The sequence below is a fragment of the Musa acuminata genome, chromosome BXJ1-6 (assembly GCF_036884655.1).
Source record: "Musa acuminata AAA Group cultivar baxijiao chromosome BXJ1-6, Cavendish_Baxijiao_AAA, whole genome shotgun sequence".
Lineage (NCBI taxonomy): Eukaryota > Viridiplantae > Streptophyta > Magnoliopsida > Zingiberales > Musaceae > Musa > Musa acuminata.
In genome coordinates, this window is record NC_088332.1 from 18,286,890 (window position 1) to 18,350,000 (window position 63,111).

Here is a 63,111-nt window from a genome sequence, read left to right on the forward strand (position 1 = left end):
CGTTCAATGACCTATAATTGACCCAAGCGATGGCACCTCTAGACTGGGCGGTAGTATCGCCCAAACACAATCTCCTAGACTATGTCAACCGGTGGTACCGCCCAGACACAGTTTCTCAAACTATGTCAGGCAGTGGTACCACTAGTTTAGGTAGTGGTATCGCCTAGTATTAGTGCTACAGGCAGTAGTACCGCCAAGACCCAAGAAACCCAAGATGAGATATTTTTTAGCTTTATTTTTGAAATTATTTGAGGTCTATAAATACCCCACCCTTTCTTGCTTAGTAAAACACAAAATTAAGTAGAAAAGGAGGAAATAATACTTGAGAAAAAATTAAAAACTTTTTTAGGATTTAGAATCTCTTTCACCTAGAGTTAGAAGTTTTCTAAGGAACGAGTGAGGTATAAAAGATAGGTGTAAAAGGTTCTCTCCTAGGCCTATGAAAAGGAGAAAGAGTTATAAGGGTAGTTGATCTTCACCCATTAAAAGAAGATCGGTAGTGGAAGCTAGTGGCCTCGAGTGAAGAAGAATCGAGAGTAGATATAGGTTACAACAACTAAACCACTATAAATCTGGTTTATATTTAATTTATGTTTTTCATTCATATTGTAAACTGATTTACTTATTTATTATACTTACGAACGCTTTTAAGTTAAATTCTTTTCCGATATCAATTTCCATCGAATGAAAATTTTCATCATGATTGTCAAAAATACTAATTTACCCCTCCCCCCCCTCTTAGTGCATGATTGCCATTTAGGAGGTTCTTCTAGCTATGAATTTTCTTGCTAAGTATATTGACATGGATTGGACCCATTCATGCACATTTTCTTTGATCTTCTCTTGTCTAACCAATGGTGTATGTTCTAATAGTTTCAAAGCTAAGGTATTAGGTAAGAAGACCCCCCCGATGGATGACTGAATGCAGATCACTCCTTTCAACTTTGCTAATAAAAAATCCTACACCAATGTCCTCAAGGCACTTAACATTTTTTATTTATGCTTTAACCTCCAAAAATCCAAACTATACTTCTCAAAGCATTCCACCCCTTCCATCAAGCATTCTATGAGGTACCCTTCTTTAGGGCATCTCTCTTCATTTTTTTTAACCAAAAAAATGAGACCGATTAAACAATTCTCAACTCTATTTCTGCTCATCTATTGTTCAACTGTAATATATCAGATTCAATTCTAAATCATATGTTGGGAAGAAACCTGTTAACGCGGAATAATTCTTTCCCTCTTTGTGTATCAAAATAGGTTCCTCATCAAAATACCAACTTGATATTCAAATGCTAATATCAATCAGCACAGCATAAACAATAGAGCAATAAATCAATCACACAGTGAGACCAAATCTTTTTAACGTGGAAAACCCAATGTGGGAAAAACCACGGGACCGTAGTCCACCTCAAACTTCCACTATCAATAATGATGATAACAGGTTTACAGTAGGTCTTCTCTAGAATAACTAGAGGATCAGAATAACATCAAGAACATAGATCTTGGCTCAAGAATACCATATCTTCATCACATAGGTGGATCTCCTCCAAAGAGAATTCTAGGTCTCATAGAGTGGATATCGCAGGAAAGTACCTTAGAGAGGGTAAACTGCAGATCAACACCGTTAGGATTGTAGAGTTTGCTGCAAGGATTCTCCACATAAAATTTGGGCCGAAACTGACAACGTTTGGCCACCGATCGTCAAGCAGAAAAACTCAGAAACCTTACTTTCTCTCTCTATTTCTCTCTCCTCTTTTCTCTCTGCACGCCGTCGCTGTTCACTGTGCACGTACACTGCACGCTGCACGCTGCACGCTGCTCTGCGTTTTTTCTTTTCCCTGCATACCCTAATTTGCCTTACTTCACCTTAATTAGTGATTTGGGCTCAATATGCCCAATTTGTCCAAGCCCACATATGGGCTGGACCCAACAATTCTCCCCCTCCAGCTCATATGGTGGGCTGTACCAAGCCCGCTCTTCGCCTACATGCTTCAAGCTTCTCCTTAGGCAAAGACTTTGTCAACATATCTGAACCATTCTCATTGGTATGCACTTTTTCCAATTGTAATTCTTTCATCTCAAGCACATCACGAATCCAGTGATATCTCACATCAATATGCTTGGATCTAGAATGGTATGTTGAATTCTTGGAGAGGTGAATGGCGCTCTGACTGTCACAGTAAACAGTATATACTTCCTGTTTCAAGCCCAATTCCTGTAGAAACTTTTTCATCCATAAAGTTTCCTTACAGGCTTCAGTAACTGCTATGTATTCTGCTTCTGTGGTTGATAGAGCAACACACTTCTGTAACTTAGACTGCCAAGAGACTGCTCCTCCTGCAAATGTCATCAAGAATCCCGAAGTGGACTTCCTGGAATCAGTATCACCTGCCATGTCTGCATCTGTGTACCCTTCTAACACAGGTTCATCACTGCCAAAACATAAACACAACATGGAAGTACCTTTTAGATATCTTAATATCCATTTCACTGCTGCCCAATGTTCCTTTCCAGGATTAGAGAGAAATCGGCTAACAACTCCAACTGCATGAGCTATATCTGGCCTAGTACAAACCATAGCATACATCAAACTGCCTACTGCAGATGAGTAAGGCACTCTGGATATTTCTTCTTTTTCTTTCTCACTTGTAGGACATTGTTTCGAACTCAGCTTGAAATGACCTGCAAGTGGGGAACAAACTGCTTTGGCTTTACTCATGTTGAATCTTTCAAGAACCTTTTCAATGTAAGTCTCCTAAGATAGCCAAATCTTCCTTTTCTTCCTATCACGAAGAATCTTCATGCCAAGTATTTGTCTCACCGATCCTAAGTCTTTCATGGCAAAAGACTTACTTAGCTCTCTTTTAAGCTTTTCAATTTTTCCAACATCATGGCCAACAATCAACATATCATCAACATATAGCAGTAAAATAATAAAATCGTCATCTGAAAATTTCTTCATAAACACACAATGATCAGATGTGGTTCTATCATACCCTTGGCTCATCATAAAGGAATCAAACTTCTTGTACCATTGTCTAGGTGCCTGTTTGAGTCCATATAAGCTTTTCCTAAGCTTACATACCAGATTTTCTTTTCCCTTGACTTTGAAACCTTCTGGTTGCTCCATGTAAATTTCTTCTTCTAAGTCACCATGAAGAAATGCTGTTTTTACATCAAGTTGCTCAACTTCTAAATTCAAGCGGGCAGCCAAACCAAAAACAACTCGGATAAAGGACATTTTCACAACCGGAGAAAATATTTCTTCAAAGTCAATACCTTTCTTCTGACTGAATCCTTTCACAACTAGTCGTGCCTTGTATCTTTGTTGTGAGCTATTGTTTTCAGTCTTCAATTTATAAACCCACTTATTCTTGAGAGCTTTCTTCTCTTTCGGCAGCTTTACCAAGTCATAGGTGTGGTTCTCAAGTAAGGATCTCATCTCTTCTTGCATGGCTTTAACCCACTCACTCTTATTCTCATGTAGAATAGCTTCTTGGTAAGTTTCTGGCTCTCCCCCGTCAGTAAGCATAACATACTCATGTGGAGGATATCTGGTAGAGGGTTGTCGCTCTCTAGTGGATCTTCTCAATGGAATCTCAACTGGTGGTGGAGGTGCCTGTTCAGTTGGTTCAGCATCATCAACTGTAGGTGTATCATCACTAGTATTCTCACCACAATCTTCTTGTTCATCTCCCCCATGATCATCATGAACTACAGGTGAAGGAACTGGACCCAAACTCCAAGGAATATAAACAGAGGTTTCTGGCTTCTCAACATTATCACCATCATCAAACAATTGGTCTTCAAGAAACACAACATCTCTGCTTCTAATAATCTTCTTGTTCACTGGATCCCATAATCTGTACCCAAACTCTTCATGACCATATCCCAAGAAGATACATGCTTTTGCCTTATTATCAAGCTTGGACCTCTCATCTTTGGGAATATGAACAAATGCTTTACACCCAAAGACTCTCAAATGATTATAAGATATATATTTTCCTCTCCATACTCTCTCTGGAACATCACCTTGCAGAGGAACTGATGGAGAAAGATTTATCAGGTCAACTGTAGTTCTCATAGCCTCCCCCCAAAATGACTTTGGTAACTTGGCGTGGGAAAGCATACACCTAATCCTTTCTTCAATAGTTCTGTTCATCCTTTCTGCCACACCGTTCTGCTGAGGAGTTTTAGGAACTGTTTTCTCAAGCCTGATACCATGGAACCTGCAATAATTCTCAAAAGGACCCCTGTACTCGCCACCATTATCTGATCGAACACACTTTAGCTTTCTGCCAGTTTCTCTTTCAACATTGACATGAAACTCCTTGAAAGCATCGAGTACCTGGTCTTTAGATTTCAAAGCAAAAGCCCACACTTTTCTAGAATGGTCATCAATAAAAGTAACAAAATAAAGAGCACCTCCAAGAGTTCTAGTTTGCATAGTACAAACATCAGTATCAACTAAATCAATAACATCAGATCTTCTAGATGATGGATATGTCTGAAATGCAACTCTATGTGTTTTTCCAACTAAGCAATGATCACAAGATTTAAGAGATGTACCTTGCAACTCTGGTAAGAACTGCTTTCTAGCAAGAGTTTGAAGTCCCTTCTCGCTGATATGTCCAAGCCTCTTATGCCAAAGATCTATACTTTCACCTTTTCGAATTGCATTAATCTCTCCTTTGTGTAGCTTAGCTTCCATGACATAAAAAGAGTTAATCTTCTTTCCTTTTGCCACAATTAGAGAACCTTTAGTGAGTTTCCATTTACTTTCACCAAAATAATGTGCAAAGCCCTCATCATCAAGTCTACCTGTAGATATCAAGTTAAGACGAATATCTGGAACATGCCTTACATCTTTGAGTATCAATTTGCTCCCAATACTGGTCTCCAAGCAAATATCTCCAATACCCACAATCTTAGATGTACCATTGTTTCCCATTCTAACATTACCAAAATCACCAGCAGTGTAAGATCTAAAGAAATCACCATGAGAAGTAACATGAAATGAAGCACCAGAGTCAATTACCCAATTACTGTCCTGAGCTACAAGGCTAACACAACCTTCATCACAGACAATAGTGATATTACCTTCAGCAGCAACTGTATTGGTCTCTTTTTCATTTTTCTTCATTTCATTTTGTTCTCGCTTCCAAAACCTACACTCTTTCTTCATGTGACCTAGTCTGTTACAGTGAAAACATTTGATATCTCTTCTAGACTTGGATCTTCCTCTATAACCATATGGATTTCTGCTATGACTTCTTCCACGTCTTTCTTGTTTTTCAGTAACAAATGCACCAGAAGAAGATTCACCCTGTTCTTTCCTTCTTGCATCTTCATTTAGCAAACTGTCTTTAACCATATCTATGGTTAGAGTCCCCTCTGGCGTGGAGTTACAAATAGTCACCACATACGTTTCCCAACTTTCTGGTAAAGAGCTGAGAAGTAATAATCCCTGCATCTCATCATCTATATTCATTTTCATAGCAACCAACTTGTTTGCAAGACTCTGAAATAGGCTTATGTCCTCAATAATGTTACCACCATCTTTATACTTCAAATTTACAAGCCTTCTGAGGAGAGAAATTCTATTTCCCACTGTCTTTTTCGCAAAAAGATTTTCTAACCTTTGCCAAACAACATCAGCTCTGGTTTCATCTGAAATATGCTCATGCAAGTTTATATCCATCCATCTTCTAATATAGGCAATAGCTTTTCTATGTTGAACTTCCCATTCTTCATCGTCCATAATAGAAGGTTTATCTTTAACCTTGATAGGCTTATACAAATCTTTGCAATAGAGCAAATCTTCCATTAGACGCCTCCAAGTGGAATAATTTGATGAGTTCAATTTAATCATACCATCTGACTGCTCCATTTCAATCACACAAGAAAACTAGCACCAAACAACCTGATGCTCTGATACCACTTGTTGGGAAGAAACCTGTTAATGCGGAATAATTCTTTCCCTCTTTGTGTATCAAAATAGGTTCCTCATCAAAATACCAACTTGGTATTCAAATGCTAATATCAATCAGCACAGCATAAACAATAGAGCAATAAATCAATCACACAGTGAGACCAAATCTTTTTAACGTGGAAAACCCAATGTGGGAAAAACCACGGGACCGTAGTCCACCTCAAACTTCCACTATCAATAATGATGATAACAGGTTTACAGTAGGTCTTCTCTAGAATAACTAGAGGATCAGAATAACATCAAGAACATAGATCTTGGCTCAAGAATACCATATCTTCATCACATAGGTGGATCTCCTCCAAAGAGAATTCTAAGTCTCACAGAGTGGATATCGCAGGAAAGTACCTTAGAGAGGGTAAACTGCAGATCAACACCGTTAGGATTGTAGAGTTTGCTGCAAGGATTCTCCACATAAAATTTGGGCCGAAACTGACAACGTTTGGCCACCGATCGTCAAGCAGAAAAACTCATAAACCTTACTTTCTCTCTCTATTTCTCTCTGCACGCCGTCGCTGTTCACTGTGCACGTACACTGCACGCTGCACGCTGCACGCTGCTCTGCGTTTTTTCTTTTCCCTGCATAACCTAATTTGCCTTACTTCACCTTAATTAGTGATTTGGGCTCAATAGGCCCAATTTGTCCAATCCCACATATGGGCCGGACCCAACATGCATTTAGCATGAAACTTATTTGGAACTCCCACCCTTCTTCCTACCGTATAAAACTTCAGTTGGTACATCATTTTCAAACCCAAAGTTTATGATGATTGAGGTCTTTCTAATCACAAAATTATCAAGCTATCAATTTGTGTTAGAAGGATTCTACCACTTTTAACAATTCTGATTCTCTATGGGTATGTGTCATTAAGGCTAAATATGGTGATCTTCACCCTTGGAACCTCCATTCTGCCAAAAAAAAGCTTCTCTTGGTTCCATAGAAATATCAATCTCTTAGCTAGTGACATCAGAGGAGATTTAGGAAACTGATTGGAAATTGGTCAAGTACTAACATCTATAGTGATCCTTGAATTGACAATCTTCCTATAAATTTCTGACCTGCTTTTGTTAATGTAGAGAAAATGTGCAATTTTAGCCTGGTTTCAGATCTTCTGTCCTTTAACTGTTGGGATGTAGTCAAATTACAGCTACTCTTTCATAACTCATTGAAAGGATCCAAAAATTTTATATTCCTAGAGAGCCCGATGATGATATCTAGATATTGCAGCCCAATCGATTGGGTACTTTGACTGCTATTGATGCCTCGCCTCTCAATATCTTCAAACTAAATCTAAAGATAATGAGTCTTGGCACGGTTGGAAGGCGAAATTTCATCTTCTCATCTCCCCAAAAATCTAGTTATTCCTTTGAAAGTTGTCTTGAAATGGACGTTATGGTCATGAAGATTCCTCTAGATATATATTCCTTGAATGTCCTGCTACCCTCTCTTTTTGGAACCTATTGCAAGCTAAAACTGGTCTTAGCTTAATGTTTTTTTTTTGACTCCTGGGTAGAGGCTTTGGGAGGAGGAAAATTTTGATAGTTCTTCTTCCAAACTGATTCTAAGTCTTATTGTTAATGCCTTTTGGTGTTTATGGCTTAATAGGAATGAGATCAGATTCCACAGTCGCCGTGTCAGTCCATCTATTTTAGTCGAGAGGGCTCTTGCTTCTAATCCATGTCCATGTCCTAAGGGCATTAGTAATTTCAATTCTCTGGATCCAAACTTAGGAAGTGGTGCTTTTGACTATATTATGCAACGTGACGACTCGTTCTCTTCTCCTGAACTAATTGCAGGTATTGGGTTTTGCTTACTCTCACCTCCCAAATCCATCATTATCATGGTTAGCTTCCCATGCAAAGCGTACAATCCATTGATGGCTGAAGCGCTCGCAATATTGAAAGAGCTCCAACATGCTCAAGAATTACAAATTATCGACCTAAAAGAGATCCAATCTGATTCTCAATCAGAGAAACCCCTTGGTGTATTAGAGAGCCATAATTGCCAATATTAAGTTGAGGATGAACATTTTAACATTCTTTGATCTCAAGTATATACCTTAGATCATTCATTATATTGCAAAGTAAATCAATTAACCCTTTTTTTTTTTGTAGAACCGTTGGGTTCTCACATTTTTGTAAGCTGGACGATCTAGGCATACCGCCAACCCTTTTTTTCTACCTTTTTTCTGATTCAATGAAAGTTGCCTTTCTTTAATGAAGAACTCTTTTCTCCAGTACCCAGACTGAACCCCAGCTTGTCCTCCTCATCCTATCCTGAAGAGACGACACAAAGAAGGATGTCACATGAGTTGAGAAGCAACAAGTGTAACAGCATAATGCCTTCATGAGATCAGAGTAACCACGGAGATCAAACAATCCTAAAAGAAGAGTGTACCAGGCAACAAGAACACATCCCAGGTCAATGTCAAAACCAAGGACAACAGCATAATGCCTTCATCAGAAATCTGCTTTCTGTTCCACAGAAGAAAAATAATTCAAATAATCACTTGAAGAGATTGAACCTTCTCGAGAAAGAAAGAAATAAGGTAACAACAGATTATGAGTGTATCAGTAGTCAGAATCACAGTGATGGGTAGAATAACTACGCATACAGACATCACAGAAACCCACATGATGCTAGGGCCAAGCACTGATTTTGGAGGTCATCATCGAGAACTCTTCAAGAAGCAAGGACTTGGAACTGATTCAGGATTCAAGAACCTTTCGGGAAGTGCAAAGAAAAGCAAAACGAGTGGCAATTTACCTTCCCTCTGAGATCAGGCCCCTGCCCAGTCTCCTCTGTGGTTTTGGGTCTCAAGCAGCAGACAAAGGCGATTCCCCGTTAGCTCCTCCCCCGTGGGTGGGAAGAAGTCGAGGTAGCCTCCTTATAGGTTTTGACAGTTGAGTCCGGTAGGTATTAGTTAGCCCAACTTGACCCCACCTAATTATTAAACCAACTAGACTAACATTTAATTAAGGAGACTTAGGTGCAAGCAGTTCACAGCACTCAGAACTTGTAGAAAGTGTGATCCTATTGTAAGTGAAAAAGAAGAGGCATTCGACAAACACCTTCCGGTAAAAGAGACAAGAACTGGAGTAGCAAAGCTCCATGTAAACAAGCGATAGGACCACAGAATCCAGCAGAAAATCACAAAAAATGTTCTTCCAGGCTTCACAATCCACTATTCACGTCCTCGTATTAACATACAAAAGAATCAACGTACGTCTGCATGCCCTAGCGAGCTTCCGTGATGGCGTTCAGCTTCGGGTAGAGGATGTCATAGTGATCGGCTTCTGCAGCGCCACCGGGCCTATACAACAAGGTTATGAAGGGCAGTCGGCGGCTGGACGAGCTTGACGTTGCAACACGCCGGGCTGCATGCAGAGTATATCGGACCTCGTCCAGCGAGATGGAGTCAGGAGGGAACGTCTTTCTGCTCCATCTTGGTATTTTCCATTGGGTTGTAGGGCTGAAGTCACGGTGGAACGGAGACTGCCGCCCTAATTGATCCAGTCTCGTGTCAAGGAACTCAACACGCACCGCCACACCCAGTGCATCCGATAGAGCAGCGAGCTGCCTATGGTAGGGGATGTTTTCTCCATCGCCAAGAATGCTGTGAACCTGCAAAAGTACGTGAATCTTCAGCGCCTGCACGCATGATGGCCAATTAAAGCGTCCTACCTCGTCGTAGTCTGTGTCTGGATCAAACAGGATTTCAGCAGCTTGCCTGGCTATTTCATTTGAAGCAGCATAGCCTAAGAGTGAAATGACTGACCGAGCAAACACATTAGAGAACACTGAACGAAGAGAAGACACAAGAAATTTAATGGTGAGCAAAGCGTCCCACTTGAAGCTGAATCCCACTGTCTCAGGCTCCTCGACAGAAACTCCTTGTGACTGAGCTCGCAAAGCAACAGAATACTTCAATCGCTATGTAGAAGAGTTCTTGAAGAGACGATAGTTCAAGCAATCACCTTCGTGGTCTCGATTCTTCTCTGATGTGCTCGTACAGCAGCTGGAGGAACATCTGAAGGCAATTTCACATATAAGGACCAAAGGAGAACTTATACGCAAGCAGATAGAGTTGGAAAGCATTCTTACCTCTCTCAGCTCTTCAAAGTTGGCACAGATATTGCCGCGGATGTCATTTGTCCACTGACATAGTGTAAGACTTTGTCCGATACGATCGACCTCGGTGTTGTCTCGTGTGACCCAAATGTGCTCCTAACTCCGGCAGAAACAGAAACACCATATAAGAAGATGCAGAACCACTAAGTTGCATCAACTTCTCAAGATGTTGTGATGGGTTACCACATAGGCAAATAGAAAGCTTCGGTATAACGAAGCACCATCGTTTCGTATCCGCCGAAAGAAAGCATACAGTCGATGAAGCAGCTGAAAGTCGGAAAACATGCTCATCCTAACTTTCCCATCTTATATGCGACGGTAAAGTCGACGAGAAGAAAGAGGAAGAGATGGTGATGAGCAACAGAAGATGAAACCTGGATCTTTTCTCGCAGGACTTTTTCACTTCTGCGGTATTCTGCTACCATTGAGCGAAAAGTTTCCTGCAGTACAATTAGAGAATCAACAGAGTGCTTAAGGTATATGGCCTTGTTGTGGTATATTTTTATGATGAAGTGTGATGTATATTTCAAAGTTCGTAATTGTTAGTTGTCGAGTGGGATTATTCTCTTAGTTTTGTTTTCTTTTAGTCTCTCCTCCTCACATATGAATATCTTCTAATATTTTCCTCCAATTCATGTGTCATTCATTCAATTGTCTCCGTCAATCTTTCACTACCAATAGGAGATAATTCTCTTTTTTAATCTTCTCTCACATATGGATATCTTCTAAGAATAATCTCTCTTTCATTCATTACAACCGTAACACAAATACACTTGTCAGAATTTAACCAAGTAACTGAAAGAACAGAAACATGATGCATGCATGTTCAAGAACTAGTTGAAGAGAGCTGCTTACCTTTTCTCCGAACGCCAGCTTCTCCTCATTCTTCTCCTCAACCTCCGCCTTCAAGAAGTATAAGAAAAGAAGAGCTCAGATGTTTCATTGCATTTGAGCAAGAACCACTGGATGGTTTTAAAGAAAGACAAAGGTCATGTGCAAGAAAGAACTCAGAAAGAGAACTATATATACAAGCCACAGGCAGAAAACATAAGCCATGTCGATGTAATCAAGTAACGAGTCTCATGAGATGGAGTGGAAGAGTTGAGATCAAACCAACATAAAGAACAGTGTGCAGGCAAGAAAGTTGAAAACACATTATGAATGCAAATCACAATAAGCCTATCATTTAAGAACTACTTGAAGAACCCAAAGGATGTCAAGAATCGAAGAGAGGATGCTGCTCCTAACCTTTTGTTCGATCTTCAGATCTTCCTCATCGGTCTCCTCCACCTTGGCCTTCAAGAAAGTTAACAAAAGAAAAGGTATTGTAGCATTTAAGGCTCAAAATATTCGTGCATTCAGGCCATTCAATATGAGTAAACACCACAAACGAATTTGAGAACCACCTCATCATTTCATAGAAGAGCAGAGTCAATGTGCAAGAAAGAAATCAAACAAGTTAGAGAAGAAATTACACACCAATCTCAGATTGGAAATTGTGATTCCAAGTTTACTGGAGGAAGAACTCAAAGAAAGGCAATAACAAGTGTTGTGAGTTCAAGGGACACAACTCATGAGATGATCCAAACACAAAGAACAGTGGCTAGAAAACAAGAGAGCTTCCACGAGATCCATGCAATGAAGAGCCAAGAATCACAGCATAATCAGTTGAGGGGAGTGAGATTACCTTCCCTTTGCGATCAGGCCCTTTATCATCACCTCCGGGCGAATTCCCCTCCGGTACCAGGCCTCCGAAGCAACTGCAAGCTCGACTCCACATCTCTCCTCTTTCGCCTCGCTAGTCTGTGTGCGGAAGAAGAAGATGATTTGGCCCCGTTTATAAGGCCATGCAAATATGGTCAGACAAACCCAAGTTATTTCGACACCCGAGTCCGGTCTAACATAACTCAGCCGATTCAACCCAATCATAAAGACCTGAATGCAATAGTTGATTGCCACACGAGTAACCTCACGAACGCATGCATCGTTGCATTGAGACGCACCTGATTCAGGTGATGCATCAAATTTATGTATGATGGACATTTAGCTAATGTAGTAAAAGTCCACAATTCTTAAAATCTTACCCTCATCATAGTATTTCTTCTAAAAAGGGTTGCAGTAATACTTGATTCACCTTGGACTTTTTTTTTTTTTTTTAGTGTAGAGGAGAGGAGAAAGGTAGTAAACAATTGTTGTCCTCTTTTCCTATATTTGGCATGGACAATGACAACCATGGATTAGTTTGGAGATCAATGCGCAGTTTCTTAGAACTTGCACGACAAACTATTTGTCCATTTGCATGGTTTTTGTTGGTTCCCTTTACCCTTTTTATAACTTTATATTTTTAGATCCAATTCGTTTCAAGGACCAATAACTTTCACCGTGTTTGTTCTTTCAATTGCTTGGTTAAATTCTTGAGTATGTACGTGTTCCGGTTGCAACGCGAGAGAGAAATATTATGAACTTTGAAGTATACATCACACTTCATCTTAGTTATTTAGACATGTGCATAGGAAGAAGATGAATTGGTCCTATTCTATAAGTCTATGCAAAGATGTTAGATGAATCAAAAGTTATATCGACAATTGAGTTAGGTCTAATTCAGTTAGGTCTAATTCGTGTTAGCTAGTTTAGCCGGCAACAACTTTGACGGTTTACCATAAGGTTCTGGGTTCAAATCCCACTTTTGTTATTTATCTTTTGCAAAAAATAAAATAAAATCACAACACGAATATCCTCATGTTCTTAAGACACCTAATTTAATTCAGATATTGTAGCACATCTTTATAATTAGCTAAATTTTATGTTAGTATTAAAATCAAGTATCGGAGATCAAAAACGAAAGGTGCACACCTTTAGATACGATTAAGGTCCATTTTAGCTTCTATGATTTTAGTCATGGATTACTTAAGTACTTATGGTTTACTTATATCTAAAATAACTTAAATATTTTTAAAAACGTAACATATAAGCCCCTTCTATCAAGTCTAAGTTAACCAATGTTAAAGTCTACTTAGATGACTCATAATAAACTATTAATACAATAACACGTATAATTTAAGTAAAAAAAATGATACATTTTAGCTTTTGTGGTTTTGGTCATAAACCACTTAAGCTCTTCTGATTTTGTTTGTATTTAAAATAACCCTTATATTTTTAAAAACATAACATATAAACCCCCCTCCTCGTTAAGTTTGAGCTGACAAACGTTAGAGTCTACCTACGTTGCATACTAACTCACAATAAACCATTAATATAATAACACATATGATTTAAATTAAAAACATTGAGACCACCATCAATAGCGAGAGAAGGCATCATCGTGGAAGCGACCACCAACAGCAACATTGAGCCACTATTGTATAGTAGGACGTCGTACTCACGTAACCTCTCTCGCACTAATAACAAGCTCAAGAGCTTCCGGTCCTACCTTAGGTAGATGTGCATTAACACACTAGGTATACAATGGTCTCCTGTAAACACAGATCCTAAATAATCCCGGTCATACGTTACTCGAGAGGGACATCGTGATAACCGGACATACTGGTGTGCTGTATACCCGTCCATATGATGGATGCAACTAGTCTCATAGCTGCTCGTGTAGGGACACTAGGGATATAGTACAGGTGCTCATTGGAGAATGAGTTCACTGATTGATCCGCTTACGGAATGCTGGATGGTTGATGATGTCATATTGTCAGACAGCGATTCCGTAGTCCTAGTGGTGTATCTGGTCCTTAGACTTTAGACACCAAGGATGTCCTGTATGAGTGCTCCACTCTTTGATACTAGACTTATAGGTTTGGTTGTCCTAGATCTAGTACAACTGGTCATTGGGAGTGGTAGTCGACCTTACGAGGGCTATTGAGTGTCGATAGAGGATCATCCACTCTCGGCGTCATGAGAGGAATATCTCATGTGTTCTTGCTCTGACAAAATCCCTAGTTAGGGTCATTCGGGTTGAGAGAGAAAGAGTTCTCCGGGAGAATCCGATTAGAGCGAGACTCGAGTAGAAACCGTATGTGTCTGACAGCACCTTGCTCTTTATACGGTCTCTGGGATATTAGATGGATGAGGGACTTAGGTATACGATAACTAAGGACAGACAGGTCCAATGGATTGGATTCTCCTGTATCGTTTGGGGACTACGGCGTAGTAGCCTAGTACATCCGTAGTCGATGAATCGAGTGAATTATTACAAAGATAATAATTCACTAAGTTAGAAGGAGTTCCGACAAGTATGACTCACGGCCAGCTCGATATTGGGCCTAGAGGGTCACACACATATGGCAGGCATTGCGATGAGTAGAGGTTCGGATATGAGATATCCTACGAAGCCCTTATCTTATTGGATATCCAATAACCCCCTGAATTATTAGATCCTATGAACGAGATCCAATAAGAGCCCATGAGAGATTATTGGATAGAGATCCACTAATCTAAAAGGCTTGGGTTATTGGATACAGATCCAATACCCACTAGGGGAGGATCCATTAGGGTTTGACATGAGACCTCTATAAATAGGAGGGATTAAGAGCCTCATAGGCTAGAACCTTTGCTTGCCTCTCCTATTCTCCTCCCCCTCTCCACCTCAAAGCAGGTCTAGAGTTTTGAGGAGCGTCGTCGCAACCCTACTGTGTGGATCACCGCTAGAGAGGAGGATGCTTGACCTCCTTCACCCTCTCCTAAAGATCTGCAAGGAAACAGGGATATACGATCTCCCTAGGTAACACAATCTACTCGATACGAAGTTTTAAGTTTCGGGATTTTGCGCACCAATCTCGCACGACGACGAACATCTCTTTGGGAATCAAGGATTTTATTTTATTGTTCTTCTACTGCTCATGTGATGTCGCCCCTAAGATTTTCCAACAATGGTATCAGAAACAGGTTGTTCATGCGATAGATTGATTTTGAACTACGTGTACTGTGTTTTGGAGAAGCTTTTGACGTCAAAATCGTTGACTCAAAAGCGAAAAAGGGCAGCAACTATTGCAGCCCTCGATGCCGTCGCAGATGGCAGCACTGCCATCTGCGTGCAGGAAACCCCCTGCGGCGGCGCCCGCAAGTAAGTGTCATCCTTATTTGTCCCAAGCTATCCTTCATAGAAGAGTTTGTCCCAAGCTATCCTTGATTCATCAGGGACATAAGTGTCATCCTTCAAACTTTTAGAGTATTTTTTTGCACCATAAGAAGATCCATGGAGTGGAGGAAATTATGTCATTGTCTTCAGTAAGAACATGGACATCAGCACCATATCGTTCGTAGAAGAATTTGTCCCAGGTCTGAGATCTTCTTCTCGAACTTGTCACCGTCACACCCTCATTTGAAACAAGAGAATCTTGAAAGAGAATAAAGTGCTATCTATTGTTCTTTGAGAGAAGAGCCAGAGTTGGTAGTAATGAATGTATATTAATGGTCGGTGGAAAAACGTTGGCATGAACATTTCATGTCTGTATATCGAATCTAATAGTAGGACATAAATTTTGTTGTGCTATATTATCTTCTAAGTAGATTTATAGCCTTCAGGAAATCGGTCTTTACGCTGCAGGAACCTGGAAGAACTGAAGCAGAGTTTGGTCGAGTTGGCACTTCATATATATATATATATATATGTGTGTGTTGGGTCCAGTCCATATGTGGGCTTGGACAATTTGGGCCATAAGCCCAAATCAACTAATTGGAGATTAGAGAGAACGAAATTAGGGTGAGATTAGAGTAAGAGCGTGCAGTGGCGACGTGCAGAGAAAAGAGGAGAGAGAAATAGAGAGAGAAAGTAAGGTTTCTAAGTTTTTCTGCTTGACGATCGGTGGTCAAACGTTGTCAGTTTCGGCCCAAATTTTATGTGGAGAATCCTTGTAGCAAACTCTACAATCCTAACGGTGTTGATCTGCAGTTTACCCTCTCTAAGATACTTTCTTGCGATATCCACTCTGTGAGACCTAGAATTCTCTTTTGAGGAGATCCATCCTATGTGATGAAGATATGCTATCCTTGAGCCAAGATCTATGATCTTGATGTTATTCTGATCCTCTAGTTATTCTAGAGAAGATCTACTGTAAACCTGTTATCATTATTATTGATAGTGGAAGTTTGAGGTGGACTACGGTCCCATGGTTTTTCCCACATTGGGTTTTCCACGTTAAAAGATTTGGTCTCATTGTGTGATTGATTTATTGCTCTATTGTTTATGCTATGCTGATTGATATTAGCATTTTGATATCAATTGGTATTTTGATGAGGAACCTATTTTGATACACAAAGAGGGAAAAGAATTATTCCGCATTAACAGGTTTCTTCCCAACAAGTGGTATCACAGCAGTAGGTTGTTTGGTGCTAGTTTTTCTTGTGTGATTGAAATGGAGTCTGATGGTATGATTAAATTGAACTCATCAAATTATTCAACTTGGAGGCGTCTGATGGAAGATTTGCTCTATTGCAAAGATTTGTATAAGCCTATCAAGGTTAAAGATAAACCTTCTACTATGGACGATGAAGAATGGGAAGTTCAACATAGAAAAGTTATTGCCTATATTAGAAGATGGATGGATATAAACTTGCATGAGCATATTTCAGATGAAACCAGAGCTGATGTTGTTTGGCAAAGGTTAGAAAATCTCTTTGCGAAAAAGACAATAGGAAATAGAATTTCTCTCCTCAGAAGGCTTGTAAATTTGAAGTATAAAGATGGTGGTAACATTGTTGAGCACATAAGCCTATTTCAGAGTCTTGCAAACAAGTTGGTTGCTATGAAAATGAATATAGATGATGAGATGCAGGGATTATTACTTCTCAGCTCTTTACCAGAAAGTTGGGAAACGTATGTGGTGACTATTTGTAACTCCACGCCAGAGGGGACTCTAACCATAGATATGGTTAAAGACAGTTTGCTAAATGAAGATGCAAGAAGGAAAGAACAGGGTGAATTTTCTTCTGGTGCATTTGTTACTGAAAAACAAGAGAGACGTGGAAGAAGTCATAGCAGAAATCCACATGGTTATAGAGGAAGATCCAAGTCTAGAAGAGATATCAAATGTTTTCACTATAATAGGCCAGGTCACATGAAGAAAGAGTGTAGGTTTTGGAAGCGAGAACAGAATGAAATGAAGAAAAATGAGAAAGAGATCAATACAGTTGCTGCTGAAGGTAATATCACTATTGTCTGTGATGAAGGTTGTGTTAGCCTTGTAGCTCAGGACAGTAATTGGGTAATTGACTCTGGTGCTTCATTTCATGTTACTTCTCATGGAGATTTCTTTAGATCTTACACTGCCGGTGATTTTGGTAATGTCAGAATGGGAAACAATGGTACATCTAAGATTGTGGGTATTGGAGATATTTGCTTGGAGACCAGTAGTGGGAGCAAATTAATACTCAAAGATGTAAGGCATGTTCCAGATATTCGTCTTAACTTGATATCTACAGGTAGACTTGATGATGAGGGCTTTGCACATTATTTTGGTGAAAGTAAATGGAAACTCACTAAAGGTTCTCTAATTGTGGCAAAAGGAAAGAAGATTAACTCTTTTTATATCATGGAAGCTAAGCTACACAAAGGAGAGATTAATGCAATTCGAAAAGGTGAAAGTATAGATCTTTGGCATAAGAGGCTTGGACATATCAACGAGAAGGGACTTCAAACTCTTGCTAGAAAGCAGTTCTTACCAGAGTTGCAAGGTACATCTCTTAAATCTTGTGATCATTGCTTAGCTGGAAAAACACATAGAGTTGCATTTCAGACATATCCATCATCTAGAAGATCTGATGTTATTGATTTAGTTCATACTGATGTTTGTACTATGCAAACTAGAACTCTTGGAGGTGCTCTTTATTTTGTTACTTTTATTGATGACTATTCTAGAAAAGTTTGGGCTTTTGCTTTGAAATCTAAAGACCAGGTACTTGATGTTTTCAAGGAGTTTCATGTCAATGTTGAAAGGGAAACTGGCAGAAAGCTAAAGTGTGTTCGATCAGATAATGATGGCGAGTACAAGGGTCCTTTTGAGAATTATTGCAGGTTCCATGGTATCAGGCTTGAGAAAACAGTTCCTAAAACTCCTCAGCAGAACGGTGTGGTAAAAGGATGAACAGAACCATTGAAGAAAGGATTAGGTGTATGCTTTCCCACGCCAAGTTACCAAAGTCATTTTGGGGGGAGGCTATGAGAACTACAGTTGACCTGATAAATCTTTCTCCATCAGTTCCTCTGCAAGGTGATGTTCCAGAGAGAGTATGGAGAGGAAAAGATATATCTTATAATCATTTGAGAGTCTTTGGGTGTAAAGCATTTGTGCATATTCCCAAAGATGAGAGGTCCAAGCTTGATAATAAGGCAAAAGCATGTATCTTCTTGGGATATGGTCATGAAGAGTTTGGGTACAGATTATGGGATCCAGTGAACAAGAAGATTATTAGAAGTAGAGATGTTGTGTTTCTTGAAGACCAATTGTTTGATGATGGTGATAATGTTGAGAAGCCAGAAACCTCTGTTTATATTCCTTGGAGTTTGGGTCCAGTTCCTTCACCTGTAGTTCATGATGATCATGGGGGAGATGAACAAGAAGATTGTGGTGAGAATACTAGTGATGATACACCTATAGTTGATGATGCTGACCCAACTGAACAGACACCTCCACCACCAGTTGAGATTCCATTAAGAAGATCCACTAGAGATCGACAATCCTCTACCAGATATCCTCCACATGAGTATGTTTTGCTTACTGACGGGGGAGAGCCAGAAACTTACCAAGAAGCTATTCTACATGAGAATAAGAATGAGTGGGTTAATGCCATGCAAGAAGAGATGAGATCCTTGCTTGAGAACCACACCTATGACTTGGTAAAGCTGCCGAAAGGGAAGAAAGCTCTCAAGAATAAGTGGGTTTATAAATTGAAGACCGAAAACAATAGCTCACAACAAAGATACAAGGCACGACTAGTTGTGAAAGGATTCAGTCAGAAGAAAGGTATTGACTTTGAAGAAATATTTTCTACGGTTGTGAAAATATCCTCTATCCGAGTTGTTCTTGGTTTGGCTGCCCGCTTGAATTTAGAAGTTGAGCAACTTGATGTAAAAACAACATTTCTTCATGGTGACTTAGAAGAAGAAATTTACATGGAGCAACCAGAAGGTTTTAAAGTCAAGGGAAAAGAAAATCTGGTATGTAAGTTTAGGAAAAGCTTATATGGACTCAAACAGGCACCTAGACAGTGGTACAAGAAGTTTGATTCCTTTATGATGAGCCAAGGGTATGATAGAACCACATCTGATCATTGTGTGTTTATGAAGAAATTTTCAGATAATGATTTTATTATTTTACTGCTATATGTTGATGATATGTTGATTGTTGGTCATGATGTTGAAAAAATTGAAAAGCTTAAAAGAGAGCTAAGTAAGTCTTTTGCCATGAAAGACTTGGGATCGGTGAGACAAATACTTGGCATGAAGATTCTTCGTGATAGGAAGAAAAGGAAGATTTGGCTATCTCAGGAGACTTACATTGAAAAAGTTCTTGAAAGATTCAATATGAGTAAAGCCAAAGCAGTTTGTTCTCCACTTGCAGGTCATTTCAAGCTTAGTTCGAAACAATGTCCTACAAGTGAGAAAGAAAAAGAAGAAATATCCAGAGTGCCTTACTCATCTGCAGTAGGCAGTTTGATGTATGCTATGGTTTGTACTAGGCCAGATATAGCTCATGCAGTTGGAGTTATTAGCCGATTTCTCTCAAATCCTGGAAAGGAACATTGGGTAGCAGTGAAATGGATATTAAGATATCTAAGAGGTATTTCCAGGTTGTGTTTATGTTTTGGTGATGATGAACCTGTGTTAGAAGGGTACACAGATGCAGACATGGCAGGTGATACTGATTCCAGGAAGTTCACTTTGGGATTCTTGATGACATTTGTAGGAGGAGCAGTCTCTTGGCAGTCTAAGTTACAGAAGTGTGTTGCTCTATCAACCACAGAAGCAGAATACATAGTAGTTACTGAAGCCTGCAAGGAAGCTTTATGGATGAAAAAGTTTCTACAGGAATTGGGCTTGAAATAGGAAGGATATACTGTTTACTGTGACAGTCAGAGCGCTATTCACCTCTCCAAGAATTCAACATACCATTCTAGATCCAAGCATATTGATGTGAGATATCACTGGATGCCTAAAGAGAAGTTTGAAGCATGTAGGCGAAGAGCGGGCTTGGTACAGCCCATCATATGAGCTGGAGGGGGAGAATTGTTGGGTCCAATCCATATGTGGGCTTGGACAATTTGGGCCATAAGCCCAAATCAACTAATTAGAGATTAGAGAGAACGAAATTAGGGTGAGATTAGAGTAAGAGCGTGTAGCGTGCGGCGACGTGCAGAGAAAAGAGGAGAGAGAAATAGAGAGAGAAAGTAAGGTTTCTGAGTTTTTCTGTTTGACGATCGGTGGCCAAACGTTGTCAGTTTCGGCCCAAATTTTATGTGGAGAATCCTTGCATATTGATGTGAGATATCACTGGATGCCTAAAGAGAAGCTTGAAGCATGTAGGCGAAGAGCGGGCTTGGTATAGCCCATCATATGAGCTGGAGGGGGAGAATTGTTGGGTCCAGTCCATATGTGGGTTTGGACAATTTGGGCCATAAGCCCAAATCAACTAATTAGAGATTAGAGAGAACGAAATTAGGGTGAGATTAGAGTAAGAGCGTGCAGCGTGCGGCGACGTGAAAAGAGGAGAGAGAAATAGAGAGAGAAAGTAAGGTTTCTGAGTTTTTCTGCTTGACGATCGGTGGCCAAACGTTGTCAGTTTCGGCCCAAATTTTATGTGGAGAATCCTTGCAGCAAATTCTACAATCCTAACGGTGTTGATCTGCAGTTTACCCTCTCTAAGGTACTTTCCTGCGATATCCACTCTGTGAGACCTAGAATTCTCTTTTGAGGAGATCCATCCTATGTTATGAAGATAGAGATCCATCCTATGTTATGAAGATATGCTATCCTTGAGCCAAGATCTATAATCTTGATGTTATTCTGATCCTCTAGTTATTCTAGAGAAGACCTACTGTAAACCTGTTATCATTATTATTGATAGTGGAAGCTGTTATCATTATTATTGATAGTGGAAGTTTGAGGTGGACTACGGTCCCGTGGTTTTTCCCACATTGGGTTTTCCACGTTAAAAGATTTGGTCTCATTGTGTGATTGATTTATTACTCTATTATTTATGCTGGTATTTTGATGAGGAACCTATTTTGATACACAAAGAGGGAAAAGAATTATTCCGCATTAACATGTTTCTTCCCAACAATATGTGTGTGTTTCTTTATCTCTTCTCATATCTCTTCTCATAGCGTTCCGTTACCCGGAACAGCGTTTCCCTCGCCGCAACCAGACCTAACCCATCCTCGATCTTTGTCGCTTGTGTTCTGTCACGTCTGTTCGAACAAGGGAGGAGGAGGAGAGGCGGCAGTTCCCGACGCGAACGGTAAGCTCTCTCACTCCCCCCCTTTATTGCTTTTATCCGCTTCTGCTCGTTTCTATAGTTCTTGTCCACTGTCTTCCTCTGTTGTGTCTTAGGGTTCTTGAGTCGTTGTTGGGTCGCGGATGATTTCTTACAGCCCATAGTGTCGAGTGTTTCTTAATTCTTAGGTTTCTGCAGAATATTGAGTAGTATATATGTGACACATTATTTCCTGCAAACCTTAGTGTCTCCGTTTCTGAGTTAGGGTTTTTCGAGAATATTGGGTGCGTGACGGATGATTTCTTGCAACCCTCGGTTCACGTTTTGGGCTGCTCGGCTTTACTTGGGTTGTTCGCTTTAACGAATTGTGCTTCTTGAATCGGCTATGGAGATTTAGTCAGGTCGTTTGGATAAATAAGCTTTCGCAAAGCACTCAGAATTTCGTTTTCTACATCATACCAGACTTATTAGGATGTGAGAATGCTAAGCTTCCTCCAAAAAGCTACTTTTGTTGTATGCATATGAAAGGTGGACATACCACCTGCTTTAAGCATCCGTCAGAGCTTTACATCTAACTAGTATTATAATTTGTTCCCAAGTAGAGGGTTTTTTGGCATGGATTTTGGACATATAGTACCTTTTTGTAACAAAAGAAGTGGTTCTATTAATTCATTGGCAACTGTGACTTGCTGGATGGTTGGGAAGTTTACTTGCTAGTGGAGGTGGAAGCACTCGTTTTAATTCATAGTGCCTTTATTTGTGCCATTGAAGGTCTATTAGGAGCAACATTGATGATCATAAGTCATATGGGAGGCCCAAATCAGGCAGTTTCAGGAAACGATCTCGAGACCAGTTTGATAATGCGAGAAGGAAGAGGCATAATTCTAGCCTTGGTCGTGGTTCTACGACAACTAAACCTATTGATACTATTTATCGCATACTTAGTCTTGTGAAAAAGATTGGTAGTGTTCTTGGGAAAGGAGGTGAAATAATTAACGCGCTCAGAGGTGTGACCCATGCAAAGATAAGGGTTGCAGATGCTGTTCCCGGGGCAGAGGAGAGAGTAGTTATGATCTTTTGTTACCTATGGCAATCTGAAAGAAATGATTCTGATCAGGACCCCTATGATACTGATGGAATTGAGTTAGAGGATATGCGTGCCCGTTGTCCTGCACAAGATGCTTTACTGAAGATCCACTATTGGATAACTGCAGATGAGAATCTACGAGGTGGTGTGATACAAAAAAATACTGAACCTGATGATGTTGTTACTGCTCGAATTTGGTTCGCCAAGAATCAAGTTGGGTGTCTTCTTGGCAAGGGTGGCACAATTATTCAGTAACTTCGAGGTGATACTGGTGCAAATATTCGCATATTGCCTTCGGATCGCTTTCCACCTTGTGCCAGGAACAGTGATGAACTAGTACAGGTAATAATACCATTTCATGGGCAATTTATAATTTGTGTTTTTGAAGTTTGCTATGGTAATTGCAATCCATGTGAAGAATCTCTGCTCTTTTAAAATTAAAGCTTGTTTGAACATGCTATGGTCCTTCTAATCGATTGAAGACGAAGTCTGCCACCATCTCGAGCATTCCATCCATATTAGTCTGACTTGGAGTAAGAGTTTTTTTTTTTCCCCCTTTTCCGTCCACGATAAAGAATGAGAGTATATGCTTGCTTATATATAGCTGTTATTGTAGACAATAGTATGTTTAGAGGCTTGAAGGTGATCATTCTTTTCTCAATGAATTGATAATATTGTTGTTCCCAGTTGTTTTAATGGATGCATGCTGAATTCCATTCGTTGGAACAAAGGGTCTCTTTAGCCATCCATTCGTTTTGAACAGTTGCTCTATGCGCAGTTCTCTGAAGGACCTGCCAGCATCGGAAATCAAAGCCTCCCCAAACCAACTCGAAGAATCAAAAGAACAAGCAGCAAGTTGAAGCTGGAGAGGATGATTTCACCCTGATGCGTTTTCCTAGTCGTTCGAAGCAAGTCCAGCAAAATTCAGAAAAAGGTTCGACATCTGCCTGCATCTCATGTGACTCTCACTAGCTTTGAATAACCAAGTACACACATACACACACAAAAGAAGGTAAAAGCAAATTCTTTTGCTGCAATGGTGATTCCCTTTTGATCCCTTTGGGTCACTCATCACACCAAGATTTGTTGCATTTGATGCTCTTGCTGGCGCAACACAAATTGTGATATAACAACGTAGTTCAGTTTGCTTCACTGCTTTTACAGGTGATGATGAGCCCGCCATACCCCCCCCGGGTGTCACGTGCCAAACCTCTTTGGTCATATTATGCCATCGAGTCAAAGGGTCATTGGAGCCATGCCGGAGTTTAGCTTGTAATTGTTGAATCAGGTCACCACTGCTGACCCACTTACTTTCAGAGGATATGATGATAACCTTCGCTTTAAGAGTTTTGTTCGTGTCATCCCACTTTCCTCACCACAAAGCAGCAGTTCGTCATCGTGCTCGCTGCAACGCACATTACCACCACCCCACCCTCATAAATGAACACCAGCAGTCTCCCCCTTGCATTCCTCCGAGTGATTGGCCTGCAAGCTCCCAGCGAACCAGTTTCTCATCTCTCTTGACATGGCCAAACCTCCCAAGACTAGGCTGTGATGTTTGTCTTCCATGTCTCCGCCTTCCTCGTCCTCCTCCACCTCGTCACCTTCCTCCTTACCAAGCTGTTCACCTTCCTCCTTGAAAGAGTTGCCGCTTCAACAGAACAAAGGTACTCAACTACGTTGATCCTCTCTTTCTTACTGTCTCTTTACTAACCTTCTATTGCAGGAATTCGCAGCTCATCAGCGAAGATGAGATCAAGCCCATAACAACGTACGAGTGCTACTCTGATGTCGAAGAGTTAGCTGCCAGCATCTTTGGCAGGGAAGACGGCCTACTGTTTTTCTACAACGAAAGCATCACTGCTGATACCCCACTTCTCGAAGAAGCAAAAGACTTGGATGAGCGACACGCCTTCAAAGTCGACGAAAGCTTTGTCGCAGAATCCCCTCTGGAAGAGCATGAAGGTCTCGGGCTCGAGCATGGCGATGTTGTGGCGATCGTCGACCTAAAACCATCGAATCATCCACCTTCAATCATATCTAATGGGCCTCTAAAAGGTCCCTTTAGATGCCGCTACTTGTTGGAAGCATAAAGCCTTCTGTTGATATTGCTTATGCTGTTGATTACAGATGAAGATACGGGTGGGGATGCGCTCCACAGCAATGGAGATGAGAAGCAGCAGGAGTTGTCAAAGATGGAGAAACTCTTCATCGTCGACCGAACCCATTCTGTCGACAGCAAAAGGTTGCAGCTGGAGGAGGACACGTTCGGTGGTTCTCTCACAGGTGCATCGACATCCAAGAGCTCTATGGAGTGGAGAAGCTCCACGATCTTCAGGGACTCGGAGACAGAATGCCCCTTGTCCTCCTCATCACGCAGGAGTTCTTCCAACTGGGAAACGTACACCTTGTTCCGCAAGTACGAGGAGGAGATGATCTTCTTCGATAGAATCAGCGCACAAAAGCTGACGGAAACAGGTCACTCGTCATGCATTTCTCACATCCTCTCTCAACAAATTTGGTTCACGGATTGACAAGATCACGTATATCGTAATTTTCAGAATTGTTTAGATCGATGAAGTTCCAACCAAGATCAACCTCGCAAAGGATAGCTCACATATTTACAACACACAAGAACAGGGGAAGCAGGGATCCGTATCAAGAACTGGAGGGTGCTTATGTGTCTCAGATTTGCCTCGCATGGGAAGCTCTTAACTGGAATTACACCAACTTTTGGCAAAAGATTGCCAAGGGATCAGACAGCGAAAGCTCTTCTTGCACCGCATGGATAGCTCAGCAATTCCAACAGTTCCAGGTCCTCTTGCAGCGATTCATAGAAAATGAGCCTTATGAGCGTGGTCGGAGGCCCCAAGTCTTCGCGTGGAAGCGGATTTCTTCTCCAAAGTTGCTCCTAGTTCCTTAGTTCCGAGGTTGCTACACACCTGTCTCCTTTGCCTCATTGCCCACCTTTTAGACTTTCCCAAGTGCTAACCTCTCTCTCTCTCTCTCTCTCTCTCTCTCTCTCTCTCTGCATCACTGACCTCAAAGGATACAGAAGCAGCTGAAGGTAAAGAAGAAATGATCTCATCCACCGAGTTCTTGGCGATTCTCGAAGATGCGATTCGAACCTTCATGAACTTCCTCAAGGCAGACACGGCGAATCCTTGCCAAATGCTCAAAGCTTTCTTCAAGACAAAGCCCAGTTCGGTGGATCCAAATCTTCTTCGTCTTCTCAAAAGAACTAATAAGAAAGTGGGTCATTCATGCACTGCCTCTTCTACTTCTGCTCTTCTTTTTCCTTGTATACTCATACGGACACGATATCTTCATTTCAGAACAAGACGAGGCTTAAGGATCTCTCGAAGCGAAGAAGGTGTCTGACGAAGAAGAAGCGAAAAGGAGAAGAGGATATGGAGATATTGATGGGTCTAATAGACATGAAGATCGTGTCCAGAGTCCTAAGGATGCCTGAGATCAGCCAAGAGCAGCTGCGGTGGTGCGAGGAGAAGATGAGCAAAGTGAAAGTATGGGACGGCAAAATCCAAAGAGATTCGTCCCCACTTTTCTTCTTCCCTGTTCGCTGACTCCAACGTCGCCAGCGTCGTGTAATCTGCTTTGCTTTAGGTTGCCTGATGACTAGATAAAGCGCCTGGGAGAACATGCATCCCACCCTGCCCTTGTCACTGCAAAGACAGAGACAGGTGCCCACAGTTGGACATGGGTGCATGCATGTTGGTGTGACTTGGAGATCGAGGTTTTGGGATGCAATGTTGGGTAGAAAAAGGAGAAAAGTGTATAGGACTCCTGTGAACTTTGAGTGACAAAACAAAAGTGATATATATATTATATATGTATATATATATATACATAGAGCAGAGAGAGAGAGCGAAGCGCACCTTTAGCTTTTTGCTTTACGTGGCTACGTTTCTCGGTGGATAGGGCTCCCACAATAGAAGAAGCTGGCAGGCAGCAAACAAACACCAATAACAACAGTTCTTTCTTTCATGCCAAGTCTATTTTACGGTGTCACCTTTGTTTTCGTCAAACCAGGATTATGGCACTAATTATACTTTTAAGATATCCATGAGGGCATCGTGTTCGGCTTGACTAAGTTTACGTGGTCTTTGTGAGAGGATAATAGTTCGGCATAAATGTGTAGCGATATGTATTTAATACTAAGCACATAAGAAATTTTAGATCATAGGGACGTTGATTGATCTGACCAATGGGGCCAACATTAGTGGACGGTCTTGATGTAAAGCTGGACCTCCCCCCAGCCCCCAAAGTGGAGGCTGAATTGGAGCCACTGATTTTGGTGGGGCCTATCTCAGCGGACACCATGCAAAGCGGAGTATTTAAGGTTGGAGAGGGTCTACTGCCAGCCGAGAGGCCCGACGGGACGGCACGTCACGCGTCACTTCCTCCGCTTTCGCCTGTCTCGTGCGAGCGTCTTCTCGGTAAAGATTCGATCTAGGGTTGGAATGCACAAATCATTCAAGAGGAGTTGCGGTGTCGAGTCGACCGCAGCAGCACCGGCGTGGGCGGTGATTCGTCGGGAGGTGACTCGTGGAGTTGTCGCCCGGCTCCGAGGGGTTGGCCTCACGCCTTCAACAACCTGCTTTGCTCGGATCGGTGGCTGCTTCTTCCAGGTAGGTCGGAAAATTATGCGTCTCTTCTTGGATTTCAGCCGGGAATTTGTTATTTGATTCTGCGGAATGGGTAATCGACTGTTCTTATGATGATATACCATTTGCTTCCCAAGTCTCGGTTAATTCATGCTTCATGCCCGTCGGTGTGTTGTTCTTATGAATGCATAGCAAATCAAAGACTTTGTTGCGGATCCACCCGTTGATGGTGTTAGATTAACTTATTCATCTCAGATTTTGTGAGGAATAAGCAGAGACTTCACGGTACTCGCTCGATTAGTCTCCTTGTTCTTTGTTTCCGAGGCGAATTGGGTGGGCGAAGGCTCGGGTTGGACATGTTTGGGAGCCGCCCCCGGATCCAGTTATCCGACAACGTTTCTTGTCGGGTGTCACGATCAAAGCCCCAATTGATCTTTCGTTTCTTATTCTTTCTTGATCTTTCGTTTCTTGTGAGGAAAATGACATCTCCTCTCTAAGAGCTTCTTTTTGATCCGATGATTCTGTCTTTGATTCCAGTCTGATATATCAGAAGATATATTCACGGATTTTATATGCTATTACTATTATCATCCCGTTCACTTTCCTAAATATTTGTTCTTGCTTGTAGACTAGGGATTTTAGCAGTATTCTATTAGCATTGTTACTGTCTGTGGGAAAGAGATGCTCTGTTCCTCTCAATGTTCATTCTCAACCTTGACATTGAACTTTCCCTTTTGATCATTTGCAGGCGGCAGGGCGAAGGGGTTTCTGCTGGTGTATATCACTGGCTAGCACTTGGCGTACACATTAACAGCTCTTTGTGGTGAGAAAAATACTTTCTTTGGCCCTGGCATTAGGTCTTAATTCTTGGTTCACTTGCAACAGTATTAGATCCAAAAATAAACAAGTAATCTCAAATCAATTTAAACAAAGTCATGCATGAATCCTAACAAAATAGATCAAACATATAAAATTATCATGCGGATAACATGTTTATTATCACATTGTAATAGATCGAATACCTGATGTTGCACTTGTGCAACAATGGGCGGAGAGGTTTTTCTCTTTGGCATAAGTCCTTTATTCTCTCAACAACAACGGATAACTCATATCGTACTCCCAATAGCAAACAAAATGATATACTACCCCATCAAGGTGGTGATAAATTTTTCCTAATAACAACTAGTAACGAATGGAGAAATCGTCTAACCATCTTGTTTGATAGTCTGGTAATCTTCTAATGAAATCACCCTACTAATATGGCTTATATGAAACAATGTCCAATCATTTGTAATTTCATTCAATCATTTGTAATTTCATTCATCCATACATACATTCAAAGAGACATGTAGACATGTCAAAGATATCATGATAGATTATACTTTGTATGTGGCATGAGAGACCCAGTACAATGGTGATTCCAAACAGTTATGGGCTGTGTCGCATGAGACTGCATTGAGCATTGTTAAGAGTGATTTGAAAATATGAAAATCTTCAAATATGATTTACTTTTTCTTGTGTTTATTGAATTTTATGTTATAATTCAAAATAATTAAATTAACAGTAAAAACTAATTTAATTTGATACAAAATTTAAAAAAATTAAATTAATATTAACAACTCTACATAATTCTTCTTTTAAATTAAAAATCCAACATTAATCAATATCAAAATTTTATGAAATATTAAACAACTAGAAATCAATCAAATATTTTAAAATTTAGACTAAAAGAAAAAGGTGGAGAACATACATTTTAAAGCTAAGGTTAAGACCAAGAATCCTCCCTCGTGGTCAAATCCCTGTCAGCCAAGTTTAAGATGAGAAAGGGAGTCCACTCTCGGGATTGTAAAGGGGATGTGGATTTATAATAAGGTAGGGCCGTATAATTCCATTTTAAGTTTTTTTATTTTTAATATAAAGTAATTAGGTTATTTTTATCAGAATGTTCAAAAGTAGGAAATATTTTAATTGTTAAAGCATATTCCTTATGAGGGCATATAAGATTAGGAAGAAAAAATAATAATAAAATGGGAAATTAGTTATGACATATTTATTGGGGAAGCAAAAAAGGTTAAGATGATTGATTATATGGTGCATGTGGAAACACATTTACATTTGTATGTCCATTTGGAGAAAGAGATTTGAGTGAATGTATTATGAAATACTTTGAATATTTGGTAAACAAACTATATTTCAAATGAGCATTAACGTAAGTGTTGTTTGGTAAAATTATATTTTAAAAATTTATTGAATATTATGTAATAAATTCACCCTTCTAATATTTTTAATATCTATTCAAAAGTGAATATATATTTTTTATTCAAATTAATAGGTAAATAGATAAAATAAATAAATGAACATATGTAATCTTACAAAAAATTTAGAAAAAAAATTTGTATGGTGTAACAGACTTGTGAGATAAGGAGTTGACAATGGCAAAAATCAAGAGAGAGAGAGAGAAAATGAGGGTTGGAGTTTCTATTATATAATGACAATCTTGTGATTTTAGAGAATATCATAGGATTCTTTGAAAATTTTCATTAGCATTCTGAAATGCTAATGCTACCCTAAGATAGTAGAAATGCCTCATAATACCATTATGCTGATAAAGACCTTAATAGATTAGCATAAGGTCATGGGCTAGAATCCCTCATTCACCACTTACACTTTGCAAAAAAAAAAATAATATATATATATATATATATATATATATATATATATATATATATATATATTAAGCACCTTAGCTTCAATGAAATTTCTGGATTTTGGTGCGTTCTTGAGTGATTTTTCTGGATTTTTTTTATGTTTTTAATTCAAATGTCATTATATAATAGATTGTCATCTCTAAAATCACAAGATTGTCATTATATAATAGAAACTCCAACCCTCATTTTCTCTCTCTCTCTCTTGATTTTTGCCATTGTCAACTCCTTATCTCACAAGTCTGTTACACCATACTAGAATACCGCAGAAGTGAAAAAGTCCTGCGAGAAAAGATCCAGGTTTCATCTTCTGTTGCTCATCACCATCTCTTCCTCTTTCTTCTCGTCGACTTTACCGTCGCATATAAGATGGGAAAGTTAGGATGAGCATGTTTTCCGACTTTCAGCTGCTTCATCGACTGTATGCTTTCTTTCGGCGGATACGAAACGATGGTGCTTCGTTATACCGAAGCTTTCTATTTGCCTATGTGGTAACCCATCACAACATCTTGAGAAGTTGATGCAACTTAGTGGTTCTGCATCTTCTTATATGGTGTTTCTGTTTCTGCCGGAGTTAGGAGCACATTTGGGTCACACGAGACAACACCGAGGTCGATCGTATCGGACAAAGTCTTACACTATGTCAGTGGACAAATGACATCCGCGGCAATATCTGTGCCAACTTTGAAGAGCTGAGAGAGGTAAGAATGCTTTCCAACTCTATCTGCTTGCGTATAAGTTCTCCTTTGGTCCTTATAAGTGAAATTGCCTTCAGATGTTCCTCCAGCTGCTGTACGAGCACATCAGAGAAGAATCGAGACCACGAAGGTGATTGCTTGAACTATAGTCTCTTCAAGAACTCTTCTACATAGCGATTGAAGCATTCTGTTGCTTTGCGAGCTCAGTCACAAGGAGTTTCTGTCGAGGAGCCTGAGACAGTGGGATTCAGCTTCAAGTGGGACGCTTTGCTCACCATTAAATTTCTTGTGTCTTCTCTTCGTTCAGTGTTCTCTAATGTGTTTGCTCGGTCAGTCATTTCACTCTTAGGCTATGCTGCTTCAAATGAAATAGCCAGGCAAGCTGCTCAAATCCTGTTTAATCCAGACACAGACTACGACGAGGTAGGACGATTTAATTGGCCATCATGCGTGCATGCGCTGAAGATTCACGTACTTTTGCAGGTTCACAGCATTCTTGGCGATGGAGAAAACATCCCCTACCATAGGCAGCTCGTATGATGATAAAAAATAATTATAAATAAATTTTTAATCAAAACAAAAACTCATATGATGATAATAATCATGATAAAATATATATTTTTATGTGAAAATAAACATAATTTTATAATTTAATATATATGAATAATTATTTAATTATCCAATAATAATAATTAGAATTTAAATACCACAAGAAATAAAAAATTTCACAATATGTCATATGAGAAACTATAAGAAAAATTCATAACTTATATTTTTTAATTCTGTAAAGGACATAAATAGGCTAATTAATTCTATTTAATTAGGTAATTCAAAAATTGAGCTATAACGATTTGGTAGCCAACCGCTCAAATTGAACCCAACAACCACCCCAATCAATTTGTAATTAAGATCCAATTGACCTAAGACAATAATTAGATCAAAATTAAAATTAGAATAGAGTGGTCAAATTTCATCATGTCAAAATTAGATTTGATTGATAAAAAATAAAAGCTAACCATATCTAAATCTGATAGAAAAAAATTTATTGAGGTTAGAATTATTAGGATCTTATTGGCACTAAGAGGGGGTCGGGGGTGAATTATGTAAAAATATTTTTAATCGATTTTAAAATTTTATCGATAATCAACATGTTTTAGAAACTCGATTGATTAAATTAAAGTCGCAAGTAAAGATAATAAAATTAAGTCACAAGTAGAGGAAAAGTAAAGAGAAGCAAATCAATTTATAGTGATTCGGTCTTCTTGACCTATGTTCACTCCTAATTCCTCTTCCATCGAGACCACCAGTTTTCACTATCGATATTCTTTCTAACGAACGAATATCAACTATCCTTATTATAACTTTTTTCTATTTCAAACTTAGAAGATAACCTTTAAACTCTCTTTCTACAAAAGATCTTTAACCTCTTACAATTTAGAATTTCAACTTAACTCAAAGAAGAAAAGACTCGAACTATACTCAAGATGAGAGCTTAAAATATTTTAGTAACTCAGTAATATATCCTTCATCAACCAAGCTTAAGTTTAATATTTATAGGCCCTAAAAAGCATCAAGAATGAAGCAAAAATATTAAATCCCTAAAAATTTTGAGATACAAGCAATACTACCACTAACACTAGGCAGCACTACTGTCGTAACTTTTGATGTCACAAATCTAGACTTTTATAGTACTAACATCATAAAATTTAAATTTTGAATGGTACTATCACTGCCCTTAGCATAGCTATTACTGCCATAGGCAGTACCATCGCTGAAAAGGCTAACAAAGCACAAACTATACTTATTGACTAACTTAAGCGGTACTACCACTTGAGTCTAGCGATACCACCACCCAAGCCTGGTTTAGGCTACTAGTTTGACCTTTTAACGAGTCCAATTAATCCAACTTCATGCCCAATGGTTTTCTTGATATGTGAGCTTTATTTCGATCTAATATGGTTTTCTTGATTCTGTAATCAAAGTTTTTTTTTTTATGTCACTTATCTCAAAAGCATATTAGTCTCATAAACTCATCAATTGATTTCATCATTAAAATTCGAGATTCAACAAAAATTAAAACTAAAAATAGGTTATAATCATAATTTAATTAAGGATAAAGTTTAATCAAAATTAATTTTGACCAAAGTCAAAATCCCTATCACCTAAATACCCCTTCTCTCAATTTCCTCTCATTGCAACTTTTCCATTGCATGTGACCAATGCAATCTCATGGTCAATAATCCTTGACCGACACCCCTCTGTCGCGAATGACTTGCCACCGGTCTGGCAGCCATCTTCATGGCACAGCCTTGTCGGGCGCCAAGTTCCATAGCGACAATGCCCAATAGCCCGTCAAGCCCTCTTGTCACTATGATATAGCCAATTGTAATGTGAGCACCTGGGCGGTGCTGCTAATGCCATATTTTGAACCTTGGGACCCTTTTGTTGTGATGCTTGGAGGCATTGCCATCCGAAAAATCCAAACATAACCATGCCAACTAGACTCCTACAGCCGCCTAATAACACCATTGTCCAACCGATCATGTGCCGGACCACCCCATGATCCTTGGCATTGCTAGTCGAGGCCAATGCCCATGAGCACAATAATTGATGTTGTCACTCAACATGCTTGCTCCGAACTCCATTGCTGCGGATGCGGCATCGCCCACAACCCTAAGTTGACATGATTGCATCATGCCTCTTGCACAATCACTGTCGAAGCCCCCTACCATCGCTATTTGGGGCAACTGTGACACATTATAGGGTCAATGAAGGCCACCGCCATCTATAGCATTGTTATCTACCACCAGTTAGGATACGAATGTCACTAAGAGGAGGAATGAATTAGTGATATCGTAAAACTTACAACGATTTTGAAAAAATTACATTCTATAAAACCCATAATAAAAATATATTTAAACTTTAAATAATCATAAGAGTGCAAGCAAAAGTAGTAGATAGTTAAACAAGAAAGCAATTAAGGTAAACATCAAAAGAAAAAAGCATACTGGATTTATAGTGGTTCATTCGTCGTGACCTACGTCCACTCCCGATTCCTCCTCCATCGAAATCACCAGCTTCTACTATCATCTTCTTTCAATGGGCAAAGACCAACTATCCTCTTACAACTCTTTCTTTTTTTCACAGAGTTAGGAGACAATATTTACAAGTCTTAGGAGACAATATTTACAAGTCTTACACCTCTCTTAGAATGATCACAAAACTTAAGGAAGATGAGGATAGCAGTTTTTAAAGATTTTTATAACTTAGAATCTCAAGACTTTTGTTCTCAATTTCGTACTTTGTAAGCAGGAAAGATTGGGGTATTTATAGGCCTTAAATGGCTTCAAAAATAAAGTCAAAAAGTATCTCATCCCGGGTTTCTAGGGTACTGGCGATATCATCGCCATTACTGGGCAATACCACCATTTGTCAGACTAACAACTGACGATACCACACTGACTATACCACCGCTTGTCAATTTGACACTAGGCGGTACCATCGTCCAGTCTAACACTGACACCGCCCAATCTGGTGGTACCATCGCTTGACAAAATCTGGAAGACTGTGTCTAGGTGATACCACTACCAGTCTAGGCGGTACCACCACCTAGACAACTTGGGAGGTTGAGCCTCAAGTGCCACCGCTTGGGCTAGCTAGAGATCACTGAATGAGCTAAACAACATGCCCAATTGAGCCCTAATTTGGGCCCAATTGACCCCTAATTGAGTTAGTAGGGTTACACCCAAACCTAACTCAAATTAAGACGTAACTACGACGATTAAGACTAAAACAATTATAAAATAAGAAGCTAAGTTGTTTGACATATCATTTGTTTATCCAAACTCCTAACAAACTTCCAACAAACTTCTAGCGCATTATCCAAACCTTTGGCGTATCACCTGATCCATCATCAAGTTGATTCCCGCAACTTCTAATCTTAGCGCAACATCTTATTCTTCCGGCTCAATACCCATTTTTTAACTCCGGCCTAACGTTTGATTCTTTTTGTTTCCATCATTTTGCCTTTTTTGATCGAAGTTAGTCCTACATTACTTTTCTCAAACAACATATTAGATCGTAAACTCATCAATTGATTTCATCATCAAAATTCAGGATTCAACACCATCAACTCGTAATTCACCAATGTCAAGTCGTGATTCCTACTAAGGTTGGTGAACCCTATGCGTAAGACATTCATGGAGCTTCCTCAACATGGCCCCCTTTGCACTCCTATGATGCCACTAATTGTAGTGGTCCTTCTTATTGCGATGCTTGTGTGGCAACCACCCTCAATAGGGGCTGTTGCACCATATGGGTAATAGCATCCTACTACAGCAGTGCTATCACAGGTAGTAGCGCCACCACCTAACGAAGTAGCTACTCAACGCAAGGCTAGTGACCAGAGTATGCCGCCACCATCAATTACATCACTATTGACAACAAATTGTCGACGATAGATTATCGATCAAAATTGGATAGCGTCTTTCTAATGCCCAAACATAGTAACTCTGCCTCTAATTCTATATATGAGAGCGAGGAAACCTCTGGCACCTACAAGCATGCAAACAATATAGAGGGGGAGACAAGCACAAATGCATATAGTGCCCTAAACGCATAGAGGCAATATAATATGATCATATGATGCAAGCATCATAGGATCAGAAATAATAATATCTAAAACAAATCTAAATAGATCTAAATTTTTTAATAATCTATGATAACTTAAATTTCAATATGACATGACTCTGATACTAATGACAAGAAATAAAATTATTATACAAAAATTTTATACTATGATTGAAACGTATATCATAGATCAAAGACATAAAGGTGTATATCTTTTGATATGATAATCAACAAAATATGTATATCGCTACGAAGCACCTCTATCGGTGCACATCTATATAGGAATCTAGACTCATCTTCTCCTTTCTTTTTGTTTTCAAGACCACGATAATTAATATAACCCTAAAATAATATAACCCTAAAAGATTTTGTCTATATATAAGCGAGGGCAAACGATTTAGGAAGGATAATTAGAAGTCTCTCCTATCAGGATCATATCTTAATTTTGCTAGTTATAGGTGCCCAGCAAGCCAATCACGTGAGTGATGGCACGTGCGACTTGATAAAGAATCTTTTTGCTTATTATATTTTGGCATATATCACTTTATAACTATTGCATATATGCATATATATATATTGTGATGTCCTTGGATTTGTGCAATAGGAATCAGATCGTGATGAGATCACGAAAATGAGATCGATTCACCTTTAAACACATATCCTAAATAATCCCGGTCATAGGTTACTCGAGAGGGACATCGTGATAACCGGACATACTAGTGTGCTGTATACCCGTCCATATGATGGATGCAGCTGGTCTCATAGCTGCTCGTGTAGGGACACTAGGGATACAGTACAGGTGCTCATTGGAGAATGAGTTCACTAATTGATCCGCTTACGGAATGCTAGATGGTTGATGATGCCTTATTGTCATACAGCGATTTCGTAGTCCTAGTGGTATATTTGGTCCTTGGACTTGAGACACCAAGGATGTCCTGTATGAGTGCTCCACTCTTTGATACCAGACTTATAGGTTTGGCTATCCCAGATCTAGTACAGCTGGTCATTGGGAGTGGTAGTCGACCTTATGAGGGCTATTGAGTGTCAATAGAGGATCATTCACTATCGGCGTCATGAGAGGAATATCCCATGTGTTCTTGCTCAGACAAATCCCTGACCAAGGTCATTCGGGTTGAGAGAGAAAGAGTTCTCTAAGAGAATCCGATTAGAGCGAGACTCGAGTAGAAACCATATGGGTCTGATAGCACCATGCTCGATATACGGTCTTTGGGATATTAGACGGATGAGAGACTATAGGTACACGGTAACTGAGGACAGACATGTCCAATGGATTCGATTCCCCTTGTATCGTATGGGGACTACGGCATAGTGGCCTAGTACGTCCGTAGTCGATAAGACGAGTGAATTATTACAGAGATAATAATTCACTGAGTTAGAAGGAGTTCTGATAGGTTTGACTCACGGCCAGCTCGATATTGGGCCTAGAGGGTCACACATATATGGTAGGCATTGCGATGAGTAGAGGTTCGGATATGAGATATTCGACGGAGCCCCCTTGCCTTATTGGATATCAAATAAGCCCCCTTTTTTTTCTTTTTTTTTTTTCCTATACCGAGCATGGACGATCATAACAATAGATTAATGTGCCGATCAATTAGATGTTTCTTAGGGCTTGCACGATAAACTATTTTTCCATTTGTATGATTGTTGTTTGTTCAATCTATGAAAAAATGTCTCCCCATAATCTTGTACCTTTTTTTTTATAACTTTATATTTTTAGATCCAATTCGTTTCAAAGAGAACAAATTTGATTATCCTTTTACATTCCATACTTCAAACTTGTAGTTTGGCAAAAGAAAAAACCTTCCCTTCCAAATTAATACAAATTGTTCATTAAATATATACGATGATTTATTTTATTATATGACCATCACAATTACTTGAAATGAAAGGATTTTTGAACAAAACACAACCATTATCAAAAAATGGATTTGCTATAGATCTCACATATATATAATTAAATTGTGTGAATATATTATACAATCTTTCATAAATTGTTAAAAACCATTGATTTATTTCTTCACATTCTATTATAAATTAAAAATGAAAATCTTGACAAGGAATTTCAATAAATTTTCACGAATTATTCCACCCAAGAACATGTGCACTCTATGATGAAATAACAAAAGAAATATTTATTTACATAAAAATAGTCATTGGTCTTCCTTTTTCCTGGTTGGAAATTTTGTTAACTATTGTTTTCCCAACAAAATTTTATCTTCTATTGTTAGGTTTGTAAGAGAAACAAAAATATAAATCTCATTTCATTTTCTAAGAAAGCTGCCTTCTTGTTTTCTCCAAACTCTTCTTTTCACTATTTCTTTGTTTAATTTTTCTAAAGAAAAGTTGAGGGAAGATCCATCTAAGTTCCTTTTCCCAAGAAATTATTAGTGGCAAAACCATCACCACCATCAACTGTATTACTTTTACACAAATAATTTAGTGGCCATCATCACTACAATAATTTTGTATATGCAATTTCATCATATCTTTTAAATGGTAATCAGTAGAACTCGACAAGGTTCCTCTGGAGATAACAATTGGATAAGGTCACCTTCAGTACCATGTTTGTTTGCAATTAGCTCAAACATGCTAAGTCAACTTCTCCAGATGATTAATGAGCAAAATTATATATATATAATTACAAAAATGCTTTGCTACCTTATGCATGATTTAGAACATTAAATTGTGCACAAAAGATGATGTTTTCTGCAAAAGGTTTCACTCATGAAGTTGGGATGCACAAAACAAAGTATATGTAACAGATGTGGAAGATGAACAAAGGCAGGAATCACAGCCAACAGGCAAATTTTCTATAGAGCTTGCCATGGTTGTTGGAAGAGTTGCCCAAATGTTCTGCCCATTATCCACTCTAAATCAGATGATGACAAGGGTATCTGGTTCGCGAGGAGAGAGACAGCTTCCCTCGCCTCTTTATAGCCACACTCCTTAACAACAAAGGGAAAGTCACTGCAACACAAAACACACCGACATAAGGTGCCACCTTTTTTTTCATTTAATTTTTAATTACATATGATTTAAGCTTCAAACTTCAATTCATGATGTGGCTGTATTAAGTTACATATGCTGTCATTTAAAAGTAAAAAGTGAAACATATTGCTACAATTAAATAGAAATTGGTAATTAAAAGAAGCTTGTAGAATTATTAAGTTTCTAATCTATAACAACTGGCAAAAGTAATGACACTAAAAAACAGAAAAGAAGTATTTAGAAAGCATGAAATGAAATATTCCCTGGAATTAAGAACCTCCAGCTGTAGAAATAATTATCAACTCCAAGAAAGAGGAAACAAAAATACAGCCATAATCTGTTAAATATTACCTTCCCCACATGACTCGGTTAGCTCCATAGTCGGAGACAACTTGGGAAAGAAGGTCTCTTGTATCCTCATATGGATACTGTTTTCTTGACAATCGGAAAAGGGCACTGAATTTCACATAAACCTGCTCATCCCAATTATGTTTTACAATAAGCATAAATGGAAGAACCGAGAATAATAAGAGTGCCTAGACAGCAAAGATATAGAAGAAAGAATGACAGTGGCTTCAAGCATCAGTTCTTTTGGTTCAGAGCATGAATAAACATTATTGGAGAGACTACTTTTCTTTAAGTGGATCTAATATCATGTGAAGTTTGAACATAACATGGGATGCTAATCAAACAATCCGAGAGATGAGGATCTCCCAGTCAAGGTCTGTCCTATAATAATCTAAAGGAAAATGTTAGAAGTTTAGATATGGCTCTTTGCCATGAATACGAAGCGCCTACAATGTGGCAAGGCCATCATCCCCTTATGGAGTCTTTTTTTTCTCAATAATATCCTGTAATTTTGAACTTAACTACGTTCAAAATTTCCTTATTTGAGGGTTTCTGAAACCATGAATCAGACAAGCAATATACTCAAGAATTTTAAAAGTTAAACCTAGCATGAAAATTTTGCTTATTCAATATGAAAGCAATTTTTGGCCCTTGAAAGACCTGGAGTCCCATCCCACTTCTCAGCCTTCTATATAATTTGATCATCCCTAGCATGTAAAGCACATGCTTGAGACTAGTATTTTAACAAATGGATAGCCTGAAGATGGGCTAGACTAACACTATTAATGTAAATATATAATAAACTAGAAAGGGATAGTTAGGTCTTCTAATACAATGTGCGCAGAGATCAGTATTCTTATCGAACATATATTACAAATTAAAAATGTGTCTTGAGCATGCCAGCAGCTTTGACAAGATATATTGAAAATTGAAATCATAAGAATTGTGACTGCATGCCCAGCTGCAACAAGTAGAGGACATATGATATACCACATTATGTAATTTGTGCAGAAATGACGGAACACTACCTGCGGAAACCTAGCCAGTTTTAGCAATGATGAGAAGGTATTGTGTTCCTCATCAGTCCTGGAAATGAACAAACTGTCAGAATAGCTCAAGTGGCACATAGTACTTACTATAGAACACATCTGGCAATGAGCTCACATTGGTGGTTTGCAGAAACCCATGTGGTCAAGTAGTACAATGGTTGAAGGATAGTTTTCACAGAGCTCCTCTATTTCTGATATGTGTAGACTAAGACCCTGTGGCGAAACTCTTGATAAATTAGCCATCAATTTATTGTGATGGCTTGATAGATTTTGACTAATGATCAGTTCAGCAATATATTACTTAAAAAATAAAGCTAATCTATTCTAAGAATCAAATGTTCTGTTGCATCAAAAAATGTGACTTCGTCAAGCTAGACTTGATAGGCCAAGGCAGCGATCGTACTTCACCAAGCACAAAACTTATCAAGGTATCAGCTTTTGGACACCAGGGCTTTTCATGGTACAAGGATTTAGAGAGGACACCCAAAGGTAATTCTAATTTAACTGAGAGCAAGCTTAGAAGCACCTAGTAGTGTGATAATACTACTATCACAGATGGCAAACTTTAGGAAAACAAATCTTTAGTATAAGATTTAGAGGAAAGGAATTCATGTTTATCAAAGACATCTATTAAAGTAAGACATTAAACAATATTGTTCCACCTTCATACACATAATTCCCACTGGTACTCCAAGTTCTCCAGCTCTATAGAACATTGCTTTTCCAATTTCATTTGTCATCTGCTTAGATGTGGAGAATTAGCATGTGTACACAAAGATGGAAGAAATAATCGATCTACAAAATGCTTAACTAATACTGCATAAGATAAAATTTTCAGAAGATACAATCAGAAGTTTTTAGTCAATCTAGAAAACTGAAAGGAAAGAAGGGTACCTTTTGACCAGAAGGCCAAAGATACGGATTGAATCGAACAGCTCGATATCTATCCTTGAAAATTCAAGAGCTAAAGTGTCAGATTCATCCATCGATGTTAGTGCTTGCAAATATAATAATGAAAATTGCACTTAACAAACCTTTAAAACTAGATCTTCGAGCTGCCTAATACCAGTTCCATCTTCTGCAGGATTTGCTAAACAACAACCAATGAATTTAGATGGATGCCTCTTCAAAACACTATCATATGGAAATGCAAAATCATTATCTTCCTTTTCCCAATTAAAAAAACCTGTTCTCAGGTCAAGTGTATACAAATACATTTTATGAAATGAATGTAGAAGGAATAAAAAGTTATCTGGTTGCACTGTATATGAAAATGATAAATTAACCTAGTTACTAAAGAGTGATCAAACATGTGATTTATAGGCTGCACAATAAGGGCACCATCCACTCCTGCTTCTGACATCAACTGAAAGGGATGGAACAAAAGAATAAATCAGTAATCCTTATATGATACAAGCGTAACTATATATGAGGGTAACCGATCGACATATAATTTATTGAACAAAGCCAGCTCTGAGTCCAACTTCATAATTTTCTTCAAAAAAATACTTACTCTTCTTCCTTCAATCCGTTTTACTCATATTAATAGCAGAAATTTAATTAAATGATTTTGTCCCACATTATGAGATCCAATCTTCCTCTTAAATAATTCACAAAGTTCCGAAGAGTTTCTACATAACAGAGAGGTAGAACAAGTATCATAAGTTACATACCTATAACAGAATAATACAGAATATTCTAGAAGACCTGCTAACAGCATAAAGTGCTGGGTCCTAGACAAGTCAGTGTAACCTGTATTAATTGATGCAAGGTCTTTATTGGACCTAGAGCCAGTGAGAACTGGAACAAAAAATAAAAATGAAAGCATTATAGCACTACAAGCATGAAAGGAATGCAAAGTAGAATATAGAGAGGAAAATGATGGACAAAAAGAAGCTCTGCAGTGAATCAAAACTTCATGTCCAAAATGTTCAAGGTATCAATTGAAGTCATTGTTTTTTCTAGGTTTCCTCTATACAACTACGGTTTGAGTGCAGTTCCCGTATCTCTAATGTATTTTTCATTTTGTTATGCTTTGAAAATTCACATCCAAGCTTCCTCTAAGCAGAGATCAAGAAAAGATAGTTTGAGATATTCTCTGCTTCTGAACATCTTTGCACTTGGTGTAGCCTATCTTTTCTGTTTGCTGGTCTATCTAGTGCAAGTGGAACAGTGGACTACCTGAGAAAGTCTCCGAAAGCGTCAATGACATTCTGTTTGGTGGAAAAAGCCTCCAAGTGGACTGGAGTTTGAAAGCTAAAGCATGATATTGAGTCCTTTTCTACTAGCTTAAGCTTGTGGCAATGACAATTACCCAAGTCATTATCTTATTAAAAAGAGGTTCTTCCAAATCATGAATTTATTATAAGAAACATATGCAACCTTCCTTTGATCTTTCAACAAGCAACTAAAGAAGGTGTTTCTAACTTCACATTGGATCAAACATGTCACATCCTGCAATTTTTTTATTTTTATACACATTCAGAAGTCGGTATTTCAAATATCTTACTCAAGATAAGCAACTTGTCACAAATGGGAGAGAACTACCTAGTGATACAGAAACATCTCTTCTACTCAAGTCTAAGATTGATCACTGTTAGGAGACTGCTCTAATATAGATCAACCAAATCCAGTCATTCTGCACATAATAGGTCATAACTGGATAAGTTAGCCACCTGATGATGCACTCTCCAACAGCGCATGGAGGGGTTGAGGAGGGCTTCTAGTAAGGATAGAAATTTTAATTTCATTTTTGTTTTTTATCTTTAGTTAAAATACTTAAGCCATTCCTTATTTAGTTGTTCATGGTAGGAAATATTAATTAGTGGTTGAAATGAAATTCATAATAAGCTTAAGAAATTTGGGAACTAAATAAAACACTTATATTAGGAAGCTACAGTTAAGAAAAATGTGACTGTAGGATGAGGTAAACAGCAAAATTCCTCCGGGAAATTTCTGGCATGCGTTAATTTTATTCTACCACAACACCCAACTAAACACTTAACAGTAGCTCCCAATCACTCCACGAACAGAACTTGCATGGCCTACTGACAACAATTTCGAACGATAAGATCGAAACAAGTCCGAAGGAAAGAGCTTTTACTGATTGCGACCTTCCCAAATCACTGGAAACGTTATACAAAACGATGACTTGGAAAAATCTGCGTACCTTGAGCAGGAAATTGGCGTATCCAGGGATTGACGGCTCCTGCCCTGGAAAATAAGGGTAACTTCCTACAGCCTAAACACAGATACATTTGAAGCGGCTTATCAGCGTCGAAAGATCCAATCGCTCTACAACGCAATACCACTTAAGACACGTTGGGTATTACCTCTTGGGGAGAAGCCCATACATGGAGATGGGAGTCCAGTATCTTTGGAGGAGAAGGAGAAGATGAGGCGGATTGGGAGGAGAATTCTCCCAATCCTCCCGCTTCGGAAGCCATTCTGATGCTGGGTAGGAGCTTTCTGGGGTTGGAGAAGAGAAATTTGTGAGGGGGGAATCCAGAGAAGGGTGAAGCGGAAGCCGATGCCATGTTTGGGCTTTGTAAGGTTTGCTACTGTGGATGGGTGTCTCATCACACCTCTTTTGTCCCTGAGGCTATACTAACCGTCCATTTGGTGGACTCTCACCCTTGATTCCTTGATTTTATTTGTAATTTGATGTATGATGAGAAGGTAAATTATATATATATATATATATATATATATATATATATATATATATATATATATATATATTGTATTTTAGTGGGAAAAAAATCCTAAAAAGGGTTTTTTTATTTGGAGGAAAATGCTCTCAGACTTTTACTTAAATGATTTGATTACATATGTTATTAAAAAATCTCTAATTTTACTAATTAATTATCATAATTTTTTTATGAAAAATAAATATAATCATCTGAAAATTTTTGAGTTGGTTTAGTATAATTTAAACAATTTATACTTAAAATTGAAGTATATTACACTCAATCATAAAACTTATTCAAAATTTTTTTAATTTTAATAAGTAATTATCATAAAATTTTTAAAAATATATGAATTATCTTAAAATCATGTCTTAGTAATTATATGAAAGTTTTGATTGATTTAGTGAAAGTTAATTAAGTTATCTTTGAAATTTAATTATGTTACACTCGATCATAAAATCTATTGAAAAAGTTTTTTATTTTGATGATTAATTATCATAAATCTTATAAAATAGAAAAATAATATTAATCATGGTCAAGTAGTTTTGTTGAAGTTTGAGTTGGATAAGTATAAATTACTGCATTTGGAGACATATTTATATTTTTAATATGTAATTGAAGAAAAAATTTTGAGTGAATGAATGCTTTAAATGCTTAATAAATAATAGATAAAAATTATATTTTAGATGTGCATTCACCTAAGTAATGTTTAATAAAATTATATTTCAAAATTCTATTGAACATTATATGACAAATGTACCTTTCTATTTTTTTAATATTTATTCAAAAGTGAGTACACATTTTTATTTAAATTAATCATAAATAAAAAAATAGATCTCAAATGTATTACCAAATATATTTTTAATAAAATTTGATAAGGTTACATCTGATCATACTATCGATTCAAAAAATCTTAAATTTTAATGATTAATTATCGTATAACAACAACAAAAAATGTAAATCTCAACAATTTGAGATTTAAATATCATAAATTTTTTTTTAAAAAAAAAAATATTAATCATGTAAAAGTCATGTTCTAATTATTCTGTACAAGTTTAGATTTCCTTAGTAAAAGTTTATCTTATTATACTTGAAATTGAATAAAATTACACTCAATCATGAAGCATATCTAAAAAGTTATCAATTTTAAATAGATTTGGTTCATGAGCTTTTATCATTTATAAAAATAAAGCACCCCAAAGAAAAATAAATAGGGGGCCACTATATTATAAAAATCCATAGTGAACGCTTTTTCCAATAAAATATTTATATTTAATTGATCATGATAGAAGCTATTAGGTGTTTTGTGGAGCACAACGATATATATATATATATATATATATATATATATATATATATATATATATATATATATATATATATATATATATATATATATATATATATATATATATATAATTTAAAGGTGATCATAATAGAAGCTATTAGGTGTTTTTGTGGAGCACAACGTTGCACTCTCCGGAGTCTCTTTTGTTAGATTTAAGTACGTTGGACATCCAAATCGTCACGAAGCAAAGAAGCAGCAACAGAAGCTAAAATCTTCGCTCAAACATCCACAGGATATTATGGCTTTGATAGAACCTACTAATTAGCAGCGGATCTTTGTGCTAACCACAGGAAAGTCTTGCGGCGTCTTCCACGCGTACTTGAACTTAACGGGAGTCCCCTCGGACAACGGGCGCCCCTCGGCGACGACGCACAGCTTAGCGTCCACCGGCTTAATGGCGCGAGGGGAGACGGCTACGACGCTTCTGAGGCCGTAGCACAGTATCATCACGTTCGACTGCGGACAGTCGCAGGTGTTGCTCACCGTAACTTCGTACTCCGCTTGCCCTTCCACGGTCACTCCCGTCTTGCTCTGTTCAACGTTTATGTCCGATGTGCTGCACGGTTGTCCCCGGCCTGCGTTGACAGCGTTGCTATGGAGAGGTTAGACCGACCCACTAGATACTTTGGAGGAGGAAGAAGCAAAGGGAAACAGAGGTCACCTCCGTGAATGCTGCAGAGAAGGAGGAGAAGAAGGGCAAAGAGAAGCTTTAGAGAACTCGCCGTGTTTGCCTCCTCCTATTGCTGTTGCAGGCTGCAAGTCAAGTCTTATTTATAGGGGAAGAAATAGGATTGAGTAGACTTTATGGAAACTCGATCAACAGAATTAAAGGAAACAATGACAGAAATTATTCTTTTGATGCTTTCTTCTTCAAATGGATGAATGTGGGAAGGGAATGGTTCGGGCTATCATTCACCAATCTTTGTGCAGAACATGGTTTTTGGGAAAACCATAGTCTCAGGACACTTTTTACTTTTAAGGAATATAATTGATAATTACCTTTGTAAAAATGCCATTACATTGATTGTTTGACGTAATTCTTTATACGACATCGTTATATTACCTTTGCCCAAAAAAAAAACCCCATCTAATGCTCCAAAATAAGACAAACATTGCACAACAAATGGCTAAATTATTCTTTTCCAGGCAAACCAATCATAATGGGCGTAATTTGCCTTGAGGTGCCAATCATCATGTGCATGTTTGAAAATTCCTTTTTTGTTGATATATATATGCTAGATTTGGCAAGCCAAATCTTACCATGTAGCAAAGTCAACTTTTGATCAAGATTGGGGAATCTATATAACAACTAAAGTCATTTGGCAAATATTAAAGTTTAGTGGCCCCAATCAAAGATTGCATCAAATTTCAAGATAAATGGAATTTGGTGTTGCTATATATCGCAAACCCAACTTAAATAGCAGATTCATCCAGATACAAGCTAATTTGACAGGATACAGAAAGTAATCAGCACCCAGATATCATTTCTTTTCTTAATCCAGTAAATCGAATCCGGAATCACCAGTTCAGATCCCCTGTTATTGTTTCCAAAAACACATTCTTCCAATCATCCAAACGAGATAAATGGGCAAAGGTTTTCTATGATAAAAGCCACCTCAAGCACACGTGATAAGCATACTTAAAATTGTGGAAAGAATAAGGTGATCTATATAATCCCCTTCGGTTAAACAATATGGTATTTATAACCAATTAATTGCCATGCCCATTTACAGATCACACCAAAGCATACAACATGATACAGTATCCCAGCCACAGCATCTTTTTTGCTGCTAGGAGCAAAGTACATGCAGATTGGAGGATCAATCCTAAAGATCCCCAAGTACACATCAACAAAAATCCTTTAGATAAAAAGAATAAGATTATCTTAGTATTTTCCTGAAGTTAAACAATATGGTATTGCTAACCAATTAATTATAATGCCCATTTACAAATCACCAAAGCATACGATATGATATAGTATCCACAGCCACGGTATCTTTTTTAGCTGCTAGAAGCAAAGTACATGCAGATTGGAGGGTCAATCCTAAAGATCGACAGGATTGCAGATGGAACAGTCCAGATCCCATCACCACAAATCAAGCCTGATGCCACTGCTCCAGCATAGTCCTCCAGCTCCTTCCGGTTCAACCTCTCCCATACAAACAAAATCACGGTCCCAACGAACATATCAATTGCAAAATATGCTCCTATGTAGAAGGGTATTGCCATTGCCATCGGTATCGGTATAAACTGGGAAACATTCTTCGGAGTTACATCCCTCAAAAGATTAATTATAAGCGCAGCTACAAAGAACACGGAACAGAGCTCCAGACAGTGCTTTGGCAGTGCCGAGAAGCCCTCGATACCCAGAATGGCCATTTCTCGGTAGATGACTGCATATGGAGCCTTGTACACACCATCGGGTGACCCAATATCGAAAGCAGTCCAATAGAGCCAGAAAGTAAGTGGAGCTATGATACAACCTAGTGCTGTCCCGATCAACTGGGATACAAACATGGATCTAGGAGAGGATAGGGTAAGGTAACCTGTCTTAAAATCCTGCATTAGATCGGCAGCAGTGGACACAATGGACATCATAACGCCACATGCAGCCAGCCCAGCTATGACACCACCCTTGCTTCCAACTAATGAGGCAAAAATGAAAAGTCCAATCTTCCCATAGGTTGAGGCAAGGCTCCAATCAGTGAGGCCAGTGCCATAGGAATTACAGAAGGCCAGTGCAGGGGCAAAAATGTAGCAAGCAAGGACTAGGTACCATTTCATTTGTGGAAAGATGTATGGAATTGTTGCAGTGGATATAGCAGCAAGACCAATGTAACCAGAAGCTGCAAACCAGGATGGTATGCTGTCCTTGATGAATGTTTCATTCTGCAGCTTTTCCTCCAACAGCTTGGAGCTCTCGTCATCTGCACAAACAGAAGTTAATTAGCCAGGAAATTCAGATGAACTACTCTGACACATTATAAATATGGCAGAGATAAGGATGTTAATAATATTAAAAGGAGACACAAGGGTCAAAACATAATATTTAATGAAGGTCAACAACTCCTAAGATGAAATAGTAATGAGCAGAAGCTACAGGGTCATTGCTGGATTCTGCTGAAAAAGATTAGTTTAGAGTACCTAATAGGTTCAGAGATAAAAAAAGAGAAATGGCAGTGAATGTGGTTCTTATAGAGAATCAATTAGTAACAGTTTGTGCGAAGACATGTTTATGGAAATTTGTTCTATACTGTTCCAATGTGAATCATTTTGAACAGTGATTTTCTAAATAACACTTATGGAAAGTCAAGTTGTCAAACCTGATAACATGTTAGGTGTATATTATTAAAAACCAGTCATATTCATCAGTTTATCTCTTCATTCCTACAGGCAACAAGTCTGATATGGAAGGACTTTGTCAATTCCTAATTTCATTTAGGCATGTCCATCCAAACAGTTGGCGGCCAGAAGTCCAACCAACAAGCATCTAGAATAAGCCAACCAGCAAGAGGACTTAATAAGATAGTATTGGCATCTATAGGGGAGATTTGATCCATTTATTCTGTTATGGAAAAAGGATAACAAGGAGAGGGCAAGAAGAGGGACGGAAGTAGGGGTGGGGGAAGAAGAGAGATTGCACAAGCTGCAGAACAATAATCTGAACGAAGGATTCAAATCAATCCAAACAATATGGAAACAAAATGAAAAGCTCAATACTGACACAGTATCATTCATTCTTTAATTTTTCAATGGTACCGGATGATACAAGTCGGTATTGCACCTGGCAGTCTGTTAGGCCACCAAAACCAATATCAGACTGGTATATAAATTCTTAAGTTAAACAAAGTGATTCTTTCAGCTCCATCTGTTTGACCATTGTTTATGGAGAGGGAAAATGAATATTGTATCTACAGTATATTAATGAAATAAGTTACCTTGGTGAGGAGTTACAAGGGGAAGGCTTGTCTGCTTTGAGCGTGCATTCAAAATTTCCTTGGCAGTTATGACGACAATTTTAATTAAGTTGTAGAGACCATCTCCAAGGATAAGAGAGATGGCAATGAAAACCTGAACACAGATATATTTAGTAATTATAAATTTGAGTACGTAACTGCTTATGTAATAAGCTAAACAAAAACAAGAAATTCAAAAGTACCTAAGTTTTTGCTAAAACTAACAATCCCATTGATATAGAATAATTGTCAGAGCAGATGCAACAAACAAATCATAACAAGGCAGAAGTACAAGGTTAGAACAACCAAGGGGTACTGGTTTAGGTTCTTAGTGATAATTGAGGTAAGATGGGAATTTCTCATACATGTTTCAAAAGGTAGCTCATATATATTTATCGCTTCAAAACTTGAAATGAGCCCTATGTCTCTCAGAAACTCAAAATTCATTGAGTTGAACTAGCTGTTAGAAATATTATGAGCTGACCATAAATGAAGGTCAATGAGCTGTATCAAGTAAGCCATACTAGGACATGAGTCCCACATGAATTCCCCAAGGGTAAGATCACCCCTTAACTACCTGCCATGTAGCCAGACAACCTCACACTTTTCTCTTTCTCAAATCAACTGGCCTGTTCTACCCCTCTTCTCTCTACTCTCTACTCTCTCCTCTCTCCTCTCTCCAATCAATCAACTGAACCAACCTAACCCTCTGTCCTCTCTCCCTACCAGTCCCAACCTGACCTGACTCATATGGTAAAATCCTATTAAAATTCTACTCTCGTTCCCAAATAAGCCTACCCAATCTCTAAATCCTCTTAATAGCTTCCTACCACCCTAATTTGGTGAACTCCAGCTCCTCTCCTCCCTCATCAGTCACATCCTTATCCTCACCATCTCCACCTCCTTTCCTTCCTATTTGTCCCTCTTAATCAATCCTCTCTCAGTACTGAGGGCACTCTGTAACTGCCACTTGTGCTCTTAGCAAGGTACTGGATGATCCCTCATCATCACAAAGTTTGGTGCTACTTGCTCCCAAGAGTGGTACACACCATTGAGAGTACTGCTCAATTTGGTAAATAAGATTGCTTCCTTCTAGCCTCTGGTGATTTGTTTGTGTCAAAAAATGAAAAGTTTCAGTTGACTGCCTACAGATTATGTGAGACATGTATGAAGGGTAACAGGTTAACGAGTTCACAAATAGAGAGATCCAAAGATAGTGTGATTTCAGTTAAATATGTGACTGGATCGGATCACTCAATAAAAAGGAAGGACCTTAAATGGTCATTAATATACCCTGTAACTTTTTAAATTGGTATATTGGTGGTTTGGACGTAAATGAAAATTCAAAATACTGCTACCCTCAAGGATAGACATTAAATTTTGAGTTATTGAGGAATATGGGTCCCATTTTGAACTTTGAGAGATAAATCCAACATCTGTGACCCTTAAAGGGAGATGGATACAGTTTCTCTAATTAGATTATGTAAAATGGTATGCTTACCATGTCAATGACATCGGTAGTGGTTAGAATGTGTTAATGCTCTGAAAATATATCATGAAATGGGAACAAACAACTGCCCAATATACCATAATATAGTAGCATAGGATTACTCGTTTCATATCATTTAAATTTCAACCTAAAATATCAGGTATTTATTGAAAGGATGAGTACTAAAGACAAAAAATCACATACAAACGACAGAAAACAGAACAATCACTTGCATCAAGAGACCAAATGTTCAAAAGGCAAAGGCATATTAAAAGGCAAAGAGGGACATTTTAAACTGCAACTCAGCAAGATAAACCTTAAAATGTAAGCTGTAGTGTCCACTTATTTTCCAATGAAGAAGCAACATATTAAAAAACAAGTAATAACAAAACAAGTCATGATTGCTAATTTTACTATAATATCAAACCAAATCCGTAATTTATGCTTCAGTACATAACAACAAATATTAACATAACTACAGAATTTGCCTCATATAGAAAACAACTAATTTTGTGAACGGTTTTCTCATTAACTAACTTCTCAGAAGGAATAAAACAAATTCTGCCAGCACTAGAAACCCATATCCTCTCTATTAGTACTTGGGCCAACAAAAACCAATCTGATGAATGTCTGAAAAAATTTAAGGCCACTTGGATAGTTTCATTATGCCACTCATTGAATGCCATGTCAGTCTGGTTGGTACTGTCTTCTGAAAATATTTGATAGATCTAGTACCAAGGTCATGTCGATTTAAGGAGGATAAACATCTCAAATTCTAAATGTTAAGCATGCACATTTCTTCAGTTTTACCATCTCCTCTCAGTATTACAATCAAATGTCATCCCTTGCAAAAGTGAAGAAACTACAATGTTCAATACAAGTTCTAGAACATAGAATTTTGAAGCTTACAATATCCCACAAGAAATTAATAAATGACTGGCACTGGGAATAATAATTTAAATAAAACACACTAGAACTATGTTGTACCTTATATCCATAGAGACCTTTAAAGTCATTGCTTCCAAGGTTATCTGGATACCAATCCCCAGCTTTAGTAGTGATGAATGGCCAAAGGAAACCCCATGATATGATGGCTCCAAGTAGGACTGAGCAATTAACAATGTGCGGGCAGATAAGACCACAACCGACATATGTTGGACTGAAATCAAAATAAAATCTGCAATAAAGAATATAAAATATAATTAGATAACTGGCATATAGATGAGCACTCCCTAAGTGGTATAGAGAGTTTTGTTTGATGCCTGGATGTCTTTCTTTTTCACTCACATGCACTAGGAAGAAAAAGCAAAACACAGACATATGTGAATAACGTGTATGCTGCATTTAATATGAAGACATAGACTCAGAAGACATGGCACCCAATCTCATTTACCTATAAGTAAAGCATGAGATAGCTAGCACAGGAAGTCCATACTTGTCAATATGTATGCATAATTATGCACATGAAGAGAGTGATGCAGAAAAAAGGCATGAACAACCAACATATTAAGGAATAGATAGGCTGGAACAGCATAAGTAATTAATAATTAAATATGAACTGTCAGTCTTTTAGGACTAGATTTATTTAAATATTCATTTTCAGGGGCGTGGTCACATTAATTTGTGTCTCATGTTCAAATGGTTCAGGTTTAGGTCAATTAAGAATCAAAGGATTAATTTTTATTGGGCTTAAAGTACATCATTCATTTATAAAAGTTGGACGGATATTGATCCCAAAGCACCATCATAATCAATGACATCAACCATGGATTAAAATCTCAATCCCATGCATACTCCAACTATATATGCACGTAAACAAAACTATATTTTTGTTACTTTCTACCTATGTTTCAAGTAAACAAAACTAAATTGTTCTAATGAAAAAACACATAATAATTTGATAAACAGTATAAGCATATTCCAACTATATATACACATAAAAACCAGAATCTCAAGCAATGCTTTTGATCCCTAATTAAAATAGCCCACAACATATTTTGATGCAAATCATCCAGACATTTATTTCTATATTAGCTTGATAAGCAAATAAAAATACTCAAAACCACATAACTGTTTTCTTTGTTCAAAGATTTTTAAATGTTATGAATAATGTTTAACAAACTATTGGACAGTTAAGAAGCAACATATACAAAAAGTTTGCATTGCCCACAAAGATTACAATTTTTGTTCATACCGATGCACTGAGTCCTGCTTGGTACAGTACGTACCATGGCGTACCAATGGTACGCCGACGCGTACGGGCGATATGCCCAAAATCATAAAAAAAATCTCCAAAAAACCTAAAAAATAGAAAAAAGTTAGACTAGAATTTTTTTAACTCAAAATAAATATAAATTTAATATAATTTTAACAAAAATAATATAAATTGGCCCAATATCGATTAAATTTTAATTAAATCATTATTAAAATCAATAATCATAGCATTAAAAAAACTTAATTAAAACTTAATTAAACCTATTATACCATCACAAATATATGATCCAAACCTTAATATGTATAATATAAAAAGATTTGACCTATTACGTGTCTAATTTCGAAAAAAATCAATATTAAACATGTTGATCACAACATTAAAGACCTTAATTACTTCCTAATTAACACTATTCTATTATCAAACAACATATTAGACATTAAGTCATACACCACATAGAATAGACTTAATCATATCATAAATCTAGAAAAAGAATACATACCTTTTGATTAGAGTGTTTTTCCTCTTAATCACCCCAAATTAGCCTCCTAAATTTGATCCAATCCATAAATCATAACTATGTTGAGTTTAGGAGAGTGAAAATGTAAGAATAAGAGAGGGATGGGACTGAAAAAGAGTTTGAGAGAGTTTAAGAGCTTGAGAGAGTAAAATAAGATGAAAGAGTGGAGGAAAGGGTTTAAAAACCCTTTTCTAAGCCTCAAACGATCAAATTAACTGTTTAAAATAGAACAATCTCAGCCCTTGAATGGTAACGGTCGAAACTCAATTGTTACTGATTAGTACAGGTCAGTAACGGTCAGATTTCGACTGTTACCATCGATACAGGTTGTTAACAATCAAAAACCAAGCGTACCGACCGGGACAGGTCACTAATGGTAGAATTTCGACCGTTAATGCCTAGTACAGACCCCGTATCGCCTGATATAGGGTCAAGTGACCAATACCGCTCGGTAGAGGACGATTCATATACCGATAACCTGTCGAACCGGTACATACCACCCATACCAGGTGGTACGCATCGATACAACAAATCCTGATTATTAAGATAAGAATATAAAGAAATATGTGTGGAGTTACTAGGAAAGATAGAAAAAGAATACTTCTATTCAAGGTCTGCAATTTCATACCGTACCGGAGTTTCGACGTTCGCTCGATACGGTATGAAACTGTATACCGAGCGGTATACCATTCGATATACCGCTCGGTATATATATATATTATATAATATATATATATATTTTTATTTAAAAGGCAACGTCGCATTACCTCGGTGACATCGCCTTCTTTATTTAAATAAATATAATATATATATATATATATATATATATATTTTTTTTTTTTTTTTTCGTTCCGCCCGGTAGCGGGCGATCCGCGTACCGGTATGTCGTCGGACCGGTACGTACCGCCCATACCGGGCGGTATCATTCGGTATTTTCTACCTTGCTTCTATTTGTGAACAACTATGTATCGCTTCGATAGAGGATAGGATGAAAGAAAATCGTTTAAGATGATATGAACATGTGCTAAGGAGAATCTCCGAATGTAGTAGTCAGAAGAGATAAAATGATTAATATTAGTGACATGAGAAAAGGTAGAGAAAGACTTTAATAGAAACTATAAATAAATATTTAAATATTCTAAACTTAACTAAACATATGATTCTTTACAGATCTCAATGGCGATAAAAGATGCATGTAGCCGACCCCAAATAGTTAGAACTTGCGGTTTTATTGTTGTTGTTGTAATCATGTTCAACAAAGTGGAACCTTAATACTTGAATTCTTTTTTCATTTGGCATAATTAAATGCTCAATCTTAGTAATGTGACCTTTAGCTCAACTCTTTCCATCCTCCTTCCCTCTCGTCCAAATGCACTTATAAGCTCCTTCCCTCTCGTCCAAATGCACTTATGAGCACATAGACACATGTAGACCTTCGAAAAATAACGTATATGTGAGAGTACATATGCAATTACTAAAAATTTGCCACCTATATATGCAAAGCCGCAAATTCAAATAGATATTTTCTCATAAGTTCTTCAAGTTCTCATTAAAGGTAAAGCAAGCAAGAAAGTTTAATTGGATGCATTACAACGACTAGCTGAGATACTCTATTAAACATGGTCAATAGTCACAAGCATAAAAAAGCATAAAATGTTTAAGATCAAACCCCATGGCTTACATATGAGTGAAGAAGCATGGCTACAGCTAGACAATCCAAAGTTTCTCCCATCTACTCACACTTAGCAAATGCAAACAAAAAAAATGACAAAAGTTGAGGCAGAAAATACTCACGTGTTCTTAAATGCTGCAAGTCCCAGGCTGGGAAAATTGTCAAAGCCACAGGAATCTCCTACTCCACTAAAGAACCATTTAAAGCAACTCCAGCAAAAACTTATGCTTAGATACTTTCCTAGGCAACGAACTTGTTTCCTGCAGTACATCACGTAAATATCAGCATATCTAAAGAGTCACATTATGGAGTTCATGTTGCTAGCAAAAGGTGTTTTGTTGATTCTATCTGTGACTGAATCTTGCATCAGAAGGACCTGAAAATCTAATTCACTAACAACTGTCAGTTAACTTTCTCCTCTTGACCGTCCAGAAAACAAAAAACATATGTATTTGCCAATTTATCAATGAAATGGAAGATGATAAAATTAAACAAAGGGTTTTATAACTAGTTTTTGTATAAGATCAACACTTCTACCTTTTAAACCTCCTAAACACTATAAGAAAAAAAATAAGATAGCATATCTTTGTAAAAAATGACAGGGCTATAGTTTATAGTTTGAAATGTATAGTTTGCAGCAGATATACTCTGAGTTCTTTTTTTCATTTTCTGGTTCAAGCTAAAACATATAGATGACTTCAAAGTTAAGAGGGAGCTGGACATGACATAGAAGTGGGTATTTCTTTGGTTTGAACCTAACTGTCACATCCTAGATTTATAAAAAAAATAAATCATCATTTTATTATTTATAATTTACAGAAGACATTTCTTTTTTTTCATTCTTAAATTCAAATCCCAATCTTTACAATAGTAAATATTTTATTAACTAAAAAAATAACCATATTTTCTTAGTAAGACTACAAGTGATGAAAAAGTCTCTTCCACCCAAGCCTCAGATCTATTACATAGTAGTAGATTACTCTGAAAATAAATATAAGATAAAAACATATTAGCAGCAACACATATTGATACGAACCTCTGAAAAATCATAAAAATAATCTTCAATATTCATAAAACATATACAAATATCAATAATTTAATATTAAATGATCACATATCGATTCATTATAAAACTCATATCAGAAAAACAATAATAATTATTATATAATAAACAAAATCATGTATCAGTCACATGCAATACATACATAATAGTCAGATAACAAAGATGTACATCACACCCAATGGCGCACTCTCCCAGCAGCGGATAGAGAGGCATACTCCACGGTATGGATTCCTCCCAACGGCGAAGGGAGAAAACCCTTATTACACTCCTAATAGCAAACGAAGTGGTATCCCTCACCCGCTCAAGTGAGTACATATTTCTCCCAATAGCAGATGGAGGAACCGTCTAATCGTCACGTTTAACGGCCCACTAATCCCTGAAGGGAATCGCCTTACCTGCCCTCGACAAGGATACATAAATAACCATGATCATTCATTTATATTCACTCATTCATCCATGCATCCATCCAAGAAATAGTTTGGTACAATACTATGAAGGATCATGTTTGATGTATGATATGTTAGACTATATCCATTAGTGGCTCTATACTATGATGAGCCCGTAGCTCCTTTCACAGGTTGCACTTTCAACGTGGACCACTAATATAATCACATATACTATATGATAATAATTATAACAATATCATAAACTTAAAAAAATAAAAAATCAATAATCATTTCCAAATAATACCTTCGGATAAAACTTTTAAGTTCATCAAATTATAAAGACATAAGACATCAATTTCTCAATAGTCCTCAATCAACTAGAACCCTAATTAGAATAGCCCAATTGACTTGAACCAAACTCAATTCAATTAGAACCTAACGGAACCAACCTCAAATCCTTATAGAACCGATTTGGAATTACCCTAGATTGGTCTAATTTAAATTTGATTGATTTTGATTAGGTCAAATAGGTTTAAACTAGTCACGTTGGTCTAGAATCGATCAAATATATCTGATTCAGTCAATTAACGAGCTCAAACCAATAAAGTGAGAGGTAATTGGACTATGTCATATAATGTTAGCCAAACCGAATCGACCCATTTGAGTCTTGGACGGGTCACGTGTGCCGCACGTGCCTGTCCCAAGTAATATGTTGGGTTGAGATACAACGGGCTGAATAGAGGATGATAGTATGTTTAGCACCAATTGTATAGTTATGCCGGCCTAACTTCACAAACTGGGTTAAACCTCACTCACAATTTAGGCTGAGCCTTGCCACTGAACTAGATCATGCCTGGCTCGCGGGTTGGGTCATGCTTAGACACATGAGTTGAGGTTGTGTCTAACCACATGGACTGAGTCGTACCTGCCACATAAGCTAGACCATGTCTGGCCACATGGGTTGGGTCGTACCTTGCCACATGGACTGGGTCATACATGGCCACATGGGCTAGGTCATGTCTAACTACATGGGTTCGATCAACCTTGCCATATGGGCTGAGTCTTACATGGCCACATGGGCTAGGTCCTACATAACTATAGGAGCTGGGTTGTACCCGACCACATGGGCTAAATCGTATATAACTAAAGGGGCTGAGCCAACTTGGTCTGGCAAATCAACCTAACTCAAGTCAGACCCCGATTAGACTCCTCTTATTAAATTAGATTTTAATATTTTAAATTATTAAAAAATAACTCAAATCCATGAATTAAAGAATTTAAATTTATGATCTTAAATTTAAAACTAATTAGATCATAGAAATTCACACATAATTCTTAAAACACAGATAAATCGAATTAGATAAATTAAACCTATTATGGTAATCCAAAAAATAAAAATTTTAATAATTAAATTAATCTTAAAATTCACTTATACTTAAGAGATCATTATAAGTCAAATAATCATTCTAACATCATAAATCAATCATCATTATTTATTACTCATAAAATTTCGAAATTAAAATATTATCATGCATTATAAAATTATAACAATCCTAATATCAAAGATTTCAAAACATGAATCAATGCTGATTAGAAAAGAATAAAGGATCTTACCTCTCCTCAATCCTTCCATTGCCAAGCTGCGTGTGGAATGAGAGAGAAGAAGCCTCTTTTATGTAGGAGAAGATGAGAGCTCCTCGAAAGATATATAATAATTTATTTTATTTATTTATTTTTATTTTGCTTTAACTCACAAAGATAAAAATATAATATTCATTTCTTCTGATTCACACACAAAAATAGAATATAAATTATTTACTTCCTAAAAATCAAATCACTCATTAAGAAATAAATCAATTAATAATTTAATTGATTGGCAAAATTCCTAGCTTGTCCACATAATGAAGGAAATCAATTTTAATCATTTCCTTAACCATACTACATAAACAAAGAAGTTAATAATTTAAATAAATCAATACATTATTTATAGCAATTAATTTATGTTAAGGGAGAAAATTATCGATGATTACATTAATAACCTTATCATCTACTACACCTATGAAAGACTTTTAAAAACATATACTACCAAGTAATAATAACAATAGAAATTCAAAAAATCAAATAAGCGACCAAGATATTTCAGTGGACGCGGTGTCTATGCTGTCTAGAATACTTGAGATGTTTCAGAGGCATGCTCATACATAGAAAGTCAAATCAATAATTAGATATTACTGGAACATTTGCATCATCTAATTTTCCTGTAACTTAGTAGTGCTCAACATATATCTTACTCAGCGAGCTCTGCTCCAGTGTTAGTGTGAAAACTGTTTATCAACAAAGCTGTAGCTGTCCCACTAGGGTATGTTAGCTTGTAATCAATAACCATAACCTGCAACATCAAAATAAGAAATAGATAGCATGCTTGCTAGAAATTTATTAAAAATATCAAATTATTAACAGAAACTTTTACAAAAGCATCACATGATAACTTTAAGATATAATATATCATACCATTTCAGAACTTATTATCCTCACACCTCACGTTGTCATGAACCATAACATTGAAAACATATGCTGATAACTTATAAAAGAATGGATCCGAGCTTATCTATCCCAGGTCTCCTATTTGTCTCCATATCAAATCAAGACCCGCACATGCATCTAACAAAATTTCACATTTTTGTGTCCAAGCAACATTAATCCAAAAATGTGTTGGTTATTAGTGCTTATGCATATTATTCTGTTCAAATAGACAAATATTAGAACCTAAATCTTAAATTGTTGGTATCTAGAGACTGAATTACAAGTGTACAATAGTCAATAGCATTAGCCTTATATAGACTAAGTCATATTTTCTAACACCAACTTCCATTCTGCTTTATGTGAGATCTCTTTTTCAAAATTCATTCCTTAAGTTTGATAGTGACTTTGAAGAACTTCAGAGATGCATCAAAACAAATCAAAATTTGCTTGGTACCTCGGTCACAAATTAGTTCTAGCATATCTAAACAAAATATTTTTGGTTTGGAGCTCACATAATCCATGAGATATATTACAACATAAAACATATCATTTCACACCATATATATCCAAATTAAGGAATAGATATGAAACAAATACAATGGAATAGATATTCACAGCAATTAAGTTCCAGAATTAAATTATGACAAATTCACAATACCTTGCGTAACGCCACGAGGCTAAATAGCCCAAGGAAACTCACAACGAACATGAAACCAATCATCCAACTCAAAGAAGGATTTTTAACATCTTCTTCCCTGTTACCAGGATAATCAGCTCCTATAAGTTCATACGTTCTTTGATCCATTGAGAGCATATATGACCCAAAACCCCCTGTCGAGGAGATATTCGTTAATAGCCTTATTTAATTGAAGCCCAAATGTCAATCCATAAAACATATTATTCACAAGAATCAGCTTTTTCATTCAATTGCTACCACAGAACTTTAGTAGCCTATATGCAACCTAATCACAAAAACACCAAGATCCGTTTATTCAAAGAAAAAAATAGAAGCCCACTCAACAAAATTCCACGCACAATGAAAAACAAACAACAAATCCCAAATTAAAAGCACAATTATCAGAAAGGAGCCAATTACCGCTAAAGGCCAATCCATAGCAGGCCACGACGCACGTTTGGATCACCGTGTTCTCCTGCCTCGTGAACGGCTTTACGCACAGCCCGATTCTCGACGCGAATTCTGTCCAGCTCTTGATGAAGAAGAACCCCAGGAGGCCGGCGGCCACATTGAGCGATGGGATCACTCCCACCGTGAGGTTGAGCTTGTGGGTGATGATGCAGAAGAGAGCCCCCAGGACGGCGCTCACCAGCAGGCCCCTGACGGTGATCTGCTCCCTCCAAGGCGGGATCTTTTCCCCACAATCGAGGTTCTTTTTCTCCGGCGACAGGAGTGGCTCCGAGATCTCCACGGCGGAGGACACCTCCGTGCCCATCACCAAGCCGATGTTCAGGATTTGCCCCCGGCGGGGTGGCGGGGTGGGGGAAGGAATCGATGGAGGAGGAGGATCTCTATGGGAGTGCACGAGAGCTTCGTCGGAACAGAGGCGTGGAGCGACGGATGGGAGAGGATTAGGTTACTTGGACGGTGACGTGAAGGAATAACCCACCTTTGTCTCCGATTCATCACTATAAACAAAGAATTATGCAGTTTGATTTTATTATCAATTTATTTAAAATAATCTTTTAAATACCTAAAATATCCCTTTTTGTGTTTCTTTTATTATTTTACTCCTAATTTCCAACTCCTAAATTTAGAGGGCAAACACAAAAAGTTACCAATTTAATATATATATATATATATATATATATATATTATTATGTTTACATTTATATTTATATCTGTACAATATTTTTATTTAATATTGCATTGAGTTTAATTATATATTTGCAGGTTTCTGAGTTATATATATAATATATTTATGTATGTATATATTTGTAATTTTATTAATAATAAATGGCTGATAATATTTAAAAAAACTCATCAAGAAAAGATTAATATGGTGTTAAATTGACCATTGAGATTTTTGAACTAGGAGGCAATCATAGTTTGTCGCTGTAATAGGTTAACCTTTTAGAGCATGTTCCAATACCAAGCCATCTCAAGGCAAAACGATCCCTCGTTGTACACTTACAGAAGACATTGGCTTGATTACGTGAAAAAGGAAAACTTAGGTTACATATATTGAGATGTGAAATCATGATATGGTACAGCAAGAAGCTAAACTTGAGAATTGAGATTTCATGTGAAGTTTTCGTTCCAGTTTTAGAAAAGAATATTATCATAGAATAGCATGATTTTGACTTACCACATTAGGCCAATGTGAGCTGTCTTAGTCGCCCAATTTGATGTTGATTTAGATAAAATCAATGTCACATCCAACAAGTATGGGATATCGACACGATCAAATCTGTGGACAAGGAATCATTTGCTAAATCAATAGGTAAATTAATTGAACGACAAATATAGATTTTTTAAGTAAATTATAATTATATATTATATTTTAAATGTTTATATACGTAATATAATAAAATATGTTTATAATTAGAATATTTAAATATAAAATATCTTTGACAATAAACAAGGTATTCAAGATATTTTTAATTTTTGTAAAGTTTTAAATTATATAGTTAGTGAAGTGTCTGTCGGCCGATTGTCATGTTTTTTATTTTTATTTTTTTGAACGATTGTTTTGATTAGAGTTTTATAATGCATACATATATGCATGCATTATTAAAAATAGACACATTGATATAATATCAATCATGCATCTAAAATATTAGTTTAGTGCGAACGTACATACTAAGAGTTAACGATTAGAAATATCAACTATTATATTTAACTAAAATATTGATCTATTAATGATATACAACTCCCAATTGTCAAACAGATAAAATTTGTTATCTAAGATATTGGGAGGACGCTAACTTATTGAGATTTTCATTGTTGATAACAAGATCTAAAGAAAAAATCACTCCAAACCATTTATAATTTATATAAAAAAAAAAGGAAACAAAATGGCAATCAGATTAATTTTGTTTTTGATAAATATTAATCACTCCAATAAGAAACTTCGTAGCCAGCACTCGTTCATAGGAATTTTTGCTGTTACTTCCGTCGATGTGCAAGTGTCCATTTTGAATACTTTCTGTATTAGCAAATCAATCTTTTCTAAAGCTTGGCTGCTTAAACTAGATTTGGCTATCCATCAATTTGATTCAGAATAAATTTAAATAATAATTAGGCATGCAAGTGGTCTGATGAAAATAATAGAAGATAAGAACTATTATTAAAGAAACTTTATTTTATTGAAGAAGTGAAAAAGTTTAAATACATTAATATGTCCCTCTCTTATTTATACAGATTAGGAGGAAGAATTTTTTAGATGGTGCTCCTATCAAGATATCAATCTTGGATCTATTATGTTGAAGATTTTTCTCAACAGAATAGAGAGATTTCTTCGAAGAAATCTTATCTTCTATTATGAGGTTCACTTTTGAATACCTAAATAATTCGAATGGGATAAAATTCGTGAGTACTCAAATGATAATAATGAATAATTATCATTTGAATGTTTTATTTAAGGGTAATTTTTTTGAAAAATCTTGTTTTTTCTTCGATGATGCCTCATATTTTTAGTTTTCCCATTTGTTGTCTTCATTTTTCTCTGATATCCTGAATGTTCCTTGACGCATGTGGTTATAATAGAGTAAATGCGATGAGATGGAAGAAATAAAATTTCAAAATGGGTCAAAGATGATCGTGGTTGGGCAGAAGCCATGGAGCCTTGCCATAAGGGAAGGAAACGATAATAGTGGGATGAAAATAGTAGATCCTCGTAATAGGAAAAATGTAGCTAAGTGACGACGAGAGATATTTAGGATATAAAAAGAAAATGAGGGCATCAAAAAGTTAAAACAAATTTTTTTTAAGAAAATTATCCTTTATTTAAGCCAAGTCAAAAAAAATTAATTAAATTTTATAAGAATTTTAATAAGAAAATATTAGTAGTGTCCAACTTCACATGAAATTAAATTTGTTGGTACCGATCGACTACCATTTCTAAACCTCTAAGATTGTTCAAAACCATAACCATAATACGGAGCAGTGAAAGACCCAAAAGAAAGATAAATATGATTAGGATGCATCGATTGACGCATGAACATCAAGAATTTAGCAAGCATAAATTGCATGGATTCAGAATTAGATGTATCGTTTAACTTGACGTCGACTCCACGCATGGAGGATTGCTTAGTAGCTTTGATCCAAAATCTTGCAGTATTCTTTTCATGTTCCATCTAAATCTTCAATTTGGTTTACTCCACTAGTTTTATGGTATTTGTTTTTGTTCTTGATATATCATGCATCTCTATCAATCACAGAAAGGAAAATGATGCAGCAAAATGCATCTCTTTTGCCGAATATATAGCTCTGGAAAAGAGAGCTTTCCAATTACATGAATTCTCACTCTAAACTCTATCACCAGTGTTTACACACACACTATTAATCATATCCTGCCATTATT

General features: G+C 37.4%; 4 protein-coding genes and 1 pseudogene across 5 annotated transcripts; 1 reads left to right on the top strand and 4 right to left on the bottom strand.

The window, feature by feature from the left end:
• Window positions 1-9,656: 9,656 nt before the first annotated feature.
• LOC103988064 (OVARIAN TUMOR DOMAIN-containing deubiquitinating enzyme 1-like) lies at window positions 9,657-11,904 on the bottom strand. Its single transcript, XM_065189844.1, has 8 exons — window positions 11,812-11,904; window positions 11,322-11,420; window positions 10,980-11,027; window positions 10,499-10,564; window positions 10,308-10,391; window positions 10,098-10,220; window positions 9,971-10,023; window positions 9,657-9,893 (listed from the first exon to the last, which is right to left on the bottom strand). The coding sequence occupies exons 1-8, from the start codon at window positions 11,902-11,904 to the stop codon at window positions 9,752-9,754; spliced, it is 708 nt and encodes a 235-aa protein (XP_065045916.1). The 3' UTR covers window positions 9,657-9,751.
• Window positions 11,905-21,451: 9,547 nt separating this feature from the next.
• On the top strand, window positions 21,452-31,079 carry LOC135676573 (uncharacterized; annotated as a pseudogene).
• Window positions 31,080-37,917: 6,838 nt separating this feature from the next.
• On the bottom strand, window positions 37,918-43,313 carry LOC135676574 (uncharacterized). The gene is made up of 10 exons (XM_065187904.1): window positions 43,045-43,313; window positions 42,882-42,953; window positions 40,999-41,078; window positions 40,747-40,846; window positions 40,607-40,660; window positions 40,375-40,452; window positions 39,828-39,925; window positions 39,692-39,749; window positions 38,667-38,788; window positions 37,918-38,294 (listed from the first exon to the last, which is right to left on the bottom strand). The coding sequence occupies exons 1-10, from the start codon at window positions 43,246-43,248 to the stop codon at window positions 38,138-38,140; spliced, it is 1,023 nt and encodes a 340-aa protein (XP_065043976.1). The 5' UTR covers window positions 43,249-43,313; the 3' UTR covers window positions 37,918-38,137.
• Window positions 43,314-45,010: 1,697 nt separating this feature from the next.
• On the bottom strand, window positions 45,011-45,801 carry LOC135677483 (uncharacterized). The gene is made up of 2 exons (XM_065189845.1): window positions 45,749-45,801; window positions 45,011-45,341 (listed from the first exon to the last, which is right to left on the bottom strand). Exons 1-2 carry the CDS (start codon window positions 45,799-45,801, stop codon window positions 45,011-45,013), a joined length of 384 nt encoding a protein of 127 aa, XP_065045917.1.
• A 632-nt stretch (window positions 45,802-46,433) lies between these two features.
• On the bottom strand, window positions 46,434-60,190 carry LOC103988622 (probable metal-nicotianamine transporter YSL6). 2 transcript variants are annotated; one of them, XM_009407204.3, is made up of 7 exons: window positions 59,667-60,190; window positions 59,229-59,401; window positions 58,339-58,436; window positions 54,721-54,858; window positions 51,182-51,371; window positions 48,688-48,820; window positions 46,434-47,676 (listed from the first exon to the last, which is right to left on the bottom strand). In XM_009407204.3, exons 1-7 carry the CDS (start codon window positions 60,019-60,021, stop codon window positions 46,751-46,753), a joined length of 2,013 nt encoding a protein of 670 aa, XP_009405479.2. In that variant the 5' UTR covers window positions 60,022-60,190; the 3' UTR covers window positions 46,434-46,750. The 2 variants fall into 2 exon arrangements, with proteins under 2 accessions (XP_009405479.2, XP_065043977.1); XM_065187905.1 differs by lacking the exon at window positions 54,721-54,858.
• Window positions 60,191-63,111: the final 2,921 nt, after the last annotated feature.

Coding starts and splice junctions, on each gene's coding strand:
- LOC103988064 (XM_065189844.1), bottom strand. CDS start 11,904: ATGTGGAGTCGAGCTTGCAGTTGCTTCGGAGGCCTGGTACCGGAGGGG. Junction 10,221..10,307: donor GCTTTCTATTTGCCTATGTG/GTAACCCATCAC, acceptor TGCCGGAGTTAG/GAGCACATTTGGGTCACACG. Junction 9,894..9,970: donor GAAGAATCGAGACCACGAAG/GTGATTGCTTGA, acceptor TTGCGAGCTCAG/TCACAAGGAGTTTCTGTCGA.
- LOC135676574 (XM_065187904.1), bottom strand. CDS start 43,248: ATGGCATCGGCTTCCGCTTCACCCTTCTCTGGATTCCCCCCTCACAAA. Junction 39,750..39,827: donor GGTTTCTGCAAACCACCAAT/GTGAGCTCATTG, acceptor GTTCATTTCCAG/GACTGATGAGGAACACAATA. Junction 38,295..38,666: donor AACCGAGTCATGTGGGGAAG/GTAATATTTAAC, acceptor TTTGTGTTGCAG/TGACTTTCCCTTTGTTGTTA.
- LOC135677483 (XM_065189845.1), bottom strand. CDS start 45,801: ATGTCGTATAAAGAATTACGTCAAACAATCAATGTAATGGCATTTTTA. Junction 45,342..45,748: donor GTAATGGCATTTTTACAAAG/GTAATTATCAAT, acceptor ACCTCTCCATAG/CAACGCTGTCAACGCAGGCC.
- LOC103988622 (XM_009407204.3), bottom strand. CDS start 60,021: ATGGGCACGGAGGTGTCCTCCGCCGTGGAGATCTCGGAGCCACTCCTG. Junction 54,859..58,338: donor ACTGGAGCAGAGCTCGCTGA/GTAAGATATATG, acceptor GATGTACTGCAG/GAAACAAGTTCGTTGCCTAG. Junction 48,821..51,181: donor AAGGTCTCTATGGATATAAG/GTACAACATAGT, acceptor ATCTGTGTTCAG/GTTTTCATTGCCATCTCTCT.